General features: G+C 40.9%; 1 protein-coding gene across 3 annotated transcripts; it reads left to right on the forward strand.

The window, feature by feature from the left end:
• Positions 1-3,674: 3,674 nt before the first annotated feature.
• Ttk (TTK protein kinase) lies at positions 3,675-41,120 on the forward strand. 3 transcript variants are annotated; one of them, XM_021171760.2, is made up of 23 exons: positions 3,711-3,752; positions 4,377-4,502; positions 4,722-4,878; positions 8,053-8,266; positions 8,563-8,669; positions 11,891-12,034; positions 12,441-12,552; positions 12,694-12,766; positions 12,858-12,952; positions 14,740-14,827; positions 15,972-16,089; positions 19,888-20,036; positions 22,461-22,552; positions 24,343-24,457; positions 27,276-27,368; positions 31,003-31,160; positions 31,289-31,440; positions 32,291-32,415; positions 33,872-33,952; positions 36,772-36,948; positions 37,305-37,389; positions 37,913-38,010; positions 40,723-41,120. In XM_021171760.2, exons 3-23 carry the CDS (start codon positions 4,743-4,745, stop codon positions 40,804-40,806), a joined length of 2,496 nt encoding a protein of 831 aa, XP_021027419.1. In that variant the 5' UTR covers positions 3,711-3,752; positions 4,377-4,502; positions 4,722-4,742; the 3' UTR covers positions 40,807-41,120. The 3 variants fall into 3 exon arrangements, with proteins under 3 accessions (XP_021027420.1, XP_021027419.1, XP_021027421.1); XM_021171762.2 differs by having other exon boundaries at positions 22,464-22,552; XM_021171761.2 differs by lacking the exon at positions 4,377-4,502 and having other exon boundaries at positions 3,675-3,752.
• The last annotated feature ends 22,815 nt before the right edge of the window (positions 41,121-63,935 follow it).

Below are 63,935 nucleotides of genomic sequence, written 5' to 3' on the forward strand. Positions count from 1 at the left end.
AACAAACAAACAGCAACAGAAACACCTTATGCAGCCAGGGGAACAACACCACCTTCATTACTAAGGGAAAGGTTCCCAAGCAACTATCCCTGTTGTTATCTCCCTTTGGGTTTCTAGCCCCAGCTGAGAAAAATGTATCTATGTTTAGGTCGCACATTTCACTCTCTGGAATTCTGTTCTGGCAACAAAGATGATGAGTCCATACTCTTAACTGTGAAGATGCAAGTCTATCTGGTTCACTCAAAATGTTCGGCATTCTAAGAAATCCAGAGTGGGGCATGGTCTCTCTGCTCAACAGCTATTTTCCTTTCTCTTTCTTGTTTTACTTTCAGTTCTCTCCAGACAAACTGCCCAGGTCTGGGTAGAATACAGAAAATGTAGGTGACAATGGGCCATTGACATGCTCCCATACAAGGCAGATTGATTATTCAAATTACATCCCATTTCTCCACTCAGAAGTTTTGGCAGGGACATTTCAGCTGTTAGCTGCTTGGGGCTGTCTGGGCCTGCCTTTGTAAAAACGAAACGTGCTTTAAAAAGGGACTTGTATCCATCAGAGAATGATGCCTGCTTTTTAATAACTAAATGAAGATTTGTGACACAGAATCTGCAGCTAGGCTTCAGAGCATTTGATCTCAACGTCCTATGGGTATCCACACCTCTGGATCCGTGCGTGAGGATACTGTCAAATGAGGCCTCAATGAAAGATCACAGGCCATTCACTGACGTAAGAAGACGAACTACGACGTCCATTTAAGATTATTAAGAGGTCTCTATGAGAGCTAGACTCCTTGGTGGTAGCATTTCACCAGTTCAGCACGGTATCCTTCTTTTAATTCTTTCATTTTTGCCTGAATCGTGTCTTTATAATTAAATCAGATAGCTGGGCTACTAGATCTGGCTACTACGGAAGCTGGTGAAGGAGGATTGCTTCAACCCAGGGGTTTGAGATCGACAGAGAGAGACAGTCATTTCAAAACAACGAAATAAAACAAAAGAACAGCAAGATCTCCAAAGTGGGTTTCTTGTAGGTACTGAATTGAGATTTGCTTTTTTTCCTGAGGCTTTATTTTTGATTGTGCACATTTAATGAAATTACCGATAGACTTGGATTTCGATCTACCGTTTTGATAACGTGTTTTCCTCTTTGTTTTTGCTTGCATTCTGAATCCCTCTTTGCACTGATCACCTGCTCTTCACGTCCACTCTTTTACTCACCAGCAGCAATTACTTTTTTGTTTGCTTGTTAGTTTTTACTTGTTTGTCATTTTCCTTTTGTTTTTAGTGCTTTCTTTAGGTTTTTAATAGCACTATTGATATATGTTTTGGATCACATACATTATTCCGGTGTGTATACTCATTGTAGATTCAGAATTACTCTATCAGAAGAATTTTCTTGACTATCTTGTATTCTAGTTATGATACTTGTGATAAGTCATCCTTCCTATCTTTTCATCTTCATTTTCCCTTCATAATGAATAATACTTTTGGTGGATGTGAAATTTGTCAGGGCCAGCTTTTTTTTTTTTTAGAGTATTCTGAAATAGGTTTTGCATTTTACATCATTTCTGAAAGGTCATCTGTTGTCGTCCTCATGGTTGTCATCTTCATGGTTGTCTTCCTATGTGTAACAAACTGTCTTTTATCCTTCAGCTGTTTTGAAGACCTTTCTCTTCATAACCAGTTTTAAACAATTTAATTATGTCCCTATAATACTCATACATTGTGGAGGAATTCTCCATGTCGTTCAGTCTGTTGTTGTTGGTTTTTAGTTTTGATCACAGTTGAACAGACTGCCCACTTTTTTCCAGTTTCCCCTCATTTCTTTTAGGAATTCCAGTTGTATGTATATTAGACCACCTTGTTTCACAGTCTGCCAGTGCTTTTGTTCACTTTTATCTCGCTGTGTTTAATTTTATGTATTCTAAAATAAAGACTTCTTTTTATTACTTGTAGTTGTGTTTGTATGTGCGCATCTGTGGTAAATGCACCTGAGTGTGGGTATCTCAGATGCACCAGATTCCCGTTGGAGCTGGAGTCACCAGAGATGGTGAGCACCTGATGTGGGGCTTCTGCAAAAGCAAGAAGTGCTCTTGGCTGCTGAACCATCTCTCCAGCCCTTCATACAGTTTTTAAATTGTGTTTTCAAGCCTAGTGGTTTTTTTTTTCTTTTCCCAGCAAATTAACTGCTAACCCCACATAATGTACTTTCTATTGCATACCTTGCACATTTCATTTCCATACATCTATTTTGCTTTTTCTCACACACTCTGAATTTCTCCTTAACATGTTTATAGAATTCCCTCTTAGTTTTTGGAGTGCATAAGATACAGCAAGTACACATTACTATTTTAATGTCCTAATTAGCCAAATATGTCATCTGTGTCATTTCTGGTCTGTTTTAATTGATCCCTTATCTCCCCCTCCCCCTTAATAGTTACATTTTCTTGTTTTCAAAGTCTGGTGATTTTTTTTTCAATTACATAAGAGTGTAAAGACAACCCTGTTGAGTTTTCTTGTATTTCTATAAATATTACTGAGCTGTGTTCTAGTCTATAGTTAAATTTCATGAAGATAGATTGATCTTTTTAAAGTTTGCTTTTCAACTTTTATGCTTGACCAAAAATACTTTAAAGACTAACTTTGCATTAAACCTTCTGTGTCTATAGGTTCTACATTCATGGATTTACTCAACTGTAGATGAGAAAAAAATATGTTTTTCCTGTGTCTCTATTGAACAACTTGTCAATATTCCTTAAGTAACACTATATAACATCTATTTGTATCACATCTGTATTCAACTGGGTATTACAAATGATGTATAGACGATAAATTTTAAAGTATTCAGGACGCTGGGAGATTTAAATCACAAGCCTTTAACCCCAGCCTGTTCTGCAAAGGGAGTCAGTTCTATGGCAGCAATGAATACACACACAGTGCGATTCTGCCTCGAAAACAAAAACAAACTAGCTCCCCTCCCCCACCAAAAGAAAATAAATGTATACAGGAATAGAGTATAGGTTGTGTGTACAATGCCTTTTTATTTAAAGACTTGGAATATCCACGGATTTGGGTATCAGCAATTTGTGACAGAGGGCATCGCTTACTGAATGAAGATGAGAGATCTGGCTACTGCTGTAGCTTCTTACACAAAGCAAAACTATCAAGAGTAAACCAGAGCAAAAACACAGCATCTGCGCCATTTCTCGCCCATGAAACCCTTCCCCTGGACCACACAGTCCGCTAGGGGAGCTGGGTACCATTGAGGAAGCCTAGAGAAGCTTTTCTCCTAAGAGCAGCTGAGCTCATAACTGAGACAGCATCACGGGGATGGGGGCGGGGGGATGGTTCGGAGAAAGGAGCTCAGCCAGGGATGTCCCGACAGGGAGGGGACCTGAATTCTAACAAAGAGAAGGGCCGGTCTTGGGTTGAAGACGAGGCCAGGGCTCCCTGGAGGGTAGTGCAAGGTCCAGCGGGAGAGCACCAAAGAAAAAGGCCCTGACCCGTGATTGTACAGGCGCAAGCCAGCAAGGCGCTGGCAGCCGCGGGTAACTCCCCGGGCGCTTGAAGTGGGTGGGTCCGGCCTCAACGCAGGAGGGGCGGTGCGACGCAAGGAGCCAATCACGGCCCACGCTTCCACGTGGCGAGCCGTAACCAATGAGAGGTAGCGGCGAAGGCAGCGGGGAAATTCAAACGTGTTTCCGGAGAGGGGTTGGGGTGCCGCTGTTTGGGCTGCAGCTTGGCTTTCAGAGGTGGGTGCATCAGAGCGGGCATGGCAGAGAGGCTGCGGCCGGCGGGAGGCTGCTGGGTGGCGAGGGTGGCGGCGAGCGAGCAGGCGCTTGGGCCCCCGGCCAGGCGGGCGGGTACGGCCTGTGGGTCCTGGGCTGCTGGAGGGGAGCAGGGCCCAGACGCGGGTGCGCCGTGCGGGCCGGGACTGGTTGTGTAACTCTCCAGACCTGCCCCCGTGGGTGGCTGTGAGCTGGGAGGAGGTGGGGAACCCCTTACTCCCCTCCTTTGGGCCCATTTTTATTAACACTCCGCGGTGGCTCTGAGCTCAAGCTAACTCTGAGCTCAAGTTAACTGCGTTGTGGAGAATGGCAGACAGAGTGACAGAAAGCCTGCAGACTGTGGACCATTAACAAACACATTCATGCAGATAACCAGAGCGCCTGGGCTCCAGTACTGTGACAAGTACCTCGATGCTTGCATTAGAAGGATAAAAGCACAAATCAGGGCTTTGTCTGGGACAAACTGCTGAAAGTCACTTATCTGTAGAAGGATGCAGAATGCTCTCAATGTCAATATTTACTCTGGCAGAGTAGGCGACCAAAGGGACAACTTATTGTCATTACCAAACGGATTCCTTACGTCCGTAGGTGAAAGAAAGACTTTCAGTGAAATGAAGTTTTCAAAGGCGTCAGCTGGACGTGGTGGTGTATGTATGTACAGCTAGTGCTTGGGAGATGTAACGAGATAAGCTGCAGAAACACAGAGAGAGCAAGGTATTTTCCAGGCTCACGCAGTGTAACCTCAATGCTGTTTCATACTGGGAAGAAATAGATGTTTTTGGTTCCTTGAAACTTTCTTCTGGTAAATTACAAGCTATGTCCTTGTGGGTTTTGTTGCTCTGGTTTGATTTTGTTTCCACTAACACTTACCTCACAACAGTTAAATTTAGATAGATATGTTTACAAAACTAATGTTCTATCTTCTTTATTCAGAAGACGAGTTACAATTTAGAAATGGAGGCTGAAGAGTTAATTGGCAGCAATGTGACAATTGATTCCATCATGAGCAAAATGAGAGATATTAAAAATAAGATAAATGAAGACTGTACTGATGAGCTAAACTTGTTTAAAGTCAGTGCCGATCACACGGGTGAGTTTTTTCTTTGCTTAAAAAAGCAAACAAAAACCTAAAAAACGTTGAGAGCTTCCGAGTTGAAGGTGAGCAGTATTAACCACCTTGTGTGGCCTAATGCAGTTGTTTCTGTTTTTCTCAGTAAGTGATGGTTATCCTTAGATTGTACTTCATACTTTAACTTCTTTTGTTTGGAAATATTACAAACGTTTTTTGCTGGAGGGAAATAGGCAGGCAGATAGATACACCAAACTTGGGAATCTTAGCCAGAAAGCTCTCAACTTTGTTGACTGTTTTTGCCACAAACTGAGGAAGCCTCACCAATCTTCCTGAAGTTAATTTCTTGTACTCACGTATTCATTTTATTTTGCGTGTGAATGTTTTACCTGCGTGTATATATATGTACCACTTTCATGCTTACTCTCCTTGGAGGTCAGAAGCGAGAGCACAGGAATCCCCTGGAACTGGAGCTATGGATGGTTGTGAGCCATCATGTAGGCACTGAGAATGAAACCTGGGTCCTCTGCAAGAGCATAAAAGTGCCCCTAACTGCTGAGACACCTCTCCAGTCCTCTGAAGTTATATTTAATCTTAACACCGAATACTGAACGTGAAGTATCTTCCTATTAGTCTTGTAGCTGCACCTGTCTTACCTCTGTTCTAGCTACAGGTCTCTATTAGTCCCAAATAGGTGTTCATTTTCACCTCTCTGGTCTTTGTAAACGTCTCTCTTCATGGCCTTCCCTGATAAACTTGTTTGAGAAAGTTACCTCCTGAGATGGGGATGTATCTCCCATCTTCTTTTCTTGTATTGTTTGCACAGCCCCAGTTCACTTCCTGCGTTTGTGTATCTATTCTTGATCTGTTCAAGAAATGGAAATGACTAGAATGTCATTTCCATGAAGTCAGCTACCTGTCTGTTCTATCCAGTGCTTGGGTTGATGCCTGATATGAAGTTGTTGAATACCGAATGAGTGAAAAGCCCCACAGTGTAACACACTAGTTTTGTAAGTCTTTCTTAGGTCTCAAGTGGTTGATGTCTTTTAAATGGTGGATATTTGCCAGCTAAAAACAGATGCTCCGTGTTCCATCTCTTTAAACTGGTTTAAAACCCCATTAGCTACATGAATCAGGGTAAAATTGACCAACAGTGCCTGAATGCTTAATGAAGTTTAATTCAAAAGCAAATGTGCAATAAACCCAAGGTGTTTCTGCCTGTGCTTGCCCATGCTGCATTGCTCAGCTGCTCAGTAGCCTTGATTCCAAGCACACAGTGTGGGTACTTTGCGCTGTGCACAGTGTCCCATGGCTCAGTGCCAGTAAAGCCTTGGCTTAGATCTGAGATGATTGTACATTATAAACTGTCAGATCTTTATTGTAGGTACAGAGGTTCTTTCTTTCACAGAAATGCGGTAATTTTATGATGAAAAAAAAAAAGACTTTTTAAAAAACATTTTCCTCCCTTTATTCCTATGTGTATCAGATTATTTTATCTTTGGAATGTAATATGTTAGAATGATTGATTTTGAAAATTGTAGGCTTGCTGACTTGAATTTCATTAAATATTGTTAACTTAATTTATTCCTGGGATGAGAATAGAATTTCCAGGCGTTTCTAAAATTGCCATACACATATTTCCTCCATTTGTACCACATATTTATGATCACCTGTATCCTCAGCATCGCTGGTAATAGACTCAAAATACTGACTAAGTCTGAAGGACACTAAAGATGCGCTGTAACCTGCAAACTCCAGATATTCCACCAAAAACAATTAACATCCATCTCGTTAGTATACGTGCTTGCTTTTATCCTTAATAAATAGTAAAATTATACGTGTAACAACGAATTATTTTAAAGTAAGTTGATTTGTGATCTTGTCAGTAAAAGTTCAATTTTTTATACCTATTTTATATACCTGTAGTCCTGGTAGTTGCTTCCAAACTTCCTCAGGTAAAAAGGTATCACAGGTGGGAGGACTCTGGTTACTAGTGGGCCTGGTTCCTAGGGGCCTCCAGATCACAAGTGGCAAGATGTATTTTTTTAGGTATTTCACAAACTAACTTGTTAGGAAATTAGTAGAAATAAAACTGGAAAATCAGTTGGTGGGGGTGCACACCATTGATCCCAGCACTCGAGAGGCAGGGCCAGGCGGATTTCTGAGTTCAAGGCCAGCCTGATCTACAGAGTGAGTTCTAGGCCAGCCAGGGCTGCAGAGAGAAACCCTGTCTCAAAAACAAAAACAAAAACAAAAGCAACAACAACAACAAAAATCAACCGAAACAAAACTGAGAAAACTACATTGTTAGTATCCAGCCAGCTTACTTTTAGAGTGAGCAGTCGAAGTTTATTCTTTTCTGTTGTGGTTTTGGTTGGTTTGTTTATTTGTTTTGAGACAGGGTCTCTGTAGCCCCAGCTGTCCTGGAACTGCCATGTAGACCAGGCTGATTTCAAAGTCACAGAGATTCACTGTGCTGCTCTGCGAGAAAGCAGGAAAGTTGATTTTGTTTTTCAATGGAGTAATAGCTTCTTCAGGAAATTAGAATTGAAAATACCTTTCTAATAAAAGTAATTAATAAACTAATAAAAGATATCCTAAGTAGGGGGCTGGTGTTCAAATTCCTTTCTTTTTTAAAAAAAAGTGCACTTATTTAGTGCTGACTAAGTGAAAATTATGTTTGCAGGACTTAGCCCACTTCTGTGCACATTCAGCAAAGATAGAGGGTTAGAGGGTCAAGATCACGCGCAGCTAAGTATTGAGTTGAAGGCCACCCTAGGTTACTTGACCCTGTTATAAAAATAAAACAAAATCATCTGAAGTTTATTCTTTTCTGTTGTGGTTTTGGTTGGTTTGTTTATTTGTTTTGAGACAGGGTCTCTGTAGCCCCAGCTGTCCTGGAACTGCCATGTAGACCAGGCTGATTTCAAAGTCACAGAGATTCACCTGCCTCTATCCCCCCAGTGCTGGGATTAACGGTGTGCAGCACCATACCTAGCTTGAAGTTTATTCTCGCTTTTGCTATGTACGATGGGATTTCACAACAAGAAAGCTGACACCCACAAGAAGCCCTGTAGGTTTTGAAGGCAGGGATTGGTGAGACCAGGAAATTAGCAAGGTATTTAAGAGAACTTGGAGAGGTCACTTGTCTATTTCTCAGTTGTGATTTTTTTTCTCCTTATTTTTATGACTCAGAAACTGTTAACCAAATTATGAGGGTCGGGAACACCCCAGAGAACTGGCTGAATTTCTTGCTGAAACTAGAGAAAAACAGCTCACCTCTAAATGACGATCTTTTAAATAAGCTGATTGGTCGGTATAGTCAAGCAATTGAAGCCCTTCCTCCAGATAAATATGGCCAGAATGAGAGCTTTGCTCGAATACAAGTGAGACTTGCTGAATTAAAAGCGTAAGTATTAGTGAACCACACATAACCAACTATATATGTGCTATGTTACAGAGAAACAGGGTAAAAACATGGAATTTATATTTTTTAAACTTGTACTTTTATTTTTAAGGTAATTTTTTTTCTGTGGACATAGATCCCTCAGAGTTACAGTTTGGGGTACACAACTTTAATCTAGTTTTTTATTTTCACATTAAAAAAAAAAAGAATAGTCTATCTCTTTAAAAAGAGAAGTTATCAAGTGTACTTGTTATAAAACCTTTTGATTTTATAAATGTGAGTCTAATCTTTTGTTGCAGTATTCAAGAGCCTGATGATGCCCGTGACTACTTCCAGATGGCCAGGGAAAACTGCAAGAAGTTTGCTTTTGTGCACGTATCTTTTGCACAGTTTGAACTGTCTCAAGGTAATCTGAAAATATCACATTTACATTTTAAGTGCACATTCGACTGTAACAATATTGAATCATAGATTTGACGTGAAATATTAAAGCAAAAATATTACAGTTGATGAGGTGAGAACATGGGACAGGAGTGCTCCATAGCGTAAGTCCAGGGTATTCTCTGGACTGTCCATATACTCACTCCCACGGAATGTTCTGGGGGAGGAAGGACAAACATTGAATTTGTTTCCTTCACTCAGGATACATCAGAAGGATGCTTTTTCTCTCCTTTGATTATTTGTAGAATAAAATATAATTTTAGCTGGCACTTAGATAATCTTGTCTAGGCTCTAGGCTGTGGCTTCATAGTACTGAGTGTGTTTAATAATGCTGTAACAGTGAGCCGCTGGATTCTAATACACCACTGCAAGGGCAGTCTGTCTTGCTCGTGCCATCTTTTGAGTTAGGGCCAGGACATCTTTTTTTTTTTTTTTCCCTGAACCACTTTTACCCTGGCTAGCCCTTTGGTTGGTTTCCCCCTCTCTTCTCCCCCCCCTCCATTTTCCTGGGGATCTTTAGCTATACCCTCAGAGTAGCCTCTGGCCAAGCCTTTTATTCCTCTGCTTATTTGTGCTGGCATTCTGGTCTCACGCACTAACCAGTTGAGCGTTACCACTGCCAGCGGCGTCCCTCTGATAGGAAGGTTTGTGCAGTGCAAGCTGCTCCCCAGGATTGAGGTAGGGAAAATGTTGTGTAACACAGACATGGTTTGAGAGTCCTGAGTTTACCTATGGGAGTCCTAAATTCTAGTAATTTAAATATGTAGTCAGCTGTGTACATGTAAAGCATGCATTTCCCTCCTAGAAAAATTGATTCTTTCTTGCTTCTTATGGTCAGGCCTTTATGACCCTATGGCTTTTAATGGTAAGTGTAATTCTTAAATTGTAGAACAAATAAGTTGAGCTGGCTATAAAAACATCTAAATAACTGAACTTTGGCAGTAGCCACCAGATCAAAATTGTGATTGTTTTGAGCAGGGGGGATGGGTAGACTACCAGGAGCTAGCGCAGCTTCCTGAGGCTGTGCACTGACTGCTGCGTGCATTTAGAGGGCTAGGGCATCCCAGAGTCTTTATCAGATTCCCGAATGGATTTTTGACCTGAGTTAAAAAGACCTCCAATTGCTGGTGCTTCTTTAAGTCACTATGCTCAGTAAACCTTCAGGATTTAATCATTACCATATAATCGTTAAAATTTGTAAATTGTGAGTAGCTAGAGGTTGTCTCATAGTAACATCATTTTTAGCTTTTAAAGTTTTTCATATGGGCATGTATTGGGTGTTGAACATATCTCCTGCACCTCAGCTCTTTCGGCCCTCCCTTCCCCTCTTTAATCATCTTGGTTGTGATTTTGTGTTACTGTATAAAATATAGGACCATAAAAGAGGGAAAAAATATATTTATCTAAGGTTGGCTTACTCTGCTTAATATGACTGTCTCTAGTTGTATCCATGTTCCAGCAAAGGTCATAACTTTATTCTTTATGGCTGAAAATAATTTCACTGTGCGTGTGTACCGCATTTTTGTCATCCATTTCTCTGTTAGATGTCTATATTGGCTTCACAGTTTAGCTGTTGCAGGTAGCTTCTTCTTTTATGTGTATGGATATTTTGCCTGCATGTATGTACTTAAACTATGGACATACCTGGCACCCACATAGTCAAAAGCAGGCATTGGCCTCTGGAGTTGGTAAATGGTGGTGAGCTGCCATGTGGTTGTTGTGAACCAAACCTGGTCGTCTCCAAGAACAGCAAATGCTCTTAAATATGAGCCATATCTCTAGCTCTGTGTATAGTGCTGCAGTACACACTGATGTGAAGTATCTCTGTGATGCGTTGAATTGCACTCTTTTGACTAAATAAATATCCAGGAGAGGTTGAGGTAGGACATCTCTTAGATCTGTTTCTGGTGTTTTGAGAAACCTTGGTACTGATTTCTACAGAAGCTGGACTAATTTACATTTTCATTAGTGATACATAAGATTTCCCTTTTGTCCACGTTTATGGTGTTTTTTAAATTTATTTTCTAATGAGTCCCATTCTGACTGGAGTAAGATGGATTTTTTTTTTTTTTTTTTTCGTTTTCTTCGAGACAGGGTTTCTCTGTATAGCCCTAGCTGTCCTGGAATTCACTCTGTAGACCAGGCTGGCCTCGAACTCAGAAATCTGCCTGCCTCTGCCTCCCGAGTGCTGGGATTAAAGGCATGCGCCACCAAGCCCAGCAAGATGGATTCTTGATATAGTTTGATTTGCATTTTCCTTTGGCTAGTCAAGTTAATATTTTTTCATGTATTTATTGACCACTTGTATTCTCCCTTTATGACTGTGTTTTTGTTAGCTTATTTGTTGATTGATTCGGTTGTTTTCTTTGAAGTTCTTTATATGTTAGATACTAGGCTTCTATTAGATGCATAACTGTCCAAGAACAGCCATGTCTCTGCTTAATTAACTATTTCCATTGTTGTACAGAAGCTTTCTAATGTCACTTGTCACTTGGGGTCTCATTTTCTGAGCACGTAGGGCTCTGTTCAGAGAGTCTTTTCCTGTGGTTAGGTCTTGAAGTGTTTTTCCTATATGATGTTCTTTACACCCTAAGTGCCATATCCATAGCATTATAGCCCATGGATTCCATAACTGTTGATAACATCCTGTGTACTACATGATGTACACATTGAATATTTACCAACTGCTGGAGATCAAGTTTGTATTTGAAAGGAAATTTGGTAATGTCTGTGGTTGAATAAGCTTTCTTGGTAGTTTTGTATTTTGGCAGTGGTATAGACTAGTTTAACAGCAGATGGTAGCCCTTTAATCCTTTTTTTTAAATCATTTTCCTAGAAGAGTTTTTAGCAAATTTTTAGTCTTGATGACTGAATGTTACTATGAATAGTATGTTATAACAAATGCTTGCTTTAATAAGGAGAGTACCCAAGATGCTTCTAATTCCTGTAGTGTGTGTGTGCGTTTAATAAACGCTAGTTTATTAAACTTCTAAATGGTTTTCAGTGATGAGCAGGAATTGGTATAGAGGAGTTAACTGTATGTGTGATAAGTGAGAAATTGTTTATTTGCTTATGCAATAATGCGAGTAAGTCTCATCTTTCCACTAGGTCCTAATGAGTAAATAACAAGCTGAGACTAGTGGGCAGAGGATGCTGCGTCAGTAACAGTTATCTTTCCTCTCTTAGGCAATCTTAAAAAAAGTGAGCAGCTTCTTCATAAAGCTGTAGAGACTGGGGCGGTGCCGCTGCAGATGCTGGAGACTGCCATCCGTAACCTACACCTCCAGAAAAAGCAGCTGCTTTCAGAGGAGGACAAGAAGAGTGGGTCAGGTGGCTGTCCAAGGGCGCTGTGCTTTGCTGGAGTGGTAAAATTCAGACTGAGGTTACTTTAAAGGAAAAAAAAAAGTATGTAGGTATAAGGCTTAAAAACCTAAAGTTAAGTTGTAGGTGTATAGGAGGTAAGCTGTTCAGAAACAAAATCCCTACTGCGCTAACCTTGTGTTGGTAACTCCTTAAAAATGACTCAGTCAAAGTAAAGAGGTAGCCTTTTGCTCTTAGTGAAGGATAGACTTTTACCCTGGACACAAAGCTTTATGTGTGGAGAATATTTAAAGGGACAGTTGGAAAGAAGTGTATTGATGATAGACACTGTCCCGCTTCCATGTCTTTTAAAACATTCCTATTTGTAAGATTCCTCTTTTTTGTAAATTTAATCATAGTTGTAACCTTTTTACAGCATCGACAGTACTAACTGCCCAAGAGCCATTCTCCAGCTCATTTGGAAATGTACGGAATAGGAGCATCAGTGAGTCCAGAGGACAGGCTGGGGCAGCCAGGGTTTTATATGGGTAAGAAAATGCGTTCAGCTCTTTACATGATTGTCTTTGGCATTTTGACACTAGTGTAATAACTACATTTAGCAGTAAAATGAAGATATGTTATTAGTAGTATTCTCTGAAGAAAAGCACAGCCGCTTTCTTTCCCTTTAGAGAGAACATGCCTCCACAAGATGCCGAAGTAAGTCATCAAAATCCCTTAAAGCAGACCCACAAAGCTAAACGGGTGAGTTGTGTGAGTCCACTTTGAGGAAGGTGACGGTAGTGAAGTCTTTATGTGTCCCAGTTGGTAACGTAATCTTTCAAATCGTTTCTAGTCGTGCCCCTTTGGAAGAGTCCCAGTGAATCTTCTGAACAGCCCAGATTTCTATGTGAAGGCAGACAGTTCAGCTGTGACACAGTTATCAACAAGGTATGTTTGAGTTTGGGTTTCTGAAACTTGTTTGTATATAAGGACTGTTGTAAGAATATCTTGCTTTTTTACTAAGCAATAGCAATAGGGTTAGTTTTGCTTGGTAGTTCTGTGGACTGAGCCTAGGGCAAGTCCTCTGCCGCTGACGTATATCCACGTCCCTCTCGTCACTGTATGAGACCAGATTTCACTCATTCTCCTCGGCTAGCCTAAAACTCTGTACCCTAGCCGTACGTAATCTGCCTCCTGCACTTACAGCTGTTGGTGTTCACCAGGCTTGGCATAAGTAAATTTCTTTGGTATGAGAAGTTCATGGGTTTCTTTTTGGTTTTGTTTTGTTTTTTGAGATATGTTCTTCTGAGATGTCTGGTGGTCCTCCTGCTTCTGTCTCTCTGATGCTGGAATTACAAATATGTACCACCACACCGGCTAGCGTAAATTTCTGAATGCTATCAGGAACAAATTGAGTAGAAGGAAATTACTTCAATTTTCTCTCATTAAAAGTCTTGAAGCTACTATTAAGTAAGGAGGTATACTGGAAAGTTACCAAGTGAACAGGATGTGTAGAAGCTATGAAGAGTGAAACTTGTGTCATTTGAGCATTTCTTATTAATAGTAATATATCCAGTGTAGTGCTTATTATAGTGTGTGAGGATCTTTATAGCAGGGATGGAAGGTGATTTGAAAACAAACTCTGTTTTAATTCACTTAAGGTGCTGGCTTGCTCTTAGTGGGAATGATAATTAATTCATACATTGCTTCAGAGCTCAGGGCTTCAAGAAGTGGGATAGAGGCCGGGAGCAAAGCTCTAGTAGAGTATATACTAAACATGTGAAGTGCGCTGGGCTCAATCCCCAAGCACCCCAAAAAACCAAAATAAAACAAAAAAAAAACGTTAATTGGCTGCTGAATGAGGAGGTGCAGGGTGGCTGAGCCAGGAAAATCTTTTAAGTCAAGGGGTTGCTGAGATCACCTTGGCCTTATAGTAAGCAGACTCTGTATCTTAGATATGAGTGTGTGTTTTTATATATGTTATGTTTATATATGATATATATGTATGTGTGTTTATAGATAAGTTCAGTAACGAAGGGTCATTCTCATCCGATATATTCCCTTACTCCCAATTTAAATGTCTATTCCCAAATAAGAAACAGAAATGTGCTTGATGTGGTGCTATATGCTAATAAAATAAAAAACCAAATTATTTTAGTTGGTGCCTTCAGAAATTGAAGTCCTGTTCTATTTAGGCTTCAAATACATATTGATGGTTAAGAGGATATTTGCATTTAAGTTACATATTCCTGTTCTCTTGGACCTTCATGTCAAATACTTAGTTGAAGCCTACTGGAGATTTTTATCCTACTCTTAAAACGTATTGTTTTAAACCCTCCCACCCCTCAAGGTTCACTGAGCCGGGTTCTTGATGCTTTTTATGACAGAGTGTATGCTGAAGTGTAGAGGTGCACATGGCAGTTCATTGTGTGTTCTTATCCTTCATCTTGTGCAGCCTGAAATGTAGTTTCATCTGCATACTTTTCCTTTCTCACATGCTTATCTTAGCTCCAGCTGTAACTTGTTAGGTAATGAAGACACTGGCAGTCATCTATCTCTTGATCAGTTTGTCATTGCTCAGTACCTAATTTTTAACCATAGTCACCTTTGCATTCGAATTATGTCACTTTTAAAGTGATGCTTCCAGCTCAAAGTGTATATCAACTAGCTATGTGTATTGAATTTGAAACAATTTGATGTTAACTGTGAAAATCTTTTTGTCTCATGGATAATAGAAAGGGATCTGGATCAGAGCACAGAGACGCGATTCTGCCTGGCTCCAGATCACGTGGAAGTGATTCCTATGAACTGAGAGCTTTAAAGGTATTGTGATTGTAAATGGCTGTGAAGCAAAGCTTCCTGCTTTAGAACTCACTGAGGTTTTTTAGAGAAAGGACATAGTGTTTATCTGTCTCCAAAGTATTGGTGAAGTCACCATAAGTTTGAGACAACCACTGAGAGGTGGCACAGATGTCCTGGACTCTCTCAAAGATTAAGGTGTTAGAGCAAGGCTGGAAGAAGCATGGGGTACATTAATTGGGCATGTGTTTAAATGGGTTAGGAGGCTGGGATCCGAGAGTTAGCATGGGAGCTATGCCCCAGGTTTTGTTTGTTGCTATGTTTACAGACAGGATTTTGATCAAGTGCTTTTAACCCAGAGCACCTGTTAGTGCAGAGGTGGGAGCATAAGTATTAAAGTTAATCTGCTGTGCCCCTGCCTTTGTCAGCTTTACACGGGAAATGACTAGTTCCAGATGTAGGAATTTGTAGGGATTCTAATATTCTTGGTATACTTGGCTTAAATCCCTGCATTGTGTGAATTTTCAACATTACAGCCTTTCATAATCTATGCTTTAAAATAATTTTCTCTACTTTTAGGGAATGGTACTTAATTGTGTCAAAAAATTATATCTCTCATTTTATAATAACTACTGCCTTGAGGTTACGTAAACACCAACTTTTACTAATGCTATTATTTTGGTGATATAGCACAGTCGGGACAGGGGGTTTGGCTCAGTGGCAGAGCACATAACTATCATGTGAGGCTCTGAGATCAATTCCTTCCCAGTACTGCAAAATTCATAAACATATACTAACTAAAAAATAGAATCATGTCAACAAGATACTTATAGCTTATCGTCAGGCTTATTCTATATTGGATCCAAATTTTCTAACACTTTCTTTTTTGAGTGAAGTATACTGTAGCAATTAAGTAATATTAAAATGTCCACTTAAAGCAAATTTGTCAAGTTAATGGTTATAACCTTTCCTGATGTTGTGATCAGTAACTTAGGATGTTAATCTTTTCTGGGAGTTTGTGAGCTTACAAATACAAGAGATAGTTTTGCAAGCAATCTTTTCACATAGATAAAACTCTTATTATATTGAACAGTTAAGACCAATTAGTACTACTGCTATTTATCGTACATTATCTTATTTGAAATCTTTCTATGCTTTTTTTGTATAGCCCATTCAAAGTTTCCATTTGAAAGACTCTTTGGTGTCCAATGAAAAGAGTTCTGAACTTATGTCTGATTTAGTAGCCTTGAAGAGTAAAACAGATTCAAGTCTAACAAAATTGGAAGGTATGTGCTCATGTAGTCAACCTGATTAAATTCACTGGGCCGTTGACAAAAGAAGGATATGAAAGTCAGAGGGGGGCTTGGGAATAAAAAGGGTTTCTGTGGGGGAGAGGGAGCGATAAGAGAAGATAACCATGGCATGGAAATGCCTCAAGTTCATTCTGTATGTTTGAAACTATCAAAGAAGAACACACAGGGGCACACTGGGGAGATGGCTCTGTGGGTAAAGTGCTTGCCGTTATACACGAGGACCCCAATTCAAATCTACCACATAAAGCTGAACTCAGTAGTCAGGTCTAGAACTCCCATACTCCTGTGGTAAGGTGCCAGGGACAGGAGACTCCCCCCGAAGCTCACAAGCCTTCTCTTCTGATGCACACAGCACATACCCTATCTAGAACAAAATGGTAGCAAGAACTGGTACCTGAGGTTTTTCTCTGACTTCTCATGTTTACACAAATGTGCATACATATCATACACAATCCATGTAGCTTAAGACAACAGATAATGACCTAATATTGATATAGAATTTTGTCTTCCTTTGTTTTCCATTTTAATTTTTTTACAGAATGAGTGAAAAGTATTGATTCGTATAGGAGAGGAAACCACTTTCCTAAAGGGCACATAAAAAGAGGAGGGACAATAAGTGGAACTGAGTTACTTTTCTTAGTTGGTTTGACAGCTATTGTCACTGAAGAGCAAAAAAGTAATTTTTATATCACAGTCCACTCTCATTTTCATTTTGAATCAAATGTTGGTTTTTCACTATATAGGTACTATAATAAATGTTCTAGGAATCCAATAATTTTAAGAACAGGGTCCCAAGATTGCAAATCACTTCTGGGATGTACATAGAATAGATAAATCCTAATGTGGGATACAGTGTAAGGATTGTTAAGAGAGATATAAGCAACATGCTCTGAGAATTTAGGAGAAGGAGAATTTTACAAACCTCATTTGGATTAGGCAAAGTATGGAAAAGCATTTGAAAGAGAAGAAATTTGAAAACCCATTAGCATTTAAGTGGGGACTCATAGGAGTAGGCTTCAGCTGGAGGGAATAGCTTAGGCTAAAGAATAAATGATAAGCCGGGATGTTCCGAGGGGCTGGAAGGCAGCTGCTGCAGCAGTGGGGAGTGAGGTGAGTGACATGCCTACACTTCGTACTGTTGTAGACCTGAAAGTAAGCATGCTTTCAGGGGAGAGCTGGGGTTTATTGGGTGACATCAAGTGTGCGCCAGTGCGCCTCTTTCTGAGGAGACTGGGAAGCCAAGGAAGGCTGGCTCTGATGTTTATCTGCTGCTTCCATGATTTTAGCCCTGGAAGCCCAGTGCCTAGGAAAGCCCCTGGCTCAAGCCGTGCTTCTTCTGTAGAATCGTCTTCTGTCCTTCACCTTCACCCTGCCTGGGAACAGATTCCTAATCTTTGTACTTTTGGAAGCTGTTTGTCATGTTTTCTTGTCATCTTTTGATATCATTAGGAAAAGTCACCTTTATCAAATATTAATGTTTGTCACCTGTTAATAGAGCTAATTTGATGAAATAGAATTCTGAATTTCTGTGGATTCTGACTTCCTACTCTTTGCCTTTATACTTTCTGCTATTTTAAACAAGGTTTATAGGAGTATTCTAAACACATTTACAGATTGTAGGGAATCGTTTTTTATCTTCATTTTTAGGTTCAATTTTGCTTGAACTTGGTATGAACACAAAAATATATGATAAGATAAGGTGTCAAGATTTTGAATTGCCATAAAGATTCTAGGTTCTATGTATCACTTTTCATTCGTTGGAAAATTGAAGTTGGGTTGAGAAGCAGTTGAGCCTATAAAGACATCCGAGACAAACTGTCATCTTCAGCCTTCCAGCCCACTAGCTTGGCATGTGTTCAGTCACTTACTAGACCAAGAATCCTGTTCTAGAGCTCTTGTGTCTGTTGTGGTAGATCTAGTTAAGGATAGCTGATATTTTTGCTGTTGTGATAATGAAGGGTACCCTTTCCTGTATATAATTTTGGTCTTCAACTTTATCGCTAATATATAAATTCGATTTATTTATTTATTTATTTATTTTACTTAGATATACTGACATTGCTAAATTCACTGAACAATTCTAATGGTTTCTTTATTCTTTAGGCCTATTTTGTGTGTGTGATGGTTTTATTTATTCTTTTTAGAGACAAGGTCTTTTTTCAGACTGCCTTCAAACTCGAAAGTTCTCCTGCCTCAGCCTGTTAAGGGCTGGAATTACAGGCATGTTCTACAGTGCTCAATTTGTGAGTGTTGTTAGGTCCACAGTCATGTTTGGAAATAGTATGTCCTTATTCTTAAGGATCCTTTCCATTTCATTATTGTGCAGCTTCTAAGAGGTCACGGTTAGGATTCTAAGGCGAACTTGATGCCTCACAATTTTAAGGTGACATTTTTATTATCCTAACTCTTGGAATGATAGCTGGTTTTTACTACTTTTTTTAAAATCTGATTCTGTAATGTTTCTTTTTGGCTTAGATTATTCATATTTTTTGTATAACTGTGTGGTTGGTTGAGCATTGAACTTTATGAGAAGTCTTTTGTTGGTGAGCTACTCATGTTTCTTTCCTTTTTTTTTTTAATTTTCTTTATTTGCATTTCAAATGTGTCTTAGTCAGGGTTTCTATTCCTGCACAAACATCATGACCAAGAAGCAAGTTGGGGAGGAAAGGGTTTATTCAGCTTACATTTCCACATTGCTGTTCATCACTGAAAGAAGTCAGGACTGGAACTCAAGCAGGTCAGGGAGCAGGAGCTGATGCAGAGGCCATGGAGGGGTGTTCTTTACTGGCTTGCTTCCCCTGGCTTGCTCAGCCTGCTCTCTTATAGAACCCAAGACTACCAGCCCAGAGATGGTCCCACCCACAAGGGGCCTTTCCCCCTTGGTCACTAATTGAGAAAATGCCTTACAGTTGGATCTCATGGAGGCATTTCCTCAACTGAAGGTCCTTTCTCTGTGATAACTCCAGCTGTGTCAAGTTGACACAAAACTAACCAGTACAAAATGTTATCCCCTTTCCTAGTTTACCCTCCAAAAACCTCCTATCCCCTTCCCCCACCCTGCTCCCCAACCCACCCACTCCTGCTTCCTGGCCCTGGCATTCCCCCACACTGGGGCATAGAGCCTTCACAGGACCAAGGGCCTCTCCTCCCATTGATGACTGATTAGGCCATCCTCTGCTACATTTGCAGCTGGAGCCAGGAGTCTCTCTGTGTGTTTTCTTTGGTTGGTGGTTTAGTCCCAGGGAGCTCGGGGGGTACTGGTTAGTTCATACTATTGTTCCTCCTATGGGGCTGCAAACCCCTAGCAACGCGCACTGATTTTTCAGATGTTTAGCAGAAAACATTTAGGGGTGAATCATATTTGGATGTAATTTATTAGGTCTTTTATCAGTTAATATTTTTTATTTATTAAAAACCAGGTCTACTTTAGTCTAGAATGGTCTCTAGTGAAACTTTTTAAACTATTTAGGAAAGTTAGTGTCTTGCATTCTGTAAGCCTGACTCCGTCCTTCCTCCACTTTCTAATAACTTATGTTATTTTCAGAGTAAAAATGAAGCGTAGTTTATACAACACTCGTATTGCTTAAGCTTACTTGTTTATGTGAGGTTTAGTTTGTTTTGAGGTGAGGTCTTGCTGTACTGCCCAAGCTGGTTTCAGATTCCCTGGTTCAAGCGATCCTCTCCTACCTTTGAGACTATAGATGGATGCCACACCTATTCTTAATTATTATCATCATCAAATGTTAATTTTCAATGATTACAAAATTTCAGAAGCTAAAGTGCGTCAAGAGCCAGAGATTGCAGAAAGAAGGCCCATGCAGTGGCAGTCTACCAGAAAGCCCGAGTGTGTGTTCCAGAACCCTGCTGCCTTTGCACCCCTGCGGCACGTTGCAGATGTCACCCCGAAGGCTGACAAAGAGGTGATGCTCTGTTCACGTAAACAACATTACTGTCTTTAGTAACGTGTGTCTCAGGTTTGATGTGTATGTTGGGTATTTTGTTTTGAAGTGTTGAGGCGATGAGAGATTAGTGCAGTAATTGATTTACAAGATTTCCTTTTTTTTTTTTCCAGAACACTGTGATGAGTAGTAGCTGTAGGATGCTAAGAGCACATGTCAGGATAAATTCTGTTTCATCAGTACTTATAGACTGCCGTAGTTTTGGGGTTTTTTTTGTCTTTTTTGTTTTATGTGTGGGTATGTGCCTGTGCATGCAGGTGCCTATGGAGGCCAGAGGCGTTGGGCTTCTAGAGCTACAGTTACAGTGAGTGGTTGAAAGCTGCCCAGTATGGAGGATGGGCATCAAACTCAAATCACCTGCAAGAGTAATATAGTTTTGTTTTGTTTTTTTAACCCGTGAGCTCTTTCTCTAGCCCTACAACAGATTTATAGTTTAGAGAACTGGATACATATATCCATAAAAATAATTTGGAAAGGAATATTATTCATAGTAGAATGTTTGTAACTGTGGCAAAAGTAATATCTATATTATGTGTTACATCTTTATAATGAAGTATTACTAATAAATCAAAGAAATTTTGGTACACACTCCAACCTAAATGAACCTTAAAATTGTTAAGTATAACAACTGTATCGCACAGCCGGGCAGTGGTGGCACATGCCTTTAATCTCCACTTGGGAGGCAAAGGCAGGCGGATTTGTGAGTTCAAGGCCAGCCTGGTCTACAGAGTGAGTTCTAGGACAGTCAGGGCTACACAGAGAAACCCTGTCTTGAAAAACCAAAAAAAAAAAAAAAAAAAAAAGAAAGAAAGAAAGAGAAAAAAAAAAAAAAACCCATGTCACAGGAGGCCACTGGTTCTATGAACTAATGTGAGATGTTCTGAATAGACAAAACCATAGAAATAGAAGTTATGTTCATAGTTGGTGGAAATAGGTAATATAAGAAACGAGGAGCGAGTTACAGGTATGGGATTTTTTGCTTGGGGATTGAAAATATTCTAAATTCAGTAAATAAACTGAAAACTTGAAAAGCATCCTTAGACACAGCAAGGAAGGTGAGCCAGTTTCTTGTGACCTTGCTCACTGAGCAGCCTTCTTAAAGGGAGTTCATTTTGTCACATGCCTTACTTTATAGCTGTGAGTTCCCCGTTTCTGTGTTAGGCTGCTTCTTCCTCACTTTTTACAAAGTCCTACTCTTGGGTCTCTGTGCTCTCAGTGCCATCATGCTCTTACTTACTGCTGTCACAGATGAAAATCCTGGTGACTCCACATTGTTCCTTAAAAAATACTCTGGGCCAGACATAGTGGTGCACACCTTTAGTCCTAGCACTTGGGAGGTGGAGGCAGGCTGATCAAACTCAGGTTCTCAAATGTATTTAACAAAACAAGACCCAGCATCTTCCTTGTATCAGAACCATCATGTGTTAAATTTTTATAAAATGTTCAGGAGTTTGCAGTGTACTATCTACAGAGATGCACTTCAGTCTGGGGACAGTTTGAGAAGAGTTTGTAGCACTAGGTATGGAATACAAGAACAGTGCCAAAATTTAACTGAAAGTTGGGCTGGGGAAGAAAGCTTAGTAAAATGCTGTACAAGCGTGAGGACCTGAGTTTGATAATGAGCATCAGTGTAAAAAGCAGGGTTAGGGGCATGTGATTGTAATCTTAACCAACACCAGGGGGATAGAGACCTGTAGATCCATAGGGCTCACTGCTCTGCCAGCCCAACCTAGCATAATCTATGATGCTCAGGTCCAACATAGGGACTTTCTTAAAACACAGTACCCTAAGTTGACCTCTGGGCTCTACCTGTACATGTGCACATGTGAATGGATATGGGTGAGCACACACACAAACACACGCTGTTTTAGTCTTCTTTTGTGGTGCTTTAAAAATGCTTGGCTCATGGTACTCTTAAGAGGTGTGGCCTGGTTGGAGTGGGTGTGGTTTTATTGGAGGAAGTGTGTCACTGTTAGGGTGGGCTTTGAGGTCCTATGCTCAAGCTCCACCCAGTGTGAAAGAGACCTTCCTCCTGCTGCCTGCAGAAGGGAATCTCCTTGTTGGTTTTGGTTCAAGATGTAGAATTCTTGACGCCTCCAGCACCAAGCCTGCCTGCATGATGCCGCACTTCCGGCCATGACGATAATGGACTCAACGTCGGAAACTGTAACTGCAGCCCCAACTAAATGTTCTTTATGAGAGTCATGGTGCCTCTTCACAGCAATGGAAACCCAAACTAGGACAGCTTTGCTTTTCATATTTTTATTATTTCAAAGGTTATATTTGTTAAACTGTTAATGTCTAGTTCTCTAAGTCATGGAATTTTAAATTTTCTTTTAGCAGAAGTGTACCGCTGTTGAGTAACTTGCCTTTTCTGTTTCAAAGCAGTCACCACCAATCTCAGTTCCTAAATGGCTTGATCCAAAGTCTGTCTGCGAGACACCTAGTAGCAGTTCCTTGGATGATTGCATGAAATGGTAATTACCTTCTGCCCTGAGCCCAGAATGCAAGGTGGTAAACAGAAATGGGATAAGCGTCCAGACCAAGCTGTATTGGGTTGAACCTGATCTCTTATTTAATGTCTTGGAAATTACTTTCTTTCTTAGCATCAGTTTTTGGCATCTGTAAAGTCCAAAGGGGAAAGCAAATTATGATTACATATGTATTATCTTCATGTGTAATTCTGTTTTTAAGATCTGTTGTAAAAGTGCTCTGTCATATTATACTCTTATAGCTTAGAAATCAAAGTATGCAGTTCATCTCTTGCTTGTTAACATGTGTGCTTCTCTGATTGGGAAACATTTTAAAGGAAATTTAGCATTCTTAGAATGGAACAGGACAGATAGATATTTCCAGGTATGAAGTGGTAATTGGAATGGGATGGCCTCTGAGTAAGATCAGATGTATAATTCACATAGTTTGGAAAGTATTCAAAGATACAGCAATAAGGACAGGAATGAGAGGTGTGTGAAGAAAGTGGATGATCAGTGCTGATAAAAAGGAAACATAAAAGATACTGCAAAAGAAAATGAGTGATGTTTCAAAGAAAAGAATATATAATAACCTTCAACCATTGGCTCTATTTTTAATGCTTTAAGGGATAACATAACTCCGTGATGCCTTTGGCTTTTTATTTTCAGAATGTCATTTTTACCCTAATTGCAACTATCCTATTTATAACCAGTGTCTTATCTATTTAATGCAATGTTATTACTTCATCATCTTATTACATGTAGTTATTTCAAAGAATGATTGCTAGCTAAATTAATAATGCATTTCTTAAGATATTTATGTGTGTGTTCTGTATACTGACTTATATATGCAGATGCACGTGCCTGCAGACCAGAGGGGTCTGTTACTCTCCACCTGCTTCCCTTTAGACAGAATCTCTCACAGAATCTTGAGCTAGACTTGGCAGCTAGCAAACCTTAGCAGTGCTTGGGCCTCTGACCGCACCAGGTTACAGGCCTGCACATAGCCATGCCTAGGTTTTACATGGCTGTTGGGTGTTTATGCTTGCGCAATAGGTGCTCTTACCCACAGAGCAGTCTTTCTAGCTCCAGATTAAAGTTTTTGTTGTCGTTATTGCTGGGTTTTTTTGTTTGTTTTGTTTTTGCCAAGTACTGCTAACAATGTTGAAGATACATTGGCAATCAAAGGAAACAAAATCTAAATGTGTGCTGAGCAGACACAAACTGGAAGAGCAAACTCCTCTGCGGACACGATTGGCTCTTAGTTATTTCTAGCAGACTGCCATAGAACATTATTGTTTAAAAACAATTCTAAAGATCTGTGGTCAGTTATAAGCTGACCTTTGTTTTGGCCAAAATGTTATAAAATTCCCCTTACTCCATACTTTTTTTTTTTTTTTTTGGTGGTTTTTCGAGACAGGGTTTCTCTGTGTAGCTCTGGCTGTCCTGGAACTCACTTTGTAGACCAGGCTGGCCTCGAACTCAGAAATCCGCCTGCCTCTGCCTCCCGAGTGCTGGGATTAAAGGCGTGCGCCACCACGCCCGGCTTTACTCCATACTTTTAATTTCATCTTATTTTATTAACAAGGATTTCTTGTTTGGAGACAAAAAAATTGATTTCACAACAATTTTCCCCGAATTAACCACCTGGTCATGATACGAGTCAAACACATAAATATCAGCTCTTAAAAATTAATGTGGGAGTTTTAGGTTTATGTGATCTTTTTACAGTGCATGAAGACTTACAATTTGCCTTAATTTTTAAATATATTAAAGAAAATGAAAATCTTTTCTAGTTTTAAGACTCCAGTTGTAAAGAATGACTTTCCACCATCAACACCTTACAGCCAGCTTGCCCGCCTCCAGCAGCAACAGCAGCAGGGACTCAGCACTCCTCTTCAAGGCTTACAGGTTCGATGCATGTGCTTCCTGGTACCATAGTTAAGGTGCAGTCGGTTTCATCGATTTTGCTTTCACAGTATCAAGTTGTCAGGGAAGGTCTTCAGCAGCTGTCCCTCAGGGAAGCTAAGGGACATTTTGATAAGGGTGTGTCTTGCATGTGCTCTCAGTGAGTAGGCTCAGGAATCCAGTTTGAATAGTTTAGTAAATCTCTTATCCTGGAGCTCACTTTCTCCTTGTGAGCAGCGCCATTTCCTTTGTCCATTCATCTGGAAAGTGGCTCTTCTGGATAGAGGAGCAGTATGAGGCACTCAGAGTGATCATCAGTTCTGTAAACCAACAAACATTTGCTAACATGTGAATTACCATTTGATAAAAACCTAGGCACCAACTGACTGAAATCACTGTATAATAGTCTTGAACACAGTGTGAACATGGGTCTGTCTGGTGGGCAGACCTCATGGACATGGACATAATTCTGGCTTCACTCTCAGCAGCTGTGTGATCTTTGGCAAGTTACAAGAACTCTTTGTACCCATTTCATCATGCTTAAAATGGAGAAATAATACGACCTACTGCTAGAATCCTTGTGAAGGTTATGTTAGTTATATATGTAACTCTTAAAGCAGAGCATGGCCTGACACTTAAAAGTTGATAAATGTTAAGTGCTGTTGTTATTTAAATGAAATAACCAAAGAACGATGACCTGTTAAGACCAGGAGATGAAAAATAATCGGCAGAAAGTGGAAGAGTAGTCGCATAACCTGGGAGGGAGGAACTAGGGGTTGTTACTGTGCAGTGGTATAGAGCATAACCTGGGAGGGAGGGACTAGGGGTTGTTACTGTGCAATGGTATAGAGCATAACCTGGGAGGGAGAGACTAGGGGTTGTTACTGTGCAGTGGTATAGAGCATAACCTGGGAGGGAGGGACTAGGGGTTGTTACTGTGCAATGGTATAGAGAATAACCTGGGAGGGAGGAACTAGGGGTTGTTACTGTGCAATGGTATAGAGCATAACCTGGGAGGGAGGGACTAGGGGTTGTTACTGTGCAATGGTATAGAGAATAACCTGGGAGGGAGGAACTAGGGGGTTGTTACTGTGCAATGGTATAGAGCATAACCTGGGATGGAGGAACTAGGGGTTTTTACTGTGAAATGGTATAGTTTCAGTATTTGATGGCAAAACATACTGAAGATGGACCATGGTGATGTTTCCACAGTGACCAGTGTACCTAATAACACAGAATTGTACTTGAAAATACTTAAAAAAGCAAAGTCTGGGTTATGTCTATTTTGCCATTATATAAAAAGATGAGCCAAAGACTACCTGACAATAGCTTATGTGATGCTAACTGCAGGCTTGGAATTATATAAGAAGGTACAAAGTGAAAGGAAAAAGCCCAGCATGGTAGCACACAGCCCTTGGGAGACAGAGGCAGGAGGATTCCTGTGAGTTTGAGGCCAGCCTTGTTTTCATAGTGGGTTCCGGGGCATCCAGAACTAAGTAGAAAGACCCTTTCTCCAAAGGGAGAGAGTAATGTTGATTCAAGGTCTGTTTATTGGCCATTTAGTGCTAATAGGTCCTGTTCTGGTTAAAATCTAGAAGGCAATACAGAAGTGACTGGAAAGGGGACTTAAAATGCCCTGGAGGAGGCCACTGTCAGGAGAGACTTCAAAAGCAGTCAGGTGTGGCCTAGAGCTGGGGAGGGGTCAGTGCTCAAGGCATCACTGGGCTTTTGGAAGTTCTGTGTGGGAATAGAGAAGCAGAGTAAAATAATCTAATTAATTAGTAGTTTGGAAGGCCCTAATGAGGAGGTGGATGGGGTGAGGAGTCTCGTGGAGGGAACTAATGTCACACTGGTATTGAAGTAGAATTCCCTGGTGTGACTGTATTCTGAAAAGTGTTCACTGCAGGGGTAAGGATGTCAAAGGGATTATTCCCCAAGAAATGCTGTTTAAGGAAGAACAAAGAGAACACATGGTTGACAACTCTGACTTACGTCAAGTCTCAAGGATAAGGACATTAGAATCCATCTGTCTGTTTCTATAGAAGATTACAGGAAAGATTCTGTCATTTTGGATTTAAAACATGTCTCAGTTAAAGTGAAGTTTATTCAGATTTCGATTGAATTTGGTTAACTAGCTAATCAAAGCCTCTTCATTTCAGCTTTACTATCTGAAAATAGGGCCTTTTAGCACACCATTTCTTTTAAAGTCTATAAATACAGGCAAGACCATCCAGTTATAAGAAGGAAGAAGAGGACAACTGATGTTCACAGATTGATGGGGACAGTGAACTTCTCTGAGGGCAGAAGTGGACAGACAATGATGAAATATGCATTGTCTAATTGAGAGCTCACTGTGCCTTGGCACAGTGCTCTTATGTAATGTTAAATGGGGGTGGGGGTAAAGAAATGACTGTGGAGGTGGAGGTGGGAGTAAAGAGATGCAAGGAAGAGAGAAAGAAAGATGAAATGGGTAACTCATGAGTTTGTCCATTGAATAGTAAGTGACATTCTTAAATTTTCTACTCAGATGAAGTAAAAATCAGTTCAACAGGAGACCTTTGAGAAATTTGTCTCTGAATTTAGTTAACATATTTCTCTTACTCCTCATTTATGTTTTATTGGTGGTGGGTTTTGTTGGTTGGTTGGTTGGTTTGTTGGGTTTTTTGTTTAGTTGGGTTTTTTTTTTTTTTTTTTTTTTTTTTTTTTTGAGAATCTTTTGTATCCTAGCTGGCCAAAATTGGGAGTGTTTCATCATACCTAATGTAAACTAGTTTGTTAGCCATGTTGTTTGAACTTATATTTACATATATTAATTGTTTAGATTTCAGGCTCTTCATCTATAAATGAATGCATTTCAGTTAACGGAAGAATTTATTCCATATTAAAGCAGATAGGCAGTGGAGGTTCCAGTAAGGTGAGTATCAAATGAATAGATATCCTGCCTTTTAGAGTAGGTGGCTCTTTTATCTTCTAGAAGCCCATGTTGCCCTGGAGCCTCCCCTCCTTCCCCTAAAATCACTTACCTTCCATAGACCGACCACTGGCTCTCAGCTAATACCCTCCTCCTGTGTCCTCTGCTTTCAGATCCCTTCTGGGTCACGTTAACATGGTTTGCAGTGCCTTAGTAACTACTGTATTGTCACAGACTGAGAAAAGTGAACTGAGGACATAGCGTGATGTTAGATATTAAGCAGCATTGTGGCCTTCCTTTTCCCTACAGATTTATCTCATTTTTCTCTATAGCTGAATGAAGTCACATTATAGATACATATTTTCCATTATCCACTCATCTGTTGAGCAACATTTAGAGTGGTTTCATTTCTTGTTGTTGTGAATAGAATGGCAATAAATGTGGATGCCCACATGTCTGTCTTGTAGTATGAGTCCTACGAATGATATAGCTGGGCCATCTTAAGAAAGCTCCATTCTGACTTTCATAATGGCCGTACCAGTTTACAGCAGCAGTGAATAAGGGTTCGTCTTTCACCACATCTTCACCAGCAGTTGTTGTCCAATTTTTTTGATAATATCTATTCTGACTGGGTTGAGGTAGTATGTCAGAGTAGTTTATGTATTTCTTGGGGCTTTGATCACACATAAAAATACCCTTTGGCCATTTGTATTTCTTTGTAATTTTTTTATTTTTTTATTTTGTACATAATGAGCTTTTGCCTGTCTGTCTGCCTCTGCCAGCCGAGTGTAGGCCGGCAGAGGCAGTTAGATCTCTGAAACTAGAGGTACAGACAGTTGTTAACCACCGTGTGGGTGCTAGGAATTGGCCCTGAGTCCTCTGAAAAAGCAGTGTTCTAGGCTGAGCCCTGCAGCCCTCTTTCTTCTTTTGAGAACTGTCTATTTCATTAGCCTGTTTGTCGATTAGAAGTTTTGTCTTATCTTATTTTGCATTTCTCTATACTTCTGACTATGAGTGCCCTCTTTGAAGTATAGGTAGCTAATATTTCCCACTCATTCTGTTGTCTGTTTATAGTTTCTTTTGCTCCCCGGGACCTTTTAATTTCATGTGTTGATCTGTGGGGCTATTTCCTATGCTTTGGCTCAGAAAGTGCTTGCCTATACCTCTATCTTAAAGTATATTCCATTTTTTCCTCTGGCAAATTCAGTGTTTTAAGTTTTAAATTAAGGTCTTCGTTCTACATTGAATTGCCTTTTGTACAGGATGAGAGAAAGGCTCACCCCAATGCTAGCTGTTAGGTGGGTTGTCCTTTCTTTGTACTGCATGCTTTTGAGATCTTTGTCAGATATGAGAGAGCACTGGATTTGTTGGTTTGTTTCTCGGTCTTCTGTTCTGTTCCTTTGTTCTGTCTGTTTTTATGTCAGTACCTGGCTGTCTTCATCATTATGTCCTTCTAGTCAATTTGCCTACAGTTTGACTAATGTAAACTCAAATATTGTAATACCTCCAAAGGTATTCTTTTTTCCTTAGGATTGCTTTGTTGTTCCATATGAATTCCCATGGGTTTTGATTGTTTGTTTGTTTTGTTTTGTTTTGTTTTGTTTTCCTAGTACTGTGAGGAATGTCCTTGGGATTTTGATGGATATCTTAAATCTGTAAACTAATTTTGGTGGTCTGGCCATTTTCATGATACTAACCTTGACTATGACATGTCATGGAGCATCCTCTATGCTTCTTCTGTTTGGATATCTACTTCTTTCTCCAGTTTTGGGACATTTTCTGCTATAATTTTATTTGTCCATTTTCCAATTTAGCACATATCTTTTTTTTTTTTTTCCTATTCTATGAATTCTTGGGTTTGGCTTCTTGAATGTATCCCAGAATTTTTGAAAGTATTGCCTGTGTGCATTAAATGTATTTTCTTTATGTGTGTGGAGTATATTGTGGTCTTAGCTTTGTCTTCCATCCCTAAAACTTGTTCTTCTGCCTTGTCTTGTTTAGTAATGATGCTTTTTGGTGTACTTTTTAATTTGACTGACCATTCATTCCCATCATTTACTTGGTTTCTTTTCAGCACATGGTAATTTTTTCTTCCATGTTTTTTATTTTCTCCTCCAATTTACCATTTTGTTCACTTTGGCGATTGTCTTATTGGGGTCTTGGATTGAGTTCCTTAGTCCTTCGTACATTTGTTTGAGTCTTTTATCTGTTCATTAATTCATTTTAAAAGTAGGACTATGAATTGTTTTTCTTCTGGGACTGCTTGGAGCCCTGATTTCAGTTCTTACTCCTTGACTGAGGAGGAAAGCATTGTGAGAACTGTCTCTGAGCCACACTTGTCACCCCACTCCAGTCACTTCTGCCTGTGTTGCTAACCCACGGAGCTACCCTCCAAGTTGTTCAGGCTTCCAGAGCTTTGTTAGATGTGGTTCTGTGCTTTGACTTTTTGTTTCTTAGACAAACTGGTTTGTTTTACTGTAGTTCTCATTGATGACCACACACAGACACATGCACACTTGCCTTATTCTCTCACACTCAGACTTTCTCCATCTTCCGGGTGTCCCTGAACCTCAGGTGCATTGCCTTAGGACTCAGGATTTGACCGCTAACTCAAGCCTTCCTTTGCTGTGTTCTCCCAGTGTTGTGGAGTGAATGCTGTTAAATGGTTAAAGTTTCTGAACTTGTGTTTCCAGTTCAACCCTCTGGTTTCCAGACCAACTTTCCAAACTTGACTGCTCAGCATCTCTCTTGGTTACCAGGTGTTTAAGACAGAATGTGTAAACACATGCTCCCTTGTCTCCAGTTGCAGTGCATAGCAACTCCATTCTTACAGTTACTTGCCTATAAACCTATTTATTGACTGCTAATTTTCATACGTACATTTAGGCAGTCAACAAGACTTGCTGTTATTACCTTTTGAGCAGTTTCAAAATCCTTTTTTTTTTTTAATTGTCACTTTATCTGAAGCAGCTATTATCTTACCTGGTTTATGACAATAAATAATAAGCTCACTCAGCCATTGTACTTCTGTCTAGTTTGTATCTTTTTCTCCCTCTTCACTCCTTTCCTCCCTCCCTCCCTTCCATAGTGTTTTGCTTTATATATAACTCAGCTGGCCTTGAATTTGCAGCAGTTTCAAATTGATTCCTCCTGTTCCTGCCAACCTAACTCAACTGTGACTTGCGCTGCTTTCCACAAATGAATGTAGTGATGGCTTACAAATACTGTGATTTTTAAAAAATATTCCCTATCCAAGAAATGAATTGGTTGATAGTAGGCACAGTGAAAAGGTGGGGGTTGGTGGGGGGAGTGGTCTAGGAAGTGAACTGTCAAATCACAGCTTTAGTCATCCTTATCGATCTTTTCCTTGATGTTTTCTCCCTGGATAAGAAAGACATCCCTAGAATTTTGTGGATATAGCAACACCATATTTAAGTTGGTTTTCTTAGATACTGATGTAGAAAACCTTTGAATTATTTGAATGTCCATTGTTATAGGGGCTGGAAATGGACACTTAGCTTCTCGTGTTGGTATTTGGAATATTCTCAGCCTGAGACTGTTAGTGTTAAATGGAAAGGTGCTGCTCCAGTTTACAGAGGGAGACATGTCCTAAGCTCTTTCTCCACTTTTTATGTAGGTGTTTCAGGTATTGAATGAGAAGAAACAGATAAACGCTATCAAATATGTGAACCTAGAAGACGCCGATAGCCAAACTATTGAGAGCTACCGCAATGAGATAGCTTTTTTGAACAAACTACAGCAACACAGTGATAAGATCATCCGCCTCTATGATTAGTATGAATTCATTTTTATTTTAAAAATAAAAGTTTGTTCTTGCCATAATTCTTAGGCAAAGAGTAAATCCTTAATGACATAATGTGGGCATTTATTGTTTTGTTGCGTCTGTTTATCTTTAATTGCAGTGAAATCACAGAGCAGTACATCTACATGGTAATGGAATGTGGAAACATTGACCTAAATAGTTGGCTTAAAAAGAAAAAATCCATCAATCCATGGGAACGCAAGAGCTACTGGAAAAACATGTTGGAGGCAGTACACATAATCCATCAGCATGGTATTTTCATATCTCTTCATACATGTAAAGTTAAAATAGTTGTTAATTGTGCTGTTTTAGAAACATAACCCTTAACTGGAAGTTCATCTAGAGGTGAAGGCACTCTTAAGAGTGGTTCTACACAGGCTACAGAACACAAACAAGCACAGGATGTAGAACAGAAATGGCCACAGGTACAATGTGAACTTACCCTCCTGTGGTAACTGGGGATTCTTACCTTCAAGTCCTGAGGATTTGGACATCCTACGGATAGGAGGAGAATGGCCAGTTTTTCAGTCTCCAAAGGATTTTCTTTTTGGTGCCTGGTGTTAGAGTTGGTCTGTTACTGCTTTTTTTCTGTTTCATTGTTTGTTTCTAGTTCGTTCTTGTTCTCTCCAATTTTCTCTGCCTTTCCCTTGTCTTTTAAACAGATGTGTTCAATCTCATGTGCTTCCTCTGCTTCTCCTTTTATAAGCAGTAACTAAGCAGAGGGTAGGACTCTTTGTGGGTGTGGGAGGCCTTGCGATCTTACTGTCTGACAGTTCTTTGTAGTGCTCTCCTAGGCTGTGCATGGCAGTGTGCAGCACACACTGACAGGCTAGGTCTGGAATCCTAAACAGTTCACTTCAACTCAAATCACATTGAGTGTCCTCACCCTCAAAATGATGATGATAATGGGACTTATTTACTATGCCATAGAATGGTATCTGGCCCACAACATTTGCTAAGAAGGTGTAGAATGTATAATAACTAAATATTAATGTGTTGCCTAATTGAAAGGATAAGCCTGACCTAAAGATTATGAAATGCTTTTTTCCCCCTGGCCATAGAATGTTTTTCTTCATCTAACAGAACGGATTTTATTTTGAAGGCATTGTTCATAGTGATCTGAAGCCTGCTAACTTTGTGATAGTGGATGGAATGCTAAAGCTAATTGATTTTGGGATTGCAAACCAAATGCAGCCAGACACAACAAGCATTGTTAAAGATTCTCAGGTAGGACTTTTGCTGTCTTGGTTGTATTTTAGTGTTTTGAACCAGGGTTTCGCATAGCCTAGAATGCTCTTGACTTGATCAGTGGCCTTCAGCTCCTGATCCTGCTGCCTGTGCATCCCAGGTGTGGGCTTACAGGTGTCAGCCCCGACACCCAAGTTCAGGTAGGATTTTAATGATGGCTGGTTACCACGAGGCTTAGTTCACTTTTATCTGTTAAATATGTTGCCAATATTATATTTTTACCAACCATGTTATTCCAAAAATTTGAAGTCTTTAAAGAATAGAAACTATGTTTATAAAAGACCATGGTCAATTTGATTTATAAAAGCAGTTCAAGATCAGACAAGTATATTTATGAATTTTGAATGATTTTCTCATAGCTGAGGCAGGGCAGAGAGTAATAGCAACTTCATGTTCTCCACTGTCCTGTTTCTTTTCCTTACTGCTTAAATTTCGGAGAAAGTTTTAAGAGAGCCTTATTGGGAATACTGAAGCGTTCCACTCAGCTACACGTTAAAAAGGAAAAATTTTACTTACTATTTGTTGGGGTGGGGGGTGCAAATTCCAGACGTAAGCGTGCCATTGTGGAGGTGTGGGGATGGCTTTGGTAAACCACTTCTCTCCTACTGTGGGCCCTGGGAGCCAAAGTCAGATTGTGTGTGCAGCAAGCTCTAAAGCCCAGCTGTGTTTTGTCGTAACATTTGCTGTGGTAAATCTCATGAAGCTGAAGTAGTGGGGGGAAAACAGAGCTGCAAGGTGATGTCAACTGCACCTCACAGGCTGTGTCCAGGGACGAAGATAAATCAGAAGATAAATCACTGTGCACTTATACAGTCATCCTTCTTGGCAGCCAGTCATCATTTTTTGTTTCAAAAGTGCAGGTGGTGAACAGTGAGTGTAGATGACACTGAAGTTACCTATGGCGAGGTCTTAGCAGGCAGACGTTTTGTTACCTTAAAACTAAAGGATTTTGCGTACTATGTCCCTGCCCAGCTAGAGAAGCTCTTATCTGATATAGTTTTCCAACCCATCTTGATCTGCACACGGAGCCCAAGAGTATTGGGAGATGAAGCTAGCTGGCTCCTTTCATTCATGTATTAATTTGTTGCTTGGTTTATTGAGGGAAGAATATGTTGAATTTATTGGAACATGAAAGTGAATGATAGGCCAAGAGTTCAGAATCCGTCTGGGCAGTTGTAAAGACTTAGTGCTAGCTCTCCAGCACAGTTACATACAGAGCACAGTGCTCCAGAAGGAGCCCGTTCATTCTCAACCCAGCTCATCTGATTGCACCTGGGATGGGATGTTACATAATTCTTATATTGTTAGCAGTTATTTGAATTTTTCAAGTCTGTCATTTAAATCATTAGCTATTCAAATTTCCAAGAATCTGACATTTATATATTTACAAATCTAGAAAGATATTCTCACTGATTTCTTTGTGATTTGCAAATAGGTTGGCACAGTTAACTATATGGCTCCAGAAGCAATCAGAGACATGTCTTCTTCAAGAGAAAATTCGAAAATCAGGACCAAGGTACCGGGAAGAGCTCTCCCCTGGCACCAGTGAGCTCCTGTGAATTGTCATGGGGTTCCGTCACCATTCTTTTACCTTGCTTTCTCTTTATTATTTTATGTATGCATGGATATTATTTTAGTCTCAGCAAGTGCTGCTTGCTTCCCTGATGTCCCTTATCAGGGGCCCAGTTTCTTTTCAGGGTGTGTCAAGCTCCCAGGCTAATCTTTCTTTCACTGCTGCAGTGTTTGAACACTCACACAGGACTGGGTTCCAGCAGCCTTCATGTCATGCATAACCCTACTTCTTAAGCAGTGAGGAACCTGTGTGTTTTCCCCTCTGTGAGGTGGACATGTTGAATAAAGTAAGGAATCTCTCAGTTCAGCATGCCACTCACTGATGAACAACTTCACTTTTTTCCCTAGACACTATGGTTTCTGACAGTTTTTCAAATAACTTACATAATATTTGTGTGGCGTTGTCCATGTCCATGTCAGTCTGAGTGTGTATGATGTGTGTGTGTGTGTGCACATTTATGTTCTCAGTGGCACAGTCTTTGTGTTGCTGTTTGCTGCTGTGTATGCCAGGCTTGGGGGTTTCCTCTGCCTTCTCCCACTGTCTTTTCCTGGGTTCCCATGTCTGATTTTACCCTGGTTTCTGAGGATTCAGTCAGGTCCTCACACTTCATGGCAAGTGCTTTACCCACCGAGCCATCTCCCCGACCCAGTGTGCATAAAGCCTTGCCGAGTAGTTTATCTTAGAAAGCTGTTTTCATAATTGTCTTTTTCTGGTTTATATGTGCTGCCTTTTGGTTAGGTTTTCTTTAGACTTATGGTTTTATTGAACTTAAAAACAGATGTTTATTTCATTCAGAAATTGTATTTCCCTTTGCTTTCAGTTTATATTTTTGTGTTTGTTAGGTAGTTTTCATGTGTTTGTTTGTTTTCATGTGTTTGTTAGTTTTCATGTGTACTCTGGTTTTGGTTGTTGACGGGCTCTAACTTTGAAGCCTTGGCTGACCTGGAACTTGTGCAATCCTTGTGCCTGAGTCACCACTGACAGCACCAGACCTGACCCTGGGGCACTGTGTTTGCCTCTTGAGCTGTCTCCCTTTATGTGCCCTGGTCACTTTTTCTCCCATCTTAAACTCAATTATAATTGATTTTAGTGGATGTGGTGGTGGCTGCCTGTGCTCTGCCTTCCGGAAGTGAAGCTGGAGGGTCAAGAGTTCAGTGACTCCAGTTGCTTAATACAGCCTTGCTTTTTAAAAGATAACATTTTTACTGAGTCTTCCACTAGTAGTTACAGGTTTTATGATAGCATTTTTTAATGCCTACTAATTTCTAGGTTTTGTAATTTCATTTTATTGTTTGTTTGTTTTTTTACTTTTAAGGTTTTGAATCATAGGTAGAGATTAGAGATTATGGTTTTTTCAGTTTTCAACTCAGTGATTTAATATGCAACGACAAACTTCCCCTCCTTCCTCCTTCCTTCCTCCTTCTCATTTTTTGAGACATAGTCTCATTATCCCTTGCCTTAGCTTTCAAATGCTGGGATCTCAAATGTGTGCTACAATACCTGGCTCAGTTTTCAATGGTACAATAACGTTTCAAAAATTCATCCCTGAAGCTCACGAGATGGCTCAGTGGTCAAGAGCAAGTTCTGCTCTTGCAGAGGACTCAAATTCAGTTCCCAGCACTCAAGTTGGGTAGCTCACAACTGCATGTGTATCCAGTTCAGGGAATCTAGTGCCCTCTTCTGGGGCAAATGTGCACATGTGCACACCCATGCACACATACGTTCCCTCCACCCACTTTTTTTATAGTTTACTCTTTTTCTTAGTTGGTAACACTGTTTATCACAGTACAAATAATTTTCTCTTCTGTCTTACATTTTGTTCTCTTTTCCTAATATTGAGCAGTAGTTTGTTCTTCCTTTTGTTTAAAAAAATAAATAAATAAAAAAGGTCAGGTTTCTGTGTGTCCGTTTCTTTTTCTAACCCCCAACTTTTTCTTCACTAACTTTCTATGACAGTTGGTTTAGCTTTTCTCTTTGAGGAAAATATCTGTTTCTGTTTGTTTTTCCTTCTCTGTCTTCCGGTTGCTGTGATTACTCCTGGTGTGGCTTTAACCCAGTTAACACTGGACAGCATTGGATTCAGGGGAAGTGAGTGATCTGTATTGGTGCTTACTCAGAAACTCCTGTGGACTGAAGAGATGGCTCAGCAGCTGGGAGTATTTGCTGTAGTTATACATAAATAAACAAATACATAACCTACAAAGAAAAATAAGCTCTTCTCTCTGGTTATCTGTAACTAATTCCATTTAATACCCATAACAATATACCATTTAATACCCATAACAATATACCGTATTTTGTTTTTGCTTTGGAGTCGGGGTTTGGTGTGTGCTAGACAAGTGGTTCTGGTTCTATAGTTTGTACTCTATAGAGATTGGGATTGTACAATTTAAGCAACCTTTGAAAAATATAGACATATTATGAAATCATATACAAAGGTATTGCAACCTAATCATTCTGGGACAAACAAGTAAATTCAAATTTGTGGATATGTTATTTTAGTATTGTGTTTTCACTGGATGCCAAGAATTTAATACTTTATTTCCTATAAAATAATTTGAAGTTTTCAAGGGTTTCAAGTTTTCTCTATAAAGGGATCAAATGTAATGAAAATTGGGAAAAGATGTTTTGTCATGTAAGCATAATCTTATACTTTTATATCTATTGAGGTTTTAATTATTGTATAATTAGGATTACAGTCATATAATATTTTTATGTTACCCTTTGTATTAAACTAAAGCAACTTTTCTTCTCCTACTTAGGTAAGTCCCAGAAGTGATGTCTGGTCCTTGGGGTGCATTTTGTACTACATGACTTATGGGAGGACGCCATTTCAGCACATCATCAATCAGGTCTCTAAACTGCACGCCATAATCAACCCTGGTCATGAGATTGAATTTCCCGAGATTTCGGAAAAAGATCTTCGAGACGTGCTAAAGGTAATATAACAATATGTGCGTATAGAAAAATAATGTCTCATAATTTTATGTTTGTTTGAAAGAAGTAGTTGAAGTGTTTGGAATTATTCAACTATCCTGAATGTAACTGATCTAGTGAAAGGACTTGCTGGTAGAAGTTATTTTTAAGGTCTGCTTATTGTGAAAGGTGTCTTTTTAAATTTAATAGACACTTGGGAATTTCTAAAAGGTGACTTGGAGAAAACTTGTTACCAATGTCTGAGCAGGATGTCTGGAGTAGGGTGTATAGTATGATGTCATCTAGAAAACCACTTTGTTAGCATCATGTATGAAAACTTGCTCTTTGTTTTGTTTTGTTTTTGTTTGTTTGTTTTTAGTGCTGTTTAGTGAGGAACCCTAAAGAGAGGATATCTATCCCTGAGCTCCTCACACATCCATATGTTCAAATTCAGCCCCATCCAGGTACTGCTTCCTTAAAGGTTACTACTGTTTTCTAGATTACCAGCATGCATGAGTAGTGTGTTAACTATAGAAAACCAAAATCTAAATGGCCACTCTCTCAGAGCCTGTTTGCTAGATAATAAAGTTAATAATATTGCCTCTTTTAACTGTGTTATTTAATATTACCTATTGAATATAGGAGATTGCAATAACTTACAAGAATGCCAGCTAGTGTACAGTAGGTTAAGTACAATATATATTTTTTTGTTGGTATTGTTTTGGAGTGGGGTAGGGGGCAGAGTCTTACTACTATAGCTTAGGCTGACCTTGAATTCATGATCCCTTTTCCTCACCTCCAGAATGTGGGGTTTTTTTATTTGTTTGTTTTGATTTTTTGAGACAGGATCTTGCCTCAAACTCAGACCAATGCTCCTACCTCAGCCTCTTGAGGGCAGGAAGTACAGGCATGTACCTGACCGGAATGTTTTTTTAAATGAGTTTCTCTTATTAATACAGCATTTTATTCATTATATTCCTTTTATAGGCAGCCAAATGGCTAGGGGAACCACTGATGAAATGAAATATGTGTTGGGTCAACTTGTTGGCCTGAATTCTCCTAACTCCATCTTGAAAACTGCAAAAGTAAGTGCGTGTACATTCGTTCCAGCTGTTTTAATGTAATGCGGTGAGTTAGGCCTTAAAGGAACTGTAGCCAGAAGGAGAACTGGCCTCCTGCTCACATCTGTGGTAAAGTACATTGCTGCAATTACTTAACTGAGTGTTCTTTAAACACCTTCCTGATTTGTGTTATTATTGTTCTTAGGCTTTCAGCTGGAATAAATAAAAATTAATCTTTTAAAATGTCTCGACAACATTCTTAGCACAGCTTTAGAAATCGTTTCTTCTAGTCAATTCTGAATACAGCCTTTGGGAAATGACAATATTTGTCATATGCCATACCTTCTGTAGCAATTGGTATATTTCTCAATGCATGTCTCACACCAGCCAGCTTCCGGGTGCGTTCTGTCTCTTCATTTGAGTGCCCTCTATGAACAAAACACTGCTAGGCACCAATAGAAGTACTGGTGTAAAGAGAGGTTTCACCATTTATAAAACATTATCTGCTCTATAAGATGATGAATCTGACTTCTAGAACCATTCGGAACCTAGCTTCCTTCTTGATGTCTAAAGAAGCCTTCAAATTCTTCAAATCATGAAAAATTGTTCTATTTATTTTCTTTTTTTATCAGTGTTGTATTTTTCAATCTATATTTTTTCAGCAAGCAGACATGCTTTAAAAAATATAATCTACAATTTCCTTCTCTCCCCCAAAGAAGTATATCAGTATATTTTTTTAAGTCATCAAAATAATTTATAATAGTTAAATGCCTCTTAAATATACATATCTTCTGAAGCTAAAAGTAATAGGCACTCACCAATTTTTAAAATCTATTTGGAATATTAACCATAGTAGAAGTAGAAAGAAACCCCTTATGAAGTCCTCCTTGAAAGGAAATTTTAAAAAGTTCCTGATTAGACAGAAACCATTCCATCTCCAAGGAAGAATACGCAGTGTAACTCTGGCTTCATGGAATGAGTTGGGTAGAGTACTCACTGTTTCTATTGTGTGGAGTAGTTTGAAGAGTATTGGTATTAGGTCTTCTTTGAATGTCTGATAGAATTCTGCACTCAATCCATCTGGTCCTGGGCTTTTTTTGGTTGGGAGACTTTTAATGACTGCTTCTATTTCTTTAGGGGTTATGGGACTGTTTAGATGGTTTATCTAATCCTGATTTGACTTTGTTATTTATCTAGAAAATTGTCAATTTCATCCAGATTTTCCAGTTTTGTTGAATATAGGGTTTTGTAGTAGGATCTGATGATTTTTTTAAATTTCCTCAGTTTCTGTTTTTAATCTCCTTTTTCATTTCTGATTTTGTTAATTTGGATACTCTCTCTCTCTGCCCTCTGGTTAGTCTGGCTAAGGGTTTATCTTATCTTGTTGACTTTCTCAAAGGACCAGCTCCTGGTTTTGTTGATTCTTTGTATAGTTCTTTTTGTTTCTACTTGGTTGATTTCAGCCCCAAGTTTGATTATTTCCTGCCATCTACTCCTCTTAGGTGTATTTGCTTCTTTTTGTTCTTGAGCTTTTAGGTGTGCTGTCAAGCTGCTAGTGTATGCTCTCTCCGGTTTCTTTTGGGAGGCACTCAGAGCTATGTTTTCCTCATAGCACTGCTTCCATTGTGTCCCATAAGTTTGGGTAGGTTGTGCCTTCATTTTCATTAAATTCTAAAAAGCCTTTAATTTCTTTCTTTGGTTCTTCCTTGACCAAGTTATCATTGAGTAGGGTGTTGTTCAGCTTCCATGTGTATGTGGGCTTTCTGTTGTTTTTGTTGCTATTGAAGACCACCCTTAGTCCATTGTGATCTGAGAGGGTGCATGGGAATATTCCAATTTTGTATCTGTTGAGGCCTGTTTTGGAACTGATTATATGGTCAACTTTGGAGAAGGTACTAAGAAGAAGGTATATGCTTTTGTTTTAGGATGAAATGTTCTATAGATATCTATTAAGTCTATTTGGTCCATAATTTCTGTTAATTACAATGTGTCTGTTTAGTTTTTGTTTCCATGATCTGTCCATTGATGAGAATGGGGTGTTGACAGTCTCTTTTTAATACATAGTTTTCAGTAATTCAGTGACCCCCTGTATCTATGGATTCCATATCTGGAGTCAATCAACTACAAATCAAAAACATTCTGAAAAATAATTTATGAGTACTGGGCATATACCTACTTTATTGTTATTAATCCATAAAAATATAGTCAAACAATCATCACATTTACATTGTATTAGTTATTTTAAGTCTGAATTAAAATATTCAGCAAGATGTATATACATATGTGCAAATAGTATGCCCATTCTGTTAGGGACTGGAGCATCTGTCAGGTAGGAATCCTGTTAACCAGCTCTTCAAAGATAACACTAAGGGTCAAGGGAACATAATTAGACTTATTTACATAGTAATTTTAATGTCTTCTATTCATTAGTGTAAATAGCTTCTGAAAGTATATATTGTTTCCTCGACAATATTTGATATGTTGATATACATATATACATATATATATATATGCATATATATATATGAATTTTCTAGTAAGTTATTTTAAAGAAAAGTAAGTGGGCTTGCAGTGGGCTTGCAGGTCCGTGTATATGCTGATTGTGCTATAGTGTAATTCTCTTGTGGAAAGGTTGAGCTGCACTTCTTTATATTTAGAATATATCACCATCTTAACTAATCTAATAATACACTGAACTAAAAAGTTGAAAAGACAGGTTTGTGTTTTTACTTTCAGACTTTGTATGAACGTTACAATTGTGGGGAAAGTCAAGATTCTTCATCATCCAAGACTTTTGACAAAAAGAGAGAGAGAAAGTGATGCACAGCTACGTACAAACCAAGAACACTAGATTGTTTCGTCTGCCATACTCTTGAATCTCTGAGGAAATCTACCAGTTGGAAACAACCTCACCTGGATTTTATCAGTTAAACAAACAAACAAACAAACAAAACTTCAGTAGATTATCCTCAAAAGAAAACTGTAAAGTTAACCACTCATAGCACTGTGTATATTAAATTGTAGAGTTGTGCTTTTCTTTTATGCTTTTCTGTAAATCTGCTAATGTTTTACGTTTGGAACAGTGAATGATAGCCGGAATGTTGAAGAGCTCTGTAAATAAAGCGTCACCACAGTTCCAGAACTGTACAGTGGTCAGTTTCTTCAATCAAATGTGTTCTTGGCATGATAGCAAAATTCTTAGAAAAACCGGATTAAGAATAGACCTTAGTAAATAAAGTTTAACAATTAAATTTCCAAAGGATTTAGGACTGTAAACAGGCTCACACATTTAGTCCCAGCACTTGGGAGGCAGAGGCAGGCAGATTTCTGAGTTCGAGGCCGGCCTGGTCTAGAGTGAGTCAGCCAGGGCTATACAGACAAACCCTGTCACGGGGGGGTGGGGTGGGTGGGTGGGGGATTCCAAAGGATGTAGGAGGCAGAGACAGGTGGATCTCTGTGATTCTGAGGCCAGCCTGGTCTACAGAACTAGTTCTAGGATAGCCAAGGCTATACAGACACTTTCTCCCCACCAATCATCCTGCCCTTAAAAAAATTGTAAATAAATTTCCTAATTGTCTACAGCCATGATACCATTGGGTCTGCAAGTGGCTTTTTCCGTTCTGCCTTTGACTCTTCATAGTACATATGGGGTTTGGTGTTCTAAATATTCTAAAAATTTGTGTTCTAAATATTGTGCTAGAGTTTGTGATTTACTATCTATAGTTAATACATGCCATTACTGAGTACCTTTTAGTAATGGATTATTATAAATGTGGCCTCAGTGTATGATCCTGTCTTTCTTCCTCTTTTTCCCTCTCCTGCCCCACCCCCACTTTATGTTGGAGATCAAAGTCAGAATCTTATAAGAATCATAGTGTACATGTGCAGATATTCCCAAACCAGAGTTTGAAATGCTATTATCAAATATTTCCAAATATATTCAACTTCACCTTGCATTAGCACAGTATTAGTTTCTAAAATAATCGTATAAGAAATAGGTTTCCTTAGAATAGGGAACAAAATACCCATGGAAGGAGTTACAGAGACAAAGTTTGGAGTGGAGACAAAAGGATGAACCATCTAGAGACTGCCCCACCCAGGGATCCATCCCATAATCAGCCACCAAACCCAGACCCTATTGCATATGCCAGCAAGGTTTTGCTGAAAGGACCTTGATATAGCTGTCTCATGTGAGGCTGTGCTAGTGCCTGGCAAACACAGAAGTGGATGCTCACAGTCATCTATAAGATGGAACACAGGGCCCCCAATGGAGGAGCTAGAGAAAGCACCCAAGGAGCTGAAGGGGTCTGCAGCCCTATGGGTGGAACAACAATATGAACTAAACAGTACCCCCAGAACTCGTGTCTCTAGCTGCATATGTAGCAGAAGATGGCCTAGTCGGCCATCATTGGGAAGAGAGGCCCCTTGGTCTTGCAAACTTTTATATGCCCCAGTACACGGGAGCGCCAGGAACAAGAAGTGGAAGTGGGTGGGTAGGGGAGCAGGGCGGGGGGGGGGGGGGGTATAGGGGACTTTCTGGATAGCATTTGAACTGTAAATGAAGAAAATATCTAATAAAAAGTTGAAGAAAAAGTTTTCCATGTTTCGGAGCAGTTGAGGTCCACCACAAAGTTTAGCAGGAAATGCAGAGTTTCTGTGTCCTTTACCTCCTGTCCCAGGCAGCTGCCATCACCTTTGTCATTTCCATCAACATCCCACAGCACAGTGGTACCTTCTGATACAGTTCAGGAGCTTACACTACAGATTCATAGTGTATGCTGGGTACATATACTATGTGGGCTTTGACATATCTAATGCAGGTTTTCATCTTACAGAATGTCCTTGTCTCTCATCCAGGAAGACCCCGCTCTTCTATGTCCTGTTCTTTTCCCAGTCGTAGTAAAAGTGAGACCCAACCACTATAATAGTCTTTCTTCCTTTTTTAAAATTAGATATTTTCTTCATTTACATTTCAAATGCTATCCCCAAAGCCCCCTATACATAATAGCCTTTCAGGTGCACTTTTTTCCTCTGTGCCTTTTTGACACTGGCTCTTTTTTCTTTCTTCCCACACAGACCATCCATTGGATGTGCCTTAGGCCATCCAGTTTCCTGCTGAAAGCTTTTTTGGTTGCTTCTACATCTTGACAGTTGTGAATGAAGCTGCTGTAAACATTTCTGTGCAGGTTGGTTGCTTTTATCTGATGTCAGTTTTCATCTACTTTTGGTGGGCAGACTCTATTCAGATTTGTGAGCACCTGCCAAGCTCCATGGCACTGGATGGACATTGGTGTGGCTCCATGCCCTCACCAAAGTTTGATGTCTGGATGTGGGGTCTGGTCATTGTCCTGAGTATGGGGTGTCCCCTTCCTTCAATCAGCGCTTCCTCAGTGAGTGCTGGGTTGCGGTGCTTCCTCATTTCCATGTGCCCGCTTACCGTGTGCACACCATCTTTGGTGGGATACCTGTTCGGGGAACTATATTCGGAGTCACAATCCTTTATCCAACCTACCTTTCTCAAGTAGTTCTCACGTTCTGTGGCTTGTTTTCTCAACTCATCCATTTTTAACCACATTATGTTTCAGGGTTTGAGCTTCGGATGTAACAAATAACTAGTAAGCTTAAGTTGGCAGTTCTACAAACTCACTCATAGAGGGCATGGTTGAAAACCTGACTTGAAGTCAGAAAATTATTCTTTATAGAGTCTTTTTAAATACTGCTAATTTTTAAAGGTTGTCTTGAAGTAACTGCACTTGTAACCTTTTAAAATACTAGTCAAGTTATGAGTTGTAATATATCTTGGAAAAGGCATCAACACCTTGTAGTAGCATCCGTGGGCCCAGGATGGATACCTTGGTTCTGAACCTCAGCGTGGAACAGCAACTGTGTCCTTTGAAATTCAGTCAAGGGGACTGCTGACATGGGTGCACACATTCCCCAAGCATTTGTGCATGTTAACTGGTTTGAGTTGACAGTATCAAGTCCTCTGTCCACACTGACAGATGGGCAGCCTGTTCTGTTAACTGACCTCATGCACACTGAATTTTAGTGATGTAAGCTGGTGTCTGATTAGAAAATGCCTTGGCAGTTTACTATTCTGCACTCATCTGGGATGAACAAAGGGATGGTTCTAAATCGGGTGTCCTGAATGTTAATTTCTTCTGAACCTACCTTGGATTACTGAATGCTATTTACGTGTTGGTTTTAGAATGTGGCCAGGTGGGGGTGCACTGGAAAGGACTGAGCTATAAGTATTCTCTGGCAAGCTTGTGGGCTGAGCTCGTCGCCAGTTGTGAGAGCTTGATAGTCAATTAGGGAGATTAGGACAATGGGTCCTATCATCTCCTGAGTCCCTGTCTTAAGTCTACCAGTTCATATATGAGAATTAATTTAGATGACAGAAAAACTCTTGTATTTATGAGGCAACATCTTTCCTGTATGAGTCCAAAGCTAGATGTGGAGTCCTGGAGTCTCCTTGTTTGAGAATCCCAAGTGTCCAGAGCACAGAGGCCTCATTTCCCTTCAGCACTGGGTGTATACAGTCTTATGCTCAACATAGCCTCGATTCTAACTGCATTGACTAGGCTTCTCCCAGGTGAAAAACTCTTAGAGTGCTAGAATGCTCTGACCTTTCCCCCTCTCAGTAAGGCTGCTGGCTGAATGGACATGTGACCAGGTCAAAACAAAGGCTATGAGAATGCACTGCTATGCACTATGTAGGATGGGTGTTTGTTTGTTTGTTTGTTTGTTTTGAGTTTTTGGTCTTCCATTTGTCTTTAGTAAGGTGAGATTTACAGGTAAGAAGTCCCGAAACAAAGGGTCTATCAAAAGTTGGGTCAGATACTTAGAACGCAGTAGATGTTAAAGCAAAGTCCATGTTCCCCAGGTCTCTGCTCACTGGAAGAGGCATCTCCATCACTAAGGTTTCCTTTGGGCTCCTCCTCTCACTATTTTAAAGGCATTATACTTGTGGATAATTCCAGATCTGTATACAATTTAGACTCAACTCTTGAGGTCCAGCTGTATTCATTCAATTAACTGTTTGGCATCTTTACCTGAATGTACATACAAACATCTCAAACCCAAAATGCAAAGTAAACTTGACCTCTTGTCAAAGACTGCTTTCTACTTAGAATCAGAGGTAGAGACAAGAAGGTCGAGAGTTCCAGCCTGGGCTACATGGGGAAGATTATCTGAAAAAAAAAAAAAAAAAAAAAACTAAACAAAAACAACAACAACCATGAAAACCCCTGCTCCCTTGAAATTCTTACCATCTCAGCTGATGACAGTTTTACTTGTCAGGTTTTTTTTTTTTTTTTTTTTATTGCTGTGACCAAATGGCTGATGGAAGCAATATAAAATGTTTACTTTTGCTTCACAGTTCAGAGAGACCAGTCCATCCTGGTGGGGAAGCCAAGGTTTCTGGACATGTTTGGTGTGGGACAGTGGGGGCTGTTAGCACTTCTGACTCATGTCTTACTGTATCAGTACTCAGCAAGCTTGGATTGGAAGTGGGGCTGGACTGTAACCCTCAAAAGTTTGCCTTCCCATGACCAGCCATGCCCCAACTCCAAAGGTTCCGTATCTTCTCAGATCCTTGCCTCGTGATCAAGCTCAAACACGTAAACCTGGGGGGGGGGGTAGGGGGTGTTTCATATTCAAACCACAACACTCCTAGTTATTCAGTTCTGAAATCTTTGGCTATCCATAATCCCTTTTCTTTCATCTCATTTGGCAGAAAAGGTTTGCCTATTTCCTAAATACAGTCTGACTGCTGCTCACCACCTCCCTCAATGCTGCCAACCTCATTTGCCTGTAGTTGTTAGCAGCTTCCTAACTGGTCTACGCAAGTCTACTTTTTACCCTTAAGTTTATGCTCAAGGTGTGATTGTTTTTACCACAGTAGGTTCATGTTGGTCCATGTTCCAAAACTCTTATGATGACAATTTTATTCTTTTTTTTATTAGATATTTTATTCATTTACATTTCAAATGCCATCCTGAAAGTCCCCTATACCCTCCCACAATTTTATTCTTGACTAAAAATCAATGTCCACATAAATGACCCACAAACCCATATGTGATCTCATCTTCCAAACACTCCCTGTCCTCATTGCCAGTGGGTCTCACTCGGAGAGAGAGGAGTCTTCGTGCACTGTTGCTGTGAAGAGACACCAGGACCATGGCAACTCCAAGAGAAAGGAGTCTTCGTGCACTGTTGCTGTGAAGAGACACCAGGACCATGGCAACTCCAAAAGAAAACATTTATTTGGAGCTTGTTTACAGTTCCAGAGGTTTGGTCCATTATCAGCATGGCTATGTGTAGGTAGCCATGGTGCTGGATAAGTTGCTGAGGTTTCTACATCCAGATCTGCAGGCAGCAGGAAAAGAGAAACTAGGATTGGCTTGGGCTTTTAAAACCCCCATGTCTACCCCCAGTGATACATTTCTTCCAAGGCCACACCTCTTAATCCCTTTCAAGTAGTGCCTTTCCCTTTTAACTAACCATTTTCCATTCAAATATATGAGCCTATGGGGACCATTCATATTCAAACCACGAGAGAGAGAGAGAAGAGGAAGAAGAAGAAGAAGAAGAAGAAGAAGAAGAAGAAGAAGAAGAAGAAGAAGAAGAAGAAGAAGAAGAAGAAGAAGAAGAAGAAGAAGAAGAAGAAGAAGAAGGAGGAGGAGGAGTAGGAGGAGGAGGAGGAGGAGGAGGAGGAGGAGAGGAGTTTTAGGATATAGCTAACTAGTATTTAAGACTTGTTCCTGTTTGATAGCCACTCAGCAGGTTCACATGTGTTCAAGCTTTTTAAAAAGTATTGTCAGAAACCCAGACTATTGCAGGTGTTAGGCCTGCTTGTTCAAAACCTACAAAGCTACAAATCCTCTTCATCCTGAAAGAAGAGCTCAGCAGTGCTCAACCTCAAATTGTGCAGGGTACTCGTTTCCAAGTGCTTCGTGATATCTGGAGCTTCAGTCATTTCAATAGATGCTCCTTCCTGGGCTACTTGAAAAAGAGGGTGAGCATCTCAACTGTTTTTTGCCTTCAGGCCAGGCTAGGGGACATGTGTATGAGGTCCTCCAAACGCTGATGGGGAAATCCAGGACCAGGGACATCTGGAATGTAGGGTGGACACAGAAGTTGCTGAGTGCCCACTCTGGGTGAGCTGTTACTGGAGAGCATTTGGAGTTCTGAGAGTGGCTATATCAGACCAATGGTGCTTTCTGATATGGCTTGGAGGGCAGAGATGCTAGTTGGCTCTCAGGGTAACCCAAGCTTTAGTTGAAAGGAAGAAATTAGTTTCAAAATATTGATGTAGAAGGAGGGGAAATGCATTTTTCTAAAACCAGTTTTAAATAGAGTTTCACACTCAAAAGAGTGTTTTTTTTTTTTTTATTTTTTTTGGAATTCAGATAAGTAACTGTAATGCCCAATGAGATGAAGATTAAGTGGCAGTTGCAGCCACGTTTGATGAAACTTTGTAGTGAGGCAAAAAATATAAGACAGCCTCGCATGGTGGCACAAGCCTGGAATCTCAGCATTGAAGATACTGAGACAGGAAGATTGTCACGATTGAAGCCACCCTGGGCTACAGAATAAAACTATCTCATCCCACCCAACCCCAATATTTTAAATACATAAAAATAGTAACAGATTCAATATTTTATATCCACATGGAGGCACTGCCAGGCTGCTTTTCACTTTAGGGGCAAACAAGCTTAGTGCAGTGTGAATACAGGGTTTCAGACTCACTAATGACGTGGAACAGATTCATCACAGCGATCTAAGACCGCAGGCCAAAACCAGACTTTTAAGGAGTAAAGGGCTTTGCTTCTCTGCTTCCCCCACCCCCACCCCCCTCCCCGCAAGCGCTCCTGGCAGCCCAGCCGCCCACCCACGACCCTTCACCCTCCCGAACCACTCACCTTTTCTTTACCTTTTTCAGAGTATGAAATAATCAGCACCATTCTCGATGTAGCTTCTTTTACTTACCAATATATTTTCACAGTTCCTATGTCTTTGCATGACTTCATAGCTCATTTCTTTTTCCTTTTTTTTTAAAAGATTTATTTATTTATTTTATGTACATGAGTACACTGTAGCTGTCTTCAGACACACCAGAAGAAGGCATCAGATCCCATTACAGGTGGTTGTGAGCCACCATGTGGTTGCTGGGAATTGAACTCAGAACCTCTGGAAGAGCAGTTAGTGCTCTTAACCACTGAGCCATCTCTCCAGCCCCATCGCTCATTTCTTTAGCATTGAATTGAACGGTTTTTGTTTGTTTTTGTACTAGGCCTCATGTAGCCCAGGCTGGTCCTGAACCATTATGTAGAGACGTGATCCTTCTGCCTTGCCCTCCTGAATACTGGAATGACAGGCATAAGCCACCATGTTCAACGAGCCCCAGTTCACGCGGAGGTGGGAATTGAACCCAGGGCTTTGTGAGTGCTAGGCAAACACTCTAGCCACTGAGCTACATCACTCCCCTCCCTGAGCTTGGCATCGAGTTTGAGATCTATGCTTTTGCACCTGTTACATGGAGTTTTGATTTTGAATAAGTTCAGCCACTGTCTCTAAACCTTTTCATTTGTAGAAATTAAGTTCTTTTTAAGGTTTCTTGCCTTGTCATCAGATGGAGAACATCATTTCCTTCATGATTCCACATTTCTTTCATGAATTCCTACATACTAATTTTCTATTTGGCATCCAACAATGCCAGTCCTTATAGTTTTTGTTTGAAATTCATTTTTTTCTTCTTTCTTTTTCCTTTCTTATCCTGCCTCATTCTTTCTAAGTTCACACCCAGGTAGGATTGCTTATTTGTCTGTTTATCTGTTTGTTTGTTGAAGGAGCTTACACTGTAGCCCAGGCTGGACTTGAACTTTCAGCAATCCTCGTGCCTCAGCATTCCAAGTGCTAGGATTATAGTCATGAGCCACTATTGTGGCATCTAGTTTAGTTGATCCCAGAATTTTCCAATGCGTCTCGTCTCAGGGCATATCTACTATTAGGAAAGCTCCCATACCCCAGCCTTTGCCAGTGGGATTGCTGTAGCCACTCCTTTTTCCTGCTTCTACTTGACCCTCTGCTTTCTAAGGTATCTGAAAGGACTCATTCAGATGTCCTTAGATCTCAATGCTTCTCTCTCAGGGCCACCAAATAAAGTTGCAGCAGGCTAGCTCTTCCTGCTGTCTGCGGCTGTCGCTCGTGAGAGTGCTTTTGGCCAGCAGTCGCTGGGCTTGTTCCCACATCTCCTTGTGTTTATTCGGACGCTTCTCATTGAGGCCATCCCTGACTGTCAGAGCTAATGCTCTGGTTCTCCTTATTATGAAGTCATACTCCCCTTCCTTGCTCTGCTGTAAACTCTAACTTTTTGTTTACTGCTTGCCAGTTAACTCAGGACCAGTTCTTAGAATGTATACTTTTTAATCCATGTTGCTCACTGCTCTATGCCCCATTGCCTACTGTAATGTTTGGCACATAGTTGGCATTTGATTAATACTGTTTTAATTCAAGTTTTTTCTTTTGGAAAGTCATAACTTTAACACGGGGGACATTAACTTCAGTAACAAAGTATACTTCACTCAGCAGACCCCTATGCCCCTAACATGCTAGACTAAGAGGACATCTTCATGGGTACCGTTCTTTCTAGGTGGTCTCTAACATGTGTTACAGGATATTTGATCACACTGTGAAGCCCAAGAATGTGTTGTGGAATACAGACATGCCCTTGGCATACACCTTTAGTCCCGAACAATGAAAATAGAGTTAGTTTGTAGAAGGAAGAAGCACCATATTTGACAGTGATGTCTAATTGAGTAGGAGACAAAGTGATGGATCAGAGAAAGATTTGACAGAATAGAATTTCATGAAAAGAGAGGAAAAAGAGGCGAACAAAGAGAGCAGTGCAGAGAGAAAGAGAGGGAAGGAGACAGTTCTACCATGGTTGTTTTGCAGAGACAAGTTGAAGAGAGAACAAGCTAGACACAGGTGAAGATAGAACAAGCTAGAGAGTGAGAAGGAGCCAGGAGATTAGAAGATATTTCCAAAGTTAGTATGAGGCCAAGTAGAGCAATTCGGGAGAAACTGCGAGAAGCTAGATAGACTCAGTCAGCTTGCAGATGAGTTTGAGCCAGAACAGCTGAGTTGAATCAGCCAGTCAGAGCTCAGAAAGAATTAGAAAGGGGGAGACTTACTCTCAGAGGCTGAAACCATTCTAGGCCTAGATTAGATTGTATGGAGGCTAGAAATCTCTAGGACTAGGGCTAGGTTAACAGATGGAGGCAGTAAACATCAGATATAACAATATGGAGATTAAAATTACTTTTACAGATATTCTCAACTAAGTAGGCATTTTTGTGGGTACTACTTTCTCTAGTTGGCTAGACTAAGTGGGCATCTTTGTTGGTATCTCTTTCTGGGTGGTCTCTAACAGACTAGACCAAGGGAGCATCATGGGTGCCTGTCCTTCTGAATGGTCTCTAACATGTTAGACCAAGGGGACATCTTTGTGGGTGCCTCTCTTTTGAAATGGTCTAATTTATAATACTAGAATCTCAGAAATGTAAGATATTCACAGAACTCTTTCTGGAAATGTCCTTCGCTGACAGAATGGGTCCTATGCAGAATTTGGGGGGTTGTTTTTTCATAGAAACATTGTGTGTGTGATACATGGGCCCGAGTGAAGTATTTCTATGCTGATTTATGTTTCTCTCCTCTTCCTGTGATTTGAGAGGGAACAGCTTTGTACACTTGTTTGAGGCTGCAGTCCAGTGGTCCTAGAACTGACTTTCTGATCTTAAAGCAGAGGCACCATAACAAGACAGAGACAACTGCCTAGCTGCGTCCCTGCAGTTCTGAGAGGCTGCAAGAGAGGGCGTGCAGGGCTGTCCTTCTCTACTCTGTTGCCAACAAGGGAAGGGGGTGTTCACTAGCTCCTCTCTCCAGGGGAGCATCCCCAAGGGTTCTTTCATACTTCTACCTTAGACTGGAGTCCTCCTCTGTCTCGGAGTTACTCAACTTCACAATAGGGCTGGGATGGCATCCCCTGGTGGTAAATTCAAGAGAAACTGATGGCACTGCCCATCCCAAAAGTTTGGGAGCCACTGGTTTAGTGAGTCAAGGTTCACGGTTCCAGCCCCCAAGTGGGGGTGGGGTGGCAGTGACAACAGCTGCCATGCCAGTTCTGAACAGGTATTTCTGGTTTGGGTGTAGAGCCGATGCAAGCGGCTGATGTGAAACAATGCTACAGAGCTCAGCCTGGGACAAGCATGTAAGTGGGTCAGGTTAGCTTGGACCACACTGCCAATCACAAATTGCCCAATCTGTCCCACAGTGCCTAGGGCAGGCCTCTGGCAGCCCTGCCAGCCTCTGCTTTCATTAAGTCCTCACTAGCTGGCCATTGCTGCGGAATTTTACATGACCAGGAGCAACAGAGCAAGCGGGAAGGATTCCATTTGACCAGCGATTTCACTGCAATAAAGACAGCTCTTCGTGGAATGTACCCTTTTATTCTTGCTTATCTGGAACCCACAGATTCAAACTCTTACATGAACCTCCATTTTCTCAATTTCCTACACACATTCCAACCGCCCACCAGTTCCTTCGCTTCCATTCTTTGGATGATAACCCTTGTCCTGGCACTAGGTCACAGTTATTTCCAGCCCATCAAGCAACTTCTCCACTGTGACCCAGCCTCTGGATCACGGAGAACTTGCTAGGGAATGCAGACTCTCTGGCTCTACCTCCCCCCCCCCCAACTTCTGACTTTCAGATTCAGAAGGTGGGGCCCAGCAATTTGATTTTCTACGAACCCTCTCTGAGTAAGAACCTCTAGGCCACTGAGGGAAATCGCTGGACAGACTCACCGGCTACAGGCAGGCATTGTTTCATCAGCTGCCTCAACCAACCTGAAGGGCTCCTCCTTCTCGACAGCATTAAGCTCTAATTTAATCCCAGCCCCAGATGGAATTCCACATCCTCTGCATCATGTGGACTCTTGCTCTTCTGCATTGTCTGGGCTCCAGTCAGACCTCTCTTCTCTTTGGTTCCTGTATGTCATTCCATGTCACCTCCAACCCAGACATTTCCATCCTTAATCATATCCTGTGCATCCTTAGCAGCGTAAGCCATGCTTTACTCGTGAGCCCAGCCCAGAGCTTCTTCCTCCCTCTGCAGCTATTCTGGGCCCGTGTGTCCACCTGGTCTAATGGATTGTACAACACCTGCCCATTGTGTCTAGCATCCAGTCTTCCTTGTGCTTGTATCTACAACGTGATAAACTTCTTGGGGTTTTGTGACAATAAATCTCTTTGTATTGCACTATGTAATTATTTTCTTCTATTCTGCAGCAGGGTTTTCAAAACTGGCCGAATAAGACAATCCCATACAGTTGGGGGAAACATGGCCTCCCAAAGGCCCCACCACAGCTCTTGGTACCCAAGTCTTCAATAAACACCCAGTGTTTCCTCCATCCGGCCTGTTTGGCAAATACCTTAAGTGCTTGTTTTTGAAAAGACAACTTTTCCATTGTTTCCTAAGCAAACAGGAAAGAGAGCACCTTGGCCAGGCATCTTGTGAGGCTGGAGGCAGCCTGAGTCTGGCAAACAGGAAGTTTGGGAGGAAAGCCTTTGTGAGGGAGCACCTGGTGAGTTACCTTGGGTGGCCTATGTTTGACACAAAGAAGTCTGGCTGGAATAACCAAGGAAGGCAGGAGGGAACAGATACCAGGAGGTGGGGATTGAGAGGAAATCCATTCAAGTGGGCCTGAGATTTCAGCGATTGTTTCTCCAAAGAGTGGTACCCCGCACTGCCTGCCTGGTGAGTGCCAATCCAAGGGGTAAGACAGGAGAAGGGAGGGAGATGCCAACGGGAATGGGACTAGAATGCTAAACCCCTTTCTTCTGTTTGTGCTGATTCATAAAGCCAGAGAATTGTTTTCTCCCCCAAATAATGCAGATTTGTGGAAGTCTGCCTTTGAAAGATTGCTCCTGTGTGTGATGGCACATGCCTGCAGTCCTAGCACTCTAGGACAGAAGCAGAGATGGCATGATCTCTGTGAGTTTGAGGCCACCATAGGCTACGTGAGTTTCAGGCCAGCTAGAGCTACAGAGTGAGACCCCTTCTTGAGTGGGGAGCAGAATCATGTTATTTGGGCCAAGTTATATATTTTTCTAGATAAATGTAGCCCAGGCAGTTTAATAAACGATTCAGGTAATTTCTGTTTTCTTTTGGAGCTGATGCTAACTCTGATTTTCCCATTCTGTCACCTTAAAAACGTAAACCATAGTTGTAAAAAGGTTTTGTGGGTTGTTTTGGGTTTTTTTGTTTTTAATTCTGGAGACAGGGTTTCTCTGTGTAGCCTGGGCTATCCTAGAATTTGTTCTGTTCAGTCTGGCCTTGAACTCAAAGATCTGCCTGCCTCTGCCTCCAGAGTGCTGGAATTAAAGGTGTTCATTACCACTGCCTGTTAAACGTTGTATTTATTAGTGTACAAAGACAAGAAAAAAATACTACCTGATTTAATCCCCAAAATTTTAGAAGTGGGACCCCGTCCTGAAAAAGTGTCAGTATCTGAGGTGAATGGAAATAATGACATAAAAGTCACCATCACAGTAGCTTAATGTACTGCGTATGAATACCTGCATGTCCTTCATGACTTGATTTACACATTCAGACCCTAACCCGAACGTTTGACCATTTTCACTGTTTGCGCGATGAAGGCTTTGACTTTGGAGTTCCTCAGATCACTTGGAATCCTGGCTCTGTTGAATGCCCGTAGCACAGTTTTGTTAATAATTAACATCTAGTACTAATATTTAGTTAAGTGTATATAATAAGACCTTGGCTTCCTTACCTGCAGTGTGGATATGATGACATCTTACATGGCTGCTCTGAAGATGGGCTGCAATGAGGTTTGCAACAGTGCCAGGCATTTACCAAGAATTCTATGAGTATGGTGGCTTGATGATAATAATGAAACTTTATTTATTCATTGGGTACATCTGATATGGCAGTCAGAGCCTAGCGCGTGGGAATTGGTTCTCTCCTTCCACCATGTGAGTTCCTGTGATCCAACACGAGTCATCAGGCAAGTGCTCTTCGACCTGCTGAGCCACCTCGCCAACCCTGACCGACACCCTTGAAGACAGAGGCCACAGCAGAAGGAACAACATCTGAGAAAACCACCTGAGTTACAGCCTTGGATCGACTGCTACTTGTGCCACCTTGGAACTCTCCTTAACTGCTCAGTTAGGGTCCCTCCTTAAGTCCTCGTACCTAACTCATGAGGTCACTATAGAAAACAAAGTTACAAAGCAAAGGTGCTTAATTCAGTATAGGGCACTGAAAAATCTACCCCACACATATTGGTTATTGCTATAGATTTCTTCCTGTGCTTATTGGCTTGGGGATTGTCTGACTTTGTGAGCCTGGAGAGGCTCCTTCCCTTCCATGTGTGCCTTGGTCAGTGCTCCTATCTGATGGCCCACACCTGCTGGGCCGTTGGTCCATCATCATTCATCCCTTCCTTGATTTTTCCTTTTGCTTCTGATTTGTGAGTGTGAGGTCGGGGATCAAACCTGGGGCCTCTAACACTGAGTTAGACCTTTGCACCTTCCCTGTTCCCTGTGTTCTTCTCTTTGTCCAATACTCAGAAAATAACAAGTTAACCATGAAAGAAATGGTTTAAAATAAGGACACAGGAATGCTGACAATATACTTGTTGTTCAGATTTATTATTATTATTCTTGAGACAAGGTTTTACTATGTAGACCCAGCTGGCTTGCAATTAATTCACTATGTAGACCAGGCTAGGCCCAAACTCAGATATCTGCGACCTCTGCTTTTGGAGTGCTGGAACTAAAGACATGTACCACCATGCCTGGCAATACCATTTTTGAGAATAAAAAAAAAAAGGGAAGAAAAATAAAACAAACAAACAGAAATATCAGAAAATTATGAACTGTCAAAAAAAGAGTTAATGATTAAGACAAAGTAGAAACTTTACTAAAACAAATTATCTTGAAATTACCCCTGTTTTCCTAATATTGAAATGACATCTATCTGCTGGCTGAGAGATAAGATCTTTTACCCCTCCCCCCCATATTTATTTATTTTCCCTCCCTCTCTCCCTCCCTCCCTCTCTCTCTCCCTCCCTCCCTCCTACCCTTTATTCAAGATATGGTCTCTTTGTGTCTCCTAGATTAGCCTGGAACTCACTATGTAGCCCAGGCTGGCCTCAAACTTGCGATTCCCCTACTTCAGTCTCCTGAGTTGGGTTTATGGCTTGTACTACCATGCCCAGCCCTCTTCCTTTCTTCCTTCTAAGTTTTCTTCAGAGAACTCTAGAAATTGTACTTGACTTAATCTGCTGGTCTGTTCTCATCCCTCCTAGTGTTTCAGATGACTCTTCTGCCTCAGTCACTTGCTGAGCATGTCCCCTGGGTGTCTCTACGTGTCCTCCAGGAAGCCCTGGTTACGTTCCCAGAGCACTTCCTCTTCTGCCCTCTGGTAGACCTCTGGTTCTGTAGTGGATCTAACTTTCCCCTGCACTAAGGAAGTAGTAGGTTTGTTGCCATTGCCTGAATCCCAATGTGGTAGTCTCAATTTCTGCCAGGTTTTGATTTAGTTGAAGGCACATCTTTTGCTGTTTTGGGGACAGGGTACCACTATGAATCCTAGGCTAGAGTGACAACCATGGGCAGCTCATAGGTACACATCTTAATTCTGGCAAATGAAACACGAACAGAGTCCTTAGGGACACTAGTGAATGCATTCTTGTTCTTAAAGGTAAGAACTGGGAAGAAGCGCCCCCTATTGTGCTACATGTGGTTGCATTTGGACTTGACACAATCAAGTGTAGCAGCCTTTCCTTCAACCATGAGGGAACCTGGGATAGGAAGTTGATGTTCTCTCTGGCAGGAAGTTAGCCAGGCTGGAAGCCATTTGCCCTGGGGGTCCTTGGTAAATGAGAAAATATCTCTAAGAGCAAGACTTGTTTAAGCCAAGCCAACTAGGATGTTATCTGCTATGTGCTGTTGGAAGAACTCTAGATTACATGAAATTCTCCTTGTTTTCCGTGAGAAAGTCAATGTCTCTGTGGGTCTCATAGCTTCAAGTCCAACAAGCCTGAGCCTGGGGTGACCTACTACCTCCTTTATGACTCAGCTTAGCCTTTTGCCATGCCCTCTTTCTCCTCCTCCAGTTGTTCCCTTCTTCCTATTCCTTTTCTCTTCCTTCTCCTGCACCTCCATCTCCTCTGCCTTCTCTTCCTCCTTACTTCCATTCCTTATCTCCCCACCCCCTCACCCCCTGCCTTTAAATGTAGGAACCTTCAATATGATGTTTTGGTGTTCCTTGTTCCAAGTATACTGTCTGAAAACTGTAGACACTTAATGCATCTTCAACTGTCAGGAGTTACAATGAGAACAGCACAACAGCCTGCAATGGGATTTACGCCTGTTTTTTTTTTTTTTTTTTTTTTTGTGACAGGTGCATGTTTTAAAGGAAGGAAGAGCTTGACTCCCATCTCAAGTTTTACTCCAAAGACTGTCACTAATGACAGGCTTCCTGCCAACTGACTAAACCTTTTAACGTGTGTGTGTGTGTGTGTGTGTGTGTGTGTGTGTGTGTGTGTGTGTAATATGGTTGGTAGTGCCTTGTAGCACTGTTTTGAGGGTTAAAGGAGGTACATGCAGGACACCATTGTGTATAATGCCTGACTAGGTATGTAGGTCTATAACCTACATGCAACTATGAATATTCTAAGATGTTTGTCTCACTACTCCTTGGTTTATTCTAACATGCGCAAATGAACTAATTACCCCCAGAACATGTGATTCTGCTGATTAAGATAATTCAATTCCCCAACTTTGTCCCTTCTACCTACATCAGAACTTGGATTGGGTGACAAAGAAGGAGGTATCAGTATGTCCAATGCTTCCAAAACTGGGCCAAGTGGAACTGGGTGAGAGACGACTTGGTGAGAAAACCACATTGTCCATTGAGAGAGATACAGCATGGACATTGTGAATGACAACTATTAACCGAAGCAAGGAATGAGGAATGATAGTGGCTGCCTCTGTTCTAATTCTGACACCATCAAGTCAAATATTCAACTGACCTTAGTTTCCTCCTCTCTAGATCACATTTCAAATATTATGCTATATGGGAGAGGAGGAATATAGGAGTGGCAACGAGGATGCAAAGACAACAGTTTTGCCTATCACTCTACACATAGGTTTGCATGCATTCGTATAGAGTAAACTGATGGAAAGAGTTGGACTCTAGTTTTGAGTTTGACTCCACATTAACCTTAAACCAAGGACCAGTGTCTCACAGGACACTTCACTTGCTCAAACCCAATGCTATTGAAATCTGTACAAAGGAACACTCAAGCTTCTTTTGCAATCTCGGCTTAGTAGGATTTGTTTACATTTTGATTGCATCCACTCTCTGTGTATTTTTACACAGCTGGTATCTGTGGATGAGAAGACAGTGTTTCTAAAGTCAGAAGCCATGATAGAGACACTGTGCCCTGAGAGCAGTTGTTGCCAGATGAGGAAACGGAAGAATGCACAAGTAGGTCATGATTCCCCCCAGCAGAAGCGGAGGAGGCTTGGCAGCTGGCTGAAGTTGCTGGTTACAGGGGAAAGGGGTGGCCATTGCAATATTAAATCATGAGCCAAGGACATGATGTTTAGGCGGTATTTAAGAAATTAATGCCATATGTCAATCATGGATCTTGCCAATCGTTGATCTTCCTTTCTTTCCACACTATGCATGCCTTAGAAAGACTAGAAATCAAAAGGAAAGAGTATTCCTGCAGTTCAGTCTACACTTTTGCCTGTCTTACATTTACCCTACTCTTTCTTCTATCATCTTCCTTATTTTGTTTATGACAAGCATTTGCTATGGACTCCAGGCTAGCCTTGAACCTGTGACAATCCTTCTGTCTCAGTCTTGGGATTTGCAGCAGTGTGCCGAATATTCAGGTTTCCTTCCTCATTTAGAAGGTTGTTTGTTTGTTTGTTTCAACTTTAAGTTCTCTCTCTCTCTCTCTCTCTCTCTCTCTCTCTCTCTCTCTCTCTCTCTCTCTCTCTCTCTCTCCTTGTGTTACCTAGGATGGTTTTGACTTCCTGAACTCAGGTTCATCCTCCTGCTTCAGCTTACCCAGCAGCTGGGATTGCAGGCCTAGGTCACTGTGCTCAGCTTCTTTTCTTTCTTTCTTTCTTTCTTTCTTTCTTTCTTTCTTTCTTAACAGATTTTTTTAAAAAATGTATGTATGTATGTATGTATGTATGTATGTATATGAGTACACTGTAGCTGTACAGATGGTTGTGAGCCATCATGCGGTTGCTGGGAATTGAACACACTTTGGTTCTCGGTGTTTTATTCCTGATGGTCCTGGAAATTTTTTTTCTTCATGTTGCTATAGGCTACATTTAGTCATCATTAGAGTAGGTGAGTGCGTGATATAAAGGCATAAAGTTCACAAGAATTTTAAAAGCACACAGTACTAACAGCATATTTCTCCAGGAAGATCCAGTACTTAGCTTTTGTGACCCTGACCACAGTTAGAACTTATGTGCTTGGATTACTCACATCATTAGGATTTGAAAACTATGGCTAGAAAAACGATCTGCCATGTGGCACCAAAGGTTGGCTTTAAATTTTCAAGCTTGACAAAGCACAGGGCCCTAGCTCAGAATCTCCCATTACTTTATGGGTAGAGAATAAAATAACCACACAGTGACATTACTCCCAGGTCATCTGGTTCTAGGACACTCTGCCTATGACCTGTGTCCTGCAGTCATTACCTGGACTTCTTCACACCAGCTCATCTGTTCTTAACCCCCACGTGCAATCTCATCCCTGCAACTTCCTTCTGGCACCTTCCATTCCACAGGCTCCTAAACTTTCTTGATGCCCATGCTGGTTCTCTGTCAGACCCCTTCTCTATGTCTCCTCATTGCCATGGCTGATGTCACAGCTCCCCAGAAATGTTTCTTCATCTAAGGTTTTGATTAGTCCTTCATTTAAGAAGAAGTCAGCTTGCCTCTGTGGCATAACATTTTAAAGTGCTGCTATGGTTTGGTGACTCTCTTGTCCCCACTGGTAGATGGTAAACTCCTTAAGTTCAGAACTGTTTTATGGTCTAATCACAGATGTAACTTAGTCCAGCACTTGGCTCCTGGGGCTTCTGGGTTTAGCTTGACAGTGAACTCTTCATGTCCTGTCACGGTTTCTTTCCATGGATCTATTCCTAGGCCCCCAGTGAGGGCAGCCTCTACCCCTCTTCCTTCTGCTCCCCTCCCCGAGTACAGCTACTCGTTGTTACTACCATCTCTTAGACGGTATATTCTCTATTTTCCAGTGATAAAGCTTATCTCAAAGCCTAGATTCCTGCTTTAAGTCATTTAATTAGTAGTACTGTGACTATGTGGGTGATGGGCATTTAATCCAGGGCTTCATTCATGCTAAGCATATGCTCAGTTACTGAGCTATACCCCCAGCTTTGGTTTAAAATTTTAACCTTTGAGAACTTCATACATGCATACAGTGTATTTTGATTATATTTACCCTCTACTTCTCCCCCTAACTCCTCCCATATCCAACCACATTCCACCCCACTGCCAAATTTATGCCTGCAACAACAACAACCATCTATCAATTTGTGCTGCCATATGTGTTCATGGGTATGGAGCATGGTCAAACTACCAGGGGCCACATCCTTAAAGAGAACTGACCCCACCCCCAGAAACCTGCAGCTGTCCATAGTTTCTCAAATAAGACAGAGGGCTCACAAGCCTCTCCCCTAACAATGCTGGAATGTTGGCTAGATTGGTCTTGTGTAGGTCTTACACAGGGAACCACAATTGCTGAGTTTGTGGGTGCAGCAACCCTGCCATTTCCAGAAGACTGTGTCCCCCCTATGGTCACTCGTGTATTCCTGCAGTCTTTTCACCCACTGTAGTGGTGTGAAGGAAAATGTTCCCCCTCCCCCAGGCTTATAGGGAGTAGCGCTATCAGGAGGTGTTGCCGTGTTGGAGTAGGTGTGACATTGTTGGAGGAAATGGGTCTCAGCCTCTTGCTGCTGCCTGTGGATCCAGATGTAGACCTCTCAGCTCCTTCTCCAGCACCATGTCTGTCTGTGTGCCCCCATGCTTCCTATCATGACCATAATGGACTAAACATGCTGAAACTGTGAGCCAGCCTCAATGAAATGTTGTCTTTTAGAAGAATTGCTGTGGTCATGATGTCTCTTCACAGCAACAGAAACCCTAACTAAGACATCCTTCCCCTTCCATGATGGTCCCTCAGTCTTGAGGAGACTTCCTCTAGCTCTTAAAGTTACTTCTTAAATTAGTATAAATTAATTTAAACATCATGTCTTACCTGACAATAGAATACAGATTGAGGATGTTGATAATATTGAAGACATGATGTTAAGAATTAGAAACATTTATATCCTTCAACTGCATCTGACTAATGTTAGTAATTGTCGAAATTGAGATTTAACTGGGTTTTGAAGTTGAGACATCCTGAGATGAAGTAAGTTTGAGTTATAGAAAACCTAGAGCTACATACTCTTTGGTTTGCTTGACATTTGAACCAGGGCTTGCCCACACTCAAGAGTCTTTGCCACTGAACTTACACCAGGCCATCCATGTTGGATTTTAAAATTCATTGTCTCTCTTACACATGTTTTCCTGTCTCCCTCAGCTATGCAAGCCTTTATGGAACCCAGAAGTGGGATAAATGGTGGGGAGTACACCTACACCCCAAAAGTAAATGGCTGCCCATCAGGGGCTGAGGAGAAAAGGAGGCACAGAAGCAGATTAGAGACTAGGAGTAGCATGCCAAGTGAGAAATGTGCTCTTCCTGTAACAGCTGGGGATTATAGAAGGCTCTCAGGCAGATGTGTTGTCCTTTCATTTAAAACATAAATTAAAAAAAAAAAATGAGCAGAGGAGACATAAGAATGTAGATCCCTGAAGTCCCAGATTGTGATGGTGCCATTTGGCCGTGGGTTGGGGACGTAGGAGGGACAGGTTTGATTTGGCAGACAGCTGAGGTCCACAGAATAGTCCCTTTCATTGGGGGAAGGTGGAGAAGGGAAATGTCTGGGACATTCTTATGTAGGATTCTGCAATCAGCAGCACCGAAAATTAAGATGAAATTGAAGGAACTAAAAGGCTGGGCTGAAGGTGTAGCATGGAGGTAGGCTATGAGCCCTCAGTTGCATCCCTGCTAACTGATCAAACAACATACCATGTCCCAGGAAGTAGCCCCAATACGTCTAACACTTGACTATGGAGCTACAGCCCCAGCCGGAATCTTCATTTTATTATTAAAAAATGGAAGAAAAGAAAAGGTTGGTATATATTGTTAAGAAGTTAACATTTAACATAATTAATTAGTGGTGGAATTAATTTTTTTCATAAAAGCCCCATTATCTATTTTGGTTACAGGGTTGTTAATGAAATAATGGTTTTCCAGTGCCCACTCCAAGGAGCAGGCTGCTTCATTTACAATTCTTTTTTTTTTAATGTTTATCCATCAGGGGATTTGGAGATGTATTGCTTGATGACAAAGAAGCTTTGATGGCAGTGACATATCTCATGTATGTAGGTGGCTATCACTGACCAAGACGCCATTATGAAGTACACGATTATAATTATTCTCACACCTTCCCTGGCCATCACAATTATTCATAGTTTTTGAAGAATGTATAGACATTGATTGAAATGTGCAAATCTTAGCTGTCGTTTTGACAAATCATATAACTATGTAACCTAGGTTGTCATAATTCATCAGAGTGTTTCTTTGTGTCCCCCTCACCCCGACCCTGCATCCTCATGGTGGCCACATCTAAGGTGGCCTATAGTTTTCTCTGACTGTTGATTTTTTGTCCTGCGGATTCTTCTCTCATACTGAGTAAGAATGATCAGGGTAACAAATAAGACACTGTAGAGATGATCATTTACCTTCTACTTCTAGTTTCATCTGCTCATTTTTTGAGAAGGGAGCGGGGGTCTCCTTTTTGAGCCCAGACTGGCCTGCAGCTCATAATTCTTCTACGTCAGCATCCCAATGCATATGTGTTTGTGTGTGTGTGTGTGTGTGCGCTTGTGTGTGTGTGTGCTTGTGTGTGTGTGTGCTTGTGTGCCTGGCTGTGGTGATTTCTAAAAGATTTTTGCAGCTTTTGTCTTCTCTCCCAGGGTTACTCCTTTGAACAGCTAGCTAAAACGTTGTGAGGATATCAGAGAGGCCCACAGAGATAGCCTGGTGGCAAGGAACAGTCAGTGAAGGATAGACCTTTTTATCGACAAATATGTGAGTTCAGTTTCAGGAGAGAATAGACAGACTCAGTCACATCAGACTTCAAGGTAACAGCGGCCCCAGCTAAAGCACTTGCCTCAGCTTCCTGTGAGACTCTAACCCGTAACCTTTAGGCATACCACTCCCTTCTGACAGGATTTCATGACAGATGTTTGTGGTATAGGTTGCTGTACGTGTGAAATGTTCTGTTCGGCTGTAGATACTTGTCTACCCTCGCTCGCACTGCCCCAGTTCAAGTATTTGTTATTTTTGTGTGTGATAGCACATGTGTAGAGGTCAGAGGACAATTTGCAAGAGTCCTTTCTCTCTTTCCATATACGTGGGATGGATCTCAGGCTGTCAGGTTTGATGCCTTTACCTGATCAGCCATCTCACCAGCCCGCATGTATCTATCTTTCCTATGTGTGTCTATCTGTGTGTGTTTGACCCTTTTCAGTGTTTTCAAAGTTAACTTTTTTGTCACTTAAAAAAAAAAAAAAAGAAAACCATCCTTTCTTAATCTTTAGGAAGGATCCCTCAAGTGTCTTGTGCCACCTGGTAAGTGCTTGGCCAATAAATACAGTAAGTCAACACAAATGAGACGAATGGGTCATTGCCACCAGTTCCAACTGTGTGAGTGGGTGACAAAGGATCAAACTCTGGCCTCCTGGTCTACCAGTGCCACCTTTCATCTGTCACACTTTTTGAACTTTAGCCCATGGCATAAGCCATACAGAAGTGGGTGTTGGGACCAGCCTAAGCTTGCTGTAGCAATCCACAGCAGCTGGCTCGCACCTTGCGTAACTGTGACACACACCAGAGGCTTCACTGTAACCCCATCCACAGGAATGTCAAAACTATGTCTCATACATGGGCAGAACACAATATCTTTTTTTCCCCCCTCAATCCATGTTTTAATGAGCTGTTTGGGTGGTAGTGTTGTTTGTTTTGGACAGAATACTCACTGTTTAATTCCAAAGATAGATAGAAACTAGGTTCATGGAAAGGACATGTGTGTAGTCTGTGTGAAAATTCTATGAAAGGAAATTGGCAACTCTAGCTCGAGGTTCTCATTTCTTGTTCCATGGGATTGAATTGTCTAATGTTGGCATTATTGATGATATCATTTCCTCCTCAAAGGAAATTCTTGAAGTCACTTGCAAATATATTAGGAATTCAAAATATGGGCTAGTGGTTAAAAGTGAGTACTGTTCTTGTAGAGGACCTGGGCTTCAGTCTAAATACCCATGTCCAGTGGCTCATAGTCATTTATAGCTCCTGCTTTAGGAGATGTGGCACTTTTGGCCTATGCAGGCACCTGCACTCAATGTTCACCTGCCACCACACACATATACTTAAGAATAAAATAAATCTTAAACAACGAATGCAAAATATACCAAGAAGGTGGCTTCCTCTGGTCAGAAACCCTACTTTACCTTGTGTGGGTTTATTTTCATCCTTTCTTAATGATGTTTCTCTGTTTTTCAAATTTTTCTGTGCATTGAGTTGGAGAAATGGCTCAGTGGTTAAGAGCACTTGCTGATCTTGCAGAAGATCCGGGTTCAGCTCCAAGTATCCATATCAGGTGGCTCATAATGGCCTGTAACTACAGTTTCAGGGGA

Source organism: Mus caroli, unplaced genomic scaffold (genome assembly GCF_978045245.1).
Source record: "Mus caroli unplaced genomic scaffold, Mus_caroli_1 scaffold_11, whole genome shotgun sequence".
Taxonomy (NCBI): Eukaryota; Metazoa; Chordata; class Mammalia; order Rodentia; family Muridae; genus Mus; species Mus caroli.

What these genes read in the sequence shown, in the direction of transcription:
- Ttk (XM_021171761.2), top strand. Translation starts at nt 4,743, where the DNA reads ATGGAGGCTGAAGAGTTAATTGGCAGCAATGTGACAATTGATTCCATC. An exon ending in GTGACACAGTTATCAACAAG is followed by an intron (nt 12,953 to 14,739) that starts GTATGTTTGAGT and finishes CATGGATAATAG; the next exon opens with AAAGGGATCTGGATCAGAGC. An exon ending in CCCCGAAGGCTGACAAAGAG is followed by an intron (nt 20,037 to 22,460) that starts GTGATGCTCTGT and finishes TCTGTTTCAAAG; the next exon opens with CAGTCACCACCAATCTCAGT.